Below are 71,735 nucleotides of genomic sequence, written 5' to 3' on the forward strand. Positions count from 1 at the left end.
ATTTTCCATTGTGCTATATGCCTACAAGTGACACAGAACAGTGTGTGTCACATGTACTGTGCTGAAGGCACTGGGAGTCTTTTCTGATTTGTATAGTCATAAAAGGCTCAACACTGCCTCTGTTTGCTCCATGTTGAGTAGCAAGGCTGTAGAAAATGTGCTTACAAAACCAGAAATAGCACCATAGGCACAGGGGAAATACTAAGGTCCCAATAAGTAAGAAATTTCTTTAGAAAAAAATTATTTGGGGTCGAGGAGATGGCTGAGTGGATAAAGTACTTGCCTTGCAAGCTTGACGTCTGAAGTTTGGATCCCTAGAATCCACATATGCTGGGTGGGTGACGGAGCCCATCTGCAATTCTAGCACCAGAAGGCAGAGACATGGGATACCCAGGACAAACTGGCTAAACTAGCCATATCTATCACAAGTCTAAGCTTGGTTGAGAGATCCTGCCTCCATGAATAAAGTGGAAAGCAATCAAAGAAGACATCCTGTTGTAGTTTGATTATAACTGGCCCCCATGATCTCATAGGGAGTGGTACTATTAGGAAGTGTGGCTTTGTTGGAGTATGGCCATGGTCTTGTTGGAGGAAGTGTGTCTCTTTGGAGGTGGGCTTTGAGGTTTTTTTATGCTCAGGATACCATCCAGTGTCTCAGTTGACTTCCTGCTGCCTTCTGGTCAAGATGTAGCCAGCACAACATCTGCCTGCATACCACCATGCTCCCTCCCAGTCATGATGACAATGAACTGAACTTCTGAAACTGTAAGTGAGCCACCCCAATTAAATACTTTCTTTATAAGAGTTGCTGTGGCCATGGAATCTCTTCATAGCAATAGAAACCCCAATTGAGGCACTCCAATGTCAACATCAGGTCTCCATATGAATGCCCACATATGTGTACCTATAGCCATGTACACACACACACACACACACACACACACACACACACACAGAAAGAGAGAGAGAGAGAGAGAGAGAGAGAGAGAGAGAGAGATTTCCTTTGGAAAAACAAAGATTATTTTCCTAGTGAGATAGCCTATTTGGTGGTGGTGCATGTGAACATGCTCACCCCCGGAAGGCTGTGTCTGAATCCAGCTGAGCTCTTTGCATAGCAGAACCTTTGTCAAATTTGCATGAAAACTCTACAGCTCTTAAATCAATTTTCACTTAAAAGAAATGAAAGTATCTGCTTTGAACAGAAAAAAACCTATTTAGTCATTCAATTTCTAACTTTTAATTATCTGTATGTAGGTATGTACACATAAATACAGGTGCCAGTGGAGGCCAAAGGTTTTTAATCTCCCTGGAGGTGGCATCACAGGTGGTTGTGAGCTGCCTAACATGGGAGAGGGAACTTGTTAGGAGTGTTTGTCATGAGCTATTGTGGGCTGTGATGCAATTACAGCTCACAGCAATTGATAATTCAGATGTCAACCCACCAGATCAGTGGTTCTCTGTTAGAGGAACCCTGGCAGACAAGGCTTACAGGGTCACTGACTCTGAAAACTATTGGTTTCATCTGTAATTTCACTTGTACAATAACAGCTATGATATCTCCCCATTACCATGCATTTTCAAGTAATGTGTACATGTAATCTTATGATTACATCTCAATTTTATGGGCACATATATTTGAGGATGGTCAGGAAGATTATACAGTACATAAAACAAGCTCTCATAGTCCAGTCTTTGTCCCACATTATGGTGAGAAACTTTGAAGCCTGTTCTCTGTCAATAGCCCGACAGACAGGGCAAATTGGCCAGATGGAATGTCCTTGTGGAGAGATCATAGGAGGAACTTTCACAGAGCAGAAATGCAGGTGTCTGGCCTTGTTAGATAGAAATTATTTGAAGATTTATGGTGAATTAGGGTGGTATTGCAGGTGTTTGTCCTTGTTATATCATAGTCCTTCAAGAGATCAATAGCACCTATGTTGCTCTGTTTCCTTCACTGGAACCCCCTGCTCTGTCTCAAAATAGCAATTAACACTTTGTAGCAGCCTTTGATGCTGGACTTTAGATTCAGTAGACGAACTGTTTTTGTTTAGGTCCTGAGATTCAAGTGATAAGAAAAGACTATTTACTGACTTAACTGTGTCCAGATATAATTAACCACACTTAAGAAATGTAAATACTGCATGCATTCTTTGCTTTTTCCTTAGATGTATCAATGGTTTAGTTCTTTCCCTTTGTAACCTGTAGCAGCCCCTTTTAGAGATGGCTGGAACCTCCTCACAGCTACAGCTGCAGTAGGCTGCAAACTAGCCAAGTTTTGCCATCTATCTTCAAAGAATGACAGAGTCCCTGAGAATTTGCCTTGTTTTATTTTTTATTTTTTTATTAGCAAGTTGCTAATGAATGGATGTGTATATGCTTGGGATTTTGTGATGGTGGAGGAATAAGAATGTAGAATGTAGAGGAATAAGAGCAAGGATGTAGAAGAATAAAGAATGTAAGAAATCATAGACAATTAGAACTAAAGAAGAATAAAAGAAAGTGACTCTTAAACTGTGTGTGAAGTTATAGAAATCTTTCAATCCCCACTCTTGAGAAACATTCTCTGAGTTACCCTGGGTAGTGGCCAGGGAGCTGGGCTTCCAGACTACTAAATGAATTCTTTTTTTTTTTTTTTTTTTTTTTTTAGACAGGGTTTCTCTGTATAGCTTTGGAGCCTATCCTGGCAATCGCCCTGGAGACCAGGCTGGCCTTGAACTCACAGAGATCTGCCTGCCTCTGCCTCCCGAGTGCTGGGATTAAAGGCGTGCACCACCAACGCTCGACCTAAATGAATTCTTAACACTCAGATTAGTATACACTTTTTTTTTTTTTTTTTTGAGACAGTGTCTTATCATGTAGCCCTGGCTGGCCTGAAACTTACTATGTAGATCCAACCAGATACCTGCCTGCCTCTGTATCACCAGTCCTGGAATTAAAAGCATGAGCTACCATGCTAGCTATATGACCTTTTAAAAAATGGAATTATCAGCCAAGCATGGTGGCACATACCAGTAACCCAGCTCTCAGGGGGCAGAGGCAGAATGACTAAGGTTAATTCAAGGCAAACGTAGATACATAAATGGAATAAAAAATGTTAAAATAGAGAGGACAGGAGATATAGCTCAGTGGTAAAGAGTTTGCCAGCATGCAGGGGGACACTTCTAAAATTAATACTAAATGTTCTGAGGAGCTCAAAAGTCATCTAAAAAGTTAATCTACAAGTGGCATTTGCTGGATTACTGTGTTGGCTCCACCCTCTGAAGGCACACAGCTTATCCCATGTATATATGTGTATTTTATTCAATGAACCACATCAAGGTTGGTTGATATTGGTCATGGAGATATTGAGATACTGGTTGGAGATATTGGTCATGAGACATATTTTAGTTGCATACCAGCTCAGAAAGCCTACATTATTTAAAACCTCAATCAAGAGATCATTAAACTCTAGTGGGCATGGTGTATGCCTTTAATCCCATCAGTAGGAGGCAGTAGCAGGCCGATTTCTATGAATGCCAGGCCAGTATAGTATATCTGGGGAGTTTCAGGCCCGCCAAGGGTACATAGCAAGACCTTATCTTGAAAAGAAAGAAAGAAAGAAACAAAGAAAGAAAGAAACAAAGAGGGAGGGAGAAAGAGAGAGAGAAGAGAGAGAGAGAGAGAGAGAGGGAGGGAGAGAGAGAGAGAGAGAGAGAGAGAGAGAGAGAGAGAGAGAAGCACGGGAGGGAGGATTACTAAACATTGCTAAGAATTAGGTCATGTTGCATAGCAGTAGCTTTTCCTAATGCATCAAGAGTTTAAGGTTGAGACTGCATCTATGAAACTGAAAGATTCATCCTATTCATTAGCCCATAAAATGCTCACTGGTCTCTTCATTAGAAAACAAAAAAACGAGAAAAAAAAAAAAAAAAAAAACGTTTTTCCTTACTGAGTTTGTTGAAGTGAAATTCATGCCCAATTAAAATAATGCTATTATACCTTTCAAAGGAACTAATTAAAGATCTATGTTCCTGAAAGTATAAATGTGATAAATGACTAGCAACACTGCTGTTGTCAACACTGTATTATAAATACAGCCAGTGGATCACTGGGGTAAATATTTGAAGTCCAAATATCTACACAAATCTTTCCTTCTAAGTATCTGTCCTTTTTAATAGCCCAAGGACACAGTATCACATTTTGTAAGAGAATAATGGAGCATGAACAGAGCAGAAAACCCACATGAATTCTTTTTCTTGTGGCCATTGTGATAATAGGCTAGCTTTCACTACCATGCAAAGACAAGAAGTCATCCTCTCACAAAAACACAATTTTAAATTTTATTGGAGACCTTAAAGCTACAGTACTAAAATTGTTGACAGTGTTCACACTTGAATCTTCATGGTTTGAATGTGACATGTCCCCAGAGATTCATATGTTTGCATACTTAATCACCAGATGGTGGGGTTGTTTGGGGTGGTTTAGAATGGTAGGAAATAGAGCTTTATGGGAAAAAAGTAGGTCAGAGGGGAATGGCCTGGAGATTTACACCTTGGTCTTGCTTTTCTGTCTGGTCTTTCTAATCTGCAAAGACATGAGGAGGTGAGGAAACAGAGCCACACCCTCTCATAGCCATGGAAATGGTTGCCCCAATGCCTTCCCATATGATGGATGGACCATATTCCCTCAAAAATATGAGCCAAGGCTGAGCATGAAGATGCAGGCCTCTAATCCCAGCACTCAGGAAGCAAAGGCAGGTAGCTAGGTATCTGTGAGTTCAGAGTGAGCCTGTTTTACACAGTGCATTCCAGGCAGCCAGGGTTACAAGGGTGCCATTTTTTCTCACTTATATTTGCTTTAAGGAATATCTATCCATATATCTATATATCCACATATATGGAATAAATATGTATATAAATATTTATGAATGTATATATCTATTGTATATAAAGATTTCTCTAAAGTTTAATTTATATGCATACAATTTAATTTTATTTGTATATAATTTAATTTTAATATCTATAAATGCATGATTTAATTTCCAAATACACATATTTGAAATGTATGTATTATATATACATATATATATTTCCCTAAAGTTTAATTTTAAAATTATTTCCTTGGTCATTCACTTCCAGGCAAGTATTTGTTATCTCTTACCCCTAATATATCTTGAAATTAGTTAGTGAGAGTAAACTCAAGAATATCTATGCAGATGTTCTGCAATGCTCATGCAAGAAATGTATGGCTTTGACTGTGCACACTCTGCAACCAGACTAGGGAAGCAGCAGAAAACAACATTCAGATACAAGAACAGTGAGCTTTACTGCTCTACAGGAGTGAAAAGGCACACGCTTACGTTAGCAGTTTAACATGAGATTTATATTTAAAATACTGAAAACTATTTTTAAGTGCGGCATAGTTTTTCTGAACACACAATTAATTCTCCACATGTTTGTGTTCATTCCCTGGAGTTGTAATTTAGTCCTGCTTCCCAAACAATCTCTCCCTTCATATACCATACCTCTAAATCTATCCTACATGAGTTCAGGCTATTTATATAACATAAACCACTCCCTGTTTAATTTGCCAATCTAAGTCTTGCTTCATTTAAAAGAAGCATTGGAGGGAATTAACTCATGGAAATGGAACTTGCCCCACAATGTCATGTGTGGGCAGATAGAGAGACAGACGTCTGTGTAGCAGTGACCCGGTAACTGGAGCATTCCACTTGCTCTTGTTTTTTTCAAGGGTGAAAGAAGAGACGAGTGTAACCATGGAAATGTTCCCTCCAAAAACACAGATCTTAAACAGATCTGCAAAGCCTAGAAAACACAGGAAACCAGGAGCTTTAAACTCAGCATCACCAAGACAGACAGTAGCTGGCAGGGATTCCTTTCCAAAACAGAAAGAAATCTCTCTCTAAGATGCAGATTTCAATGTGGACAAGATGCTTTTATTCTACTAAATTAAATGTTTGTTTACAACTGTGGAAATAAACAAAATGTCTAAATTCTTCTCTTAAAATTATTATCATTACTATTGGGGTGGATGGTGGACTTATGCCATGGTACATGTGCTGAGGTCAGAGGCTAACTCTCAGGAGTTGATTCTTCTCTTCTACTGTGGGATCTGGGGATCAAACTCAAGCCATCAGGCTATTGAGGCAAGCACCTTTACCTGCTGAGCCAGATTGTTGGCCATCAAATTTTCATAAGGAGAATTATTTAGTGTGTAGATCCAGTTCCTATCTATCTAACACATTTAAATCCTAAATTAAGGTTAGATATGCCTTATGGTTGAAACAGTAATAGTCCTACAATAGACATAGCTCTTTCTTGGTCTAAATATAACTGAACACAATTAAGATTTGGATAAATTCACCTAAAAACCTAAAGCTTTTTTTTTTTTGTCAAAGAAGCTAAAGTATAGGCTCAATTTCAATGTTGAAATTAATAAAACAAATTTATCTATCATATTCCTGTCACACTAAGTACTGTCAGATTCTAGGGAAACAGCTGCCAATAAAAATAGACAAAATCCCTAATGTTTTACCACTTACACCTAACTTAGTGGCCAATGATTAAAGTAAAAGAAAGAAATAACAGGGAAAGTGGATAACAATAGAAGTATGAAAATGTAATCACACAACTCATTCTTTTGTACAAACTTGTAAGAACTTAATTTAAAAAAATAAGCAGTTATATACTGTGGAGTCGTCAGTCGTGACAGGGAAATGAAACAGGGCAGACTGGATGGTCCCTGACAAGGGGTCCTTGAGCGAAGCCTGAGAGCCAGAGGGGTGAACCATGTTGAAAGAGAGGGCTCTGGGTAGAGGAACAGAAAACAGAATGGGTTTGGGAATAGGAGTAAGTTCCCTGAACTTCTGAGAAAGATGGTGCACAAAGTGGACGCAAATGAAGAAACTATAAGCTATATGGAAGAAAATCACTTTGCTAGCATTTCATCATTTCCCATCTAAGACAGAGATGGCTGAACCAACTAGTTTTCTAGCTTATACTTATAAAACAGATGTTTTAGAATAGAAACAAATAGGGCTGGGGAGATTGCTCAGGGATTAAGAGTGTTTACTGTTCTTGCAGAGGACCTGGGTTCAGTTCACAGCACCCACACCAGGCACCCACAACTGCCCATAGCTCTAGCTCCAGGGGCTTTGATGCCTCACCTGGCCACCGTGGGTTCCTGCACATGTAAGTTGCACAGAAACTCTTGCAGGCACATACACATACACATAAAAATAAGACATGTTTAATTTAAAAAAGGATAAGGAAATAACCATCACAGGTGGGCATAGTGGTGCACACCTATAATCCCACTACTCCAGAGGCTAAGGCAAAGGATCATGAGTTCAAGACCAACTTGAGCCACATAATGGGACCCTTCTGAAGGATCAGAGTATTGAAAGTAATCTGATGAAAAATTATCTTTGTATCTTACATCCATAGCTAGGTTGAAATGGATTTTGAACCAATGAACATCTCTAGTACACTCAGTTATGCTGTGTGCTGTGGGAGACTTTGTTAGACTTTTGAGTCGTGTGTAAGGACCATTCTGTATAAGATCTGAAGCACTTTGTACAGGTACATGAGAGCCTGGGATTTTTTTTTTTTTTTTTTTTTTTTTTGGTTTTTCGTGACAGGGTTTCTCTGTGTAGCTTTGGAGCCTATCCTGGCACTCACTCTGGAGACCAGGCTGGCCTCGAACTCACAGAGATCCACCTGCCTCTGGGATTAAAGGCGTGCACCACCAACGACCTGCGAGAGCCTGGGAATTTAGAAAACTTTGTCAGATATCCTTGACAGGAATGCATATTACCATTATCACAAAACGTAAATGAGGTGTAGCTTCTCCATTTTATAGTTAAGAAAGGCAGAAGATATGGTGGTGATTGTAGACAGATGCAGAAAGCATATTAAAAACAAAAGGAATAAAAACAGACTTGCAGGTAAAGTTCAGAGTGGATCATGGCAGACACAGAAGCTGCTGTTATAGTTTGAATGTGCCCCTCCCCAAAGCACTCAGAAGGTGAGCTTCAGTACTCTCTTAGGTGTCTTGAAATCCAATGAAGTTGACAATCAAGATTAACCATTGTTATTGTAATTGTTATTACCATTCTCCCACTTTGAGACAGGATCTCACACTGTAGCCTACCAAACCTGGAAGTGACTATGTAGCCCAGCCTGGCTTTGAACTCAGTAATCTTCCTGCTTCAGTCTCCAAAGTGCTGGGATTTCTTTTGAGTTTTGAGTTACAACACCCTTTTAACTGTCATGATTATTAAAATAAAAAACTTTGTTGTTCATTAAAATATATGATACTTTTTAAAAGTTCCAAACACTCATTTAGAATCCACATAACTGATAACTAATATCAATATTCAAAGATTTCCAAATTAGTAAACAACAGGAAACAAAAGAACAATAGGCAAAAAATGTAAGTGGTCATTGTAAGATGAGAATAAGCCTTGCTAGTGGCAAAAAAAAAAGTGTCAGTGAAGACAAAAATAAGGTAATTTTTAACACTCTTTCAAATGAGAATATCAAATGGTACAGAAGATGTTAACTGTCAAATCTCCTAGCCTTTCCAGGAGAGTCTAAAATGATAGCAACACTTCTGGGAAGTATTTAATACTACTTATACATACATATTTGACTGAACATACATGGAAATTATCTTCTGGCTTTAAGCCCAAAAGAAATTATCACCTAACCTAAGCACAAGAGAAAGCTATAATAACCTAGAAATGATTTACATATCTATTAGTAGAAGAATGGAAAATACATCCTGACATATTCACACCATAGTGTGATATCCAAAAAAATCATAAAATCTTGGAAGATTACATATAGAATGATGCTTTTAAAAAAAGAACAAAAGATTTAAACTAATAATATTTTAGGAAACAGAGATAAAAATAAGTCCTCTAAGTCAAAGGGGATAATGGCAAAAAGGAAAAGAAAAAAGGTACAAAGATGGTTAAGCTGCAAGGCTAGTGTCAAAGTGAAAGATAAGCAAAGGTCTGCATGGACTGTCAATGTGAGTGTGTCAACACAGGCCTGTGTGGATTGTCAATGTGAGTGTGTCAAGGAAGGCCTTGTGTGGATTGTCAATGTGAGTGTGTCAACACAGGCCTGTGTGGATTGTTACCAAGAATCTGTCCTGAGGTTATGAATATCAATTTTTTTTTTTTGGTTTTTCGAGACAGGGTTTCTTTGTGTAGCTTTGGAGCCTATCCTGGCACTCGCTTTGAAGACCAGGCTGGCCTTGAACTCACAGAGATCCGCCTGCCTCTGCCTCCCGAGTGCTGGGATTAAAGGCGTGCGCCACCAACGCCCAGCCAATGAATATCTACTTCTATGTACAACTTAAAGTATGATTTTTAAAGGTGAAAATTAAAACTAATAACCATCTCAGATTAAAGTTTTCTTAAAATAGTTTTATTGTAAAGAAAAGATAGAAAAAGGAATCTGGCTACATTAAACATCTTCTTTGCAAGCTGGAGAAGATGAGATACTGACTAATTCCCATTATTGATAGGAAGGTAAATGGCTAGTAGAAATATAAGCAAAACAGATTGAAAAAGAGAATCTAGTCAATAAAGCTGTACAGGTAAATGAAACAATAAGAAAGCTTAACAAAGTCAATGTAGCAACTGTCAGGAGAAATACCAATTACCACAATCAATTTCTGAGAATTAAAAGAAGGTGAAACAAAGCTAGACATAGTGGTAGATGCTTTTAATGCCAGAATTTGGGAGGCAGAGGCAGGAGGATCTCGTGAGTTCAAGGCCAGGCAGAGCTACATAGTAAGATCCTGTCTTGAAAAAACAAAAACAAAACAAAAGACAGTGAAACAAACCTTCAATATTATTATTTCTTACTTATTCACTTAGAAACTATAAAAATGTGCCCAAATTAAGACATGCCACTTGAGATAATACATTAATTAATAGAGTACTCACAGGTATTTATTTTATGAGCTTTAGGAGGCACATGAACAAATTGATCAGTATATAGATGTGTACAAAAAGTACAAGTTACCACAGAGTTAATGGCCTATTCTTTACCGGATTCCAAGGGGAGATTTCCTAAAGTAAAAAGTGTCTTCCCCAGCTTGACAGGCTCAGAAAACACAAGTAATCTTTCCACATTACAAAGCCCTTAAATCATTCTTCTAGAATTCAAACCCTGACTACTGACTCAGGATCAAACATTTAATCAACAGATTAACTCTGATAGTCCTCAGGAAATAATAAAACCTACATTAGGCCATGCAAGATAACCCAGGGATGGAGGAAAATGGTATTTGTGTACTATGTTTCCCCCTTCTCTTTGAATATTTTCATTTTTACAGGATGGGCCAATGGCTGCTGAGATTACATGATAAGAACAAAATCACACTGGTCCTTTACTGCCCTCTGATGGAAGACACACATAGATACCAGGATGCTTCAACCAGTAACTCTGGGCTCATTTGCCAGAGCTGACATAGTCTATGTCTTCTTGGCTTTATGTAACAATGCACATCAGACATATGAGAGTTGCAACGAGTGTTTGTAGAACTAAGCTATAAACTTCACTGGCATTTGATATTTACTTAAATGAGTAATCACTCCATAAAATAATCTTTGCTGGGACTGGTAAAATGGGTCAGCAGTTAAGAGCACTTGCTGCTCTTGCAGGGGACCCAGGCTGGGTTCCTAGCATCCATGTGACAGCTCACAACCATCTATAGCTCCATTTCCAGGGGGTCCAACACCCTCTTCTGGTCTCCGTCAGCATCCAATGAGCACGACACCCAGACATACATGCAAGCAAACACTCATACACATAAAGTAGAAATAAATAAATCTTAAAAAAATCTTTGTAGCACATAAATTCATACAAATCATCACATTTACTTGATATTACATTAAAGTACACCATGTAGCCAGTTTATACACAGGAAAGTAGAAATTGATAATATTATCTAAAACTTCAGTTTAATCTTTTGTTTTGAGCACCATTTCCTCATTAAAAGCTGAAATCTAACAAATAGTGAAAATGAATGGTTGAGGGGTTTCCAGTTATCAGTTAGTCAGCTGTGGCTATAATCGCTCTTAGGGGAAGATCAGGTAGCCTGAACTGTGAAATGAGCAGGCCTAACCAGTTCTCAACAAAAAAACAAATCTATGAAGAATCTACATAGGTAGTTACCACAAATAAAAGAAAACACAAAGAAAGCAAGCAAAAACTTGCTGGGATAATCATAAAAAATACTTCTTGGGTCCTGCACCTATTGCCACAACCAATGCTGACAAGTCTGTGCCACCTCCTTTAAGGGCTTTGCTTGCTACTCATATCTCCCTCCTACTTTCTTTTCTTTTGAGTAATTTTTTTTTTATCCTTTTGAAGTTTCCTGTGTGTATGAAATTTAGTCCTCCACATTTTCAATGACATCATGTAATCAAGGCTCTTTTTCCCCATGATTTCATCGGATGTACTTCATGGACACCCATTGCTGTGTTCAGGATTGTCAGGACCTATGTACAGAATGATAGAAGAGGTATGGTCTAATGGCAAAACCATCTATAGTCTAGTAAAACAGAAATAAACATACAAGTGGAAATACTGCTAAAATGTCACTCCAAACCATGTGCAGAAGGCTTGGAGGCCGGCTAAGATTTTTGGAGAAGTGACTGGATCCTGAAGGCTCTCAACTTCATCAAATGATTAACCTTTTCACAATTAGATGGGCTGATTGGAGGCAACAGACACTTAAGAGGCAGGGCCCAGGTGATGGAAGGGGCCTTGGCGGCTACATCTTGCTCTTGTCCAGCCTTTGCCTGCCTCTCCCCACTTCTTTCTCTCCTGCTTCTGTCTACAGAGGGATGAACAGCTCTGTTCTAGCACACTTCCTCCATCCTAATGTTCTGCCTTACCACACACCCAGGAACAAGGAGCCAAAGACTGCTTCCTGAAATCCATGAGACTTAGTCAAACTAAATCTTACTGAATCAATTTCTCTACTTGTTTCTGTGACAAAATATCTAACAAAAGCAACTTAAGGAAGAGAGGATGGGAGGACAGGAATGGCAGCAGGAATCTGAGGCAGCTGGTCACATTGCTTCATGCAGCCAGGAACCAGCTTGTTTTCTCATTTTTATTCAGCCCAGGACCCCCAGCTCATGGAATACTCACATTTAGAATGGATTTTCCCACCTTAATTAACCTAGTTTATACCATTTTTTATAGGTATGCCTTGAGACCTGTTTCCGTAGTGTTCCTAAATATTGTCCAGCTGCCAATCAAAATTAACTACCATACACTCTTCCTTTAACTGATGATCCCAGCTACAGCCCAGTGTTTTGTTAGGAAAACAACCAATTGTTTTAAGGATATTATAGAAAAGATAGGTCCACATGTGTATCAGGACCAGAGGAAGGCATGGAAATGATGTTTAAGAGGAACGAGGAATGAGTTGTGGTAGTTATGATGAGGAGAAATTTATGCAAGAAAAATATGAAAAACTGTAGGCCTCCAGGGAAGAAAAAGTATAGCATATTTTAGGATTACCATCAGCACACATTCATGTTTCATTGAATTCTGTGGCTGAAAGCTAAGACTGGAACATTGGCAGAGCTAAAATTATCAAGGCCCTGACAATGCATGTTAGGAAGTTTGACTTTATTTGAAGTGTTATTGTTCTGGGGACAGGGTTTGAAGCTAGAGGATGGCATGATCACATTGTGCTTTGGCAGTGGAATCTGATTTCTGGGTGGAAAATAGTTTGGAGCAAAGCAAAGACAGAAAGAGAAAAGTTACAGAAGAGGTAACTGCAGGAATGCTTTGAACACAGTATTAGGGTTCTCTAGAGGGGCAGAACAGATAGTATGCAAGTAAAGAAGATTTATCAGAGTGACTTACAGGCTGTGGTCCAGCTAGTCCAACAATGGATGCCTACCAATTGAAAGTCCAAGAATCTAGTAGTTGTTCAGTCCATGAGGCTGATGTCTCTGCAGGTCTTCCGTATACACCAGAATTCTAAGAAGTAGGCTCTACTGTCAGTGAAGCAATGGACTTGCCAGAAAGAGCAAGAGCAAGGAGGCACAGAGTAAGTGTTTCCTCCCTTCTTCCACATCCATCATCTAAGTTGTCACTAGAAGGTGTAGCTCTCAACAAACTCGGGCCTGTTAACTTTCCATTACTAGGAGTGGGGGGTGGGGGTGTCATTGGCCCTTCAACTGAGATCCTAGCCATTCCTTCCCTAATTTCCCCAAGTCCTGCACAAAATTCTGCCCCCCAAATTCCATGTCCTTGGAGGTGCTAGAGGACATAGAGGGTAGAAGGTGACTAACAAGGAAAGGAGTCTGACTATGCAGCTTTCAGGAAGTGGTCACCCAGGCCCAGGTGGGACATTTCAGTGGTGCAGCACTTTTGGGGTCATTCATACTCCCTCACATGTGCTCCAATAAGTAAACCCAATAAGCTAATTGCTTTACAAGCTAGACTTGGGTGGAATCATTTCTTTGGTTGGTTGTTGGTATTCTACATGGTGAAAACAAACACATTCACGTCTCAGGACTAGTAACACAGCAAAGAGTTACAAGACCAGGGCTTAGGTTGAGATGGTGCCACTGGAATTTGGGGAGGCAGATGAATTCACTGCTCTGGTGGTGAAATTAATAGTGCTTGCTGATACTTGATGATAATCCTGATGAACTTGATGATGACTTATTTAAACTGCCAGTGAATGAAGCTGGAATGTACTGAGGTAAGGAAGACATTAGACAATTTAGTAGAGAGGAGGAATAAGAATAAAGTTTTAGCCAAGTTCCATGTAATGTTCCTTCCCTCTCCATTTAGTTGATTTTTGAGATGGGCTTTCATGTAACCAGGTTGGCCCCTAATTTGCTTTGTAGCTAGGGATGATCTAGAACACCTGATTTTCCTGCCTCCCCCTACCAAGTGCCAGGAATAGTGGTATGCACCACTCTGCCAAGTTTCAGTATCTCTATAAGACAGTCGATAAATATATCAAGAATGTGACATATAATTGACAAAAATAGTGCGAGGACATGAGACTTTTTAAAAGAATGTGCAGAGTACGAAGCTTGTGACTTAAGTGGAGTATACAGGAGGAAGAGTCATTGAGATCTAGGGAAGAGGGAAGCCAAAAGCACATGATGCTAGGTGCACACCCCTTCCCCTTTGTAATCATCCCCCAAACAATCAAGTTCTCTCTGGGCAGTGATTTCAGCATCAACTCATGTTTTACTACACATAGCTCTGGCCACTTAGCCACTATGGCTCACTGGCAACCTAGACCCATGTATACCTCTCTCAGAGACTGCAACACACTCTTATCCTTCAATCGTTTCCAAGGCATCTCCATATTCACTTAGTTAATCCCATTCATCAAGTAGGTGTGTCACTCCATACCTCATAGGAGACAGGCCTGGACTCTCTTTATGGACACCTCATCCTCAGTTCATCCGTGGCTGCATGTCCTACCACCCATCACAGCAAGCACAGAAACACTATTATAACAAATGAAGCATACAATCCCAAGCCACAGAGGAAAAGACAGCCATACGGGGATTGTTCCCATGGATACTCCACCCTCACACAGATCAGCCACTTGAGCACGTCTCAGCACCTATTGCGTGGTTATCTAATCACTCCTTCCCAAGTCACCTTTGGCACTGTCAGTTCTTGTTTAGAAGTCAGTTGTGTTGTGTGATTTTTTCCTGAGGAGATGTGAACAAATGTCTATTCATCTCAGGCAGGGGACAGATGGCAGAGCAAAGAAACAGTTCCATCAAAACCCAACTTTGCAAACAAATAAGTTGACCTACCTTCCAGGCAGGTCAACAGGCCAGGGAATCTCCTTACAAGTTAATACTGCTTATTATGCCTTGGGCAGGAGTGAGCCTTGAGAGTCTAACTAGTCGTTTACTTCCTGAGTTTTAAGAAACCTTCCAAGAAAACTTTCTGAGTCTCTGTCTCTATCTCTGTGTCTTTCTGAGACAAAAGTCTCACTATACACCCTTGGCTGATTTGGAATTCATAAAGATCCTCCTGCCTCTGCCTCCTGAATATTGACATTTAGGGCCTTGCCCAACACCAGGGACTTCTTGAGTCTTAAGGAACCTCCTTTAACACGATTAATAAAAGACCCAGAGACTGATACGGTGGCTCAATCTTCAAGCTGAACATCAGAAAAGCAAAGCAGCTGGCTGCTAGCTCTCACCTCTATGACAGGCTAAAAGGGCTGATCCATGAGCTCTCACCAAGCCTCAGACTGCTACCTCTCCTCAGTGTGGCTGGAGAGAATCCGGAGACTGAGCCTACTGAAGACCCTGCTCCTCCTAACTTTTATACCTCTCTAGTGCAGGAATTAAAGGCATGTGATACCAAGTGCTGAGATTATCTTGTGTGAGCTGTTTCTCTTAGCACTGGGTCAATTTTGTGTGGTCAGTGTGACCTTGAACTAACAGACCTCCATCTACCTCTTAAACCTGAGTCCTGGGATTAAGGTGTGTGCCTGGTTTCTATGGCTTGTGGCTCACTGTGCTTTCTGAATCCTTAGGCAAGCTTTAGTAATCATTGTGGAGAGCTGCAATGTGCCGCGCCTTAAAGATGGCGCCGGTTTCCGCCTTCCACCATCCCGAGGGTGAGTGCTCTCTGGAATAAACAACTCCTTATTTGGCTTGGCCTAAGATTCAAACTTGCATCAGCAAATGCGAGCCTATCCGCCTTAGCCATGTGGTGTTCTGGGGTTGGCTGGCAAAAGTGCTTTTAAGCTGTGGGGGGCCTTTCCCCGGGGTCAGAAGATTGTTCAAGGTTTCTGAGTAAACTGCTTAAGGAAGAGTCTCAGCGTTGCGTCTTCCTTGCTGGTCCAGGCGGTCTCGACAAGTGGTGGCCCGTACGGGGAATTCCTCCTCTGAAGAGACTCAGAACCTTCTGCAGCCAGGGCAGTGCACTGGTAAGTCCCAGGTAAGAGGGATAAAATTAAGGGCCCGTGAAGAGGGCGGAAAATCTACGGACCCCGACTAGAGCGGAGATAAAGTTTTCCTTTCTCCGTAGATAAAGAGAAAAAGAGGGGGGGGATTTTGTGCTGTGCTAAATATGGGCACGTCGATCTCTCACCCAATTTTTGTGGCCCTAAATGAGTTGCTTCGATCGAAGGGCTTAAAACTAAAACGAAGCACCCTAGCTAATTTTTTAGAGCAGGTGGACATAACAGCACCCTGGTTTGCAAACACTGGACAGCTTACAGTCCTTTCATGGGAAAAATTGGGAAGGGACCTAGATTTTGCTTGGGAACAGGGGATGCTGAAGCCGGGTGTCCATTCTATCTGGAGATTAGTGAGAGGCTGCCTGGAGGACAAGAGATGCAGTGAGGCAGTTGAACAGGGACAGGCCGCTCTTGACTCCCTTCAGGAGGAGCGATCCGAGAAAGCTAACAGTGAGAAAATCTACCCGAGTCTTAAGGAATTGGAGGAGACAGAGGATGAAGAAGAACTCCAAGCACTGATAAAGCAGCTAGAGAGAACCAAAGTGAAAAGGATAAAAGGGAAACAGGAGAAGCCCGAGTTCAAAAGGTCCCTCGCGCTTGAAAATGAAACTCCGTCCGCACCACCTCCTTACAATATGACAGAAGGAGATGGTGGAGGTGGTGGCGAAGGAGCCTCACACTGCCCTCAGGTCTGGCGGGAAGTTGGCTCAGAGTTGCGCCTCGCTTGCCCGGTATTCTTAGACTCACAGGGGCAGAGGTATCACGAGCCTTTAGACTTTAAAACTATCAAGGCCCTAGCTGAGTTGGTGAGGACTTATGGCGTTACTGCATCCTTCACTGTGGCTCTGGTTGAGTCCCTTGCCAGGCTTTGTATGGATGTATAATGCAGGGGTTTTCCCACGCCTTTTTACCACCAATCGAAGTTTAAAAGATTATCTCAGTTTCTATTACAGAATTGGTCATCCGAGTTTGAAGACACCATGAGAGAACTCAGGATGGCTATCATGCATGTGAATTCCACCCGAATAGACCTATCCCTTTCGAGTGGCCTGACTTCCTGGTTGAACTCCGCCATGGATCATTTGAAAGAGTGGGCGGGCATGGGAGCGTTAGCAGGCCTCTTGCTTATGGTCTCCCTGGTCTGCCTGTGGTGTATATGCAGGATTAGGGCTACCCAAAAGTGCTATGCAGCTATGATTATTCAAGCTTTTACTGCCATAGAGGCAGGGCAGTCCCCCCAGGCCTGGTTGGCCACTATTAAGAACTAAAATGCTCTCTTAAGCGGGGTGCGAGGCTAAGCACTGCACGAGGGTTTGCTTGTATGCGGCTAGGCTGCCCTCGGAAGACAAGCCTGATTGCATGAAGGTTGTACTCAAGATCCTTCCCCTGGGAAAATAGGTACGGGATGGGTTTGGGTCACCGCTGGCGTAGAGTTTGTGGGTGTCACCAATACATTATCCCATGTTTGCACACCGGGGATCGGGCCTCTATCTTCACCCGCTCTGTTTTTTAATAAAGAAGGGGGAACTGTGGAGAGCTTCGATGCTCTCCACGCCTTAAAGATGGCGCCGGTTTCCGCCTTCCACCATCCCGAGGGTGAGCACTCTCTGGAATAAACAACTCCTTATTTGGCTTGGTCTAAGATTCAAACTTGCATCAGCAAATGCGAGCCTATCTGCCTTAGCCACGTGGCGTTCTGGGGTTGGCTGGCAAGAGTGCTTTTAAGCTGTGGGGGGCCTTTCCCCGGGGTCAGAAGATTGTTCAAGGTTCCTGAGTAAACTGCTTAAGGAAGAGTCTCAGCGTTGCGTCTTCCTTGCTGGTCGAGGCGGTCGCGACAAATCATAAATCATAAATCACCACATCTCCAACCAGGATGAAACTGATTTATAGCAGAGCAGAGCAAAGCTTTAGAAATTACCTCAGATGGCAAACTGAATTCCACAAGAAACAAAAGAAAATCTTGGAGGATAAAGTTAATAACAAAAGCCGTAAATTCACATTTGACTTCTTCAGTTCTCCCATTTCTTTCTCTTTTATTCCCCCTCGAGACAGGGTTTCTCTGTAGCTTTGGAACCTGTTCTGGAACCCACTCTGTAGTCCAGAGCTGGCCTCGAACTCACAGAGATCTGCCAGTCTCTACCTCTCAAGTGCTGGGATTAAAGGTGTGTGCCACTACCACCCAGCTAGTTCTCCCATTTCTTTAAAAGATGTAAAAGCAATAATTATAATAAATATATTCACTGTTTAGTGTTTCTACCATACAAAATAAAGAAACAATAAACTATATTAAAGTAGGATTTACATGGCTCACTGGAACTAAATTAGTAACTTCAGCATGGGAAGCCCTAGACACCTTGTAACAAGGACAAAAATGCTTACTGAAACTAAAATTAAGTAAAAATTACTGTTTCATGAGAAAGCAAACCATCACAATGTACATATGTAGACCAGAGAGGCCTCCAACTCAAAGATATCTGCCTACCTCTGCCTGTTGAGTGCTGGATTAAATGCATATGCCATCATGCCCCGGATTCTTCCATAATTTCATCTTCACTATCCTTAGCAAATCACTAAACCAAATTTATAATTCTAGTTTGAAAACTATAATACACATATACATAAATCTGAGAAAGGATATTCCCAAACATGAATAATCATGGATAAAAAGATTACAAATAATTAATGTAAAAATATTAATTTGTAATTCCAACATTTGTTACACCAAAACAAGAAAAGCCATTAAACCTCTTACATCTAGTGTGGCACTAGAGTAACAGGCTCCCAGACCTTAGCACAAGCCATGCTGGAGACACCATTCTGACCTTGGAACCTAGCACACAGGTTCCAACACCTGCCAAAATGGGAACATGGACCTAATCCATCAAAGACCTAATCCCTGGTTCCAGAATCCAGGGAAGTCCCTAAATGTACTCACCTATCTTCCTTAATGTTCTTATTAATCAAAGTGTGTCAACCAGGATGTGATTTTTGTACATAAAGGACAAAAAAAGGTAAAGCTTGGGGCTGGATGATTTGGGTTAGTGCCCTGTGCAGTCACCAGTAGGCAATACAGACTTTCTATGTGTTTTTTATTGGAGTTACCATGCAATGATAGTACTTACACATAGAATACAGAAATAAATCATGTCACCAAAAGATATCACACAAGACACCCTTTTCTATATTAGTAACTACTATTTATTAATATAGGCATTTTGGTCATTATTTCATCCTTCTACAATGAAAACTATTATCCCCATATTATTGATTGGTAAAACTAGAAAAATAAAAAGAAAATATTCTTTGTTGCACGATAAATGATGAAGCCTTTTACTGACATAAATCCTATATTTTTTCAAATTCTATTATATCTTATTTTGTGTGCGCATGAATAGAGGTCAGAAGACAATTCATGATGGGGGTCTGGGTATTGAATCTAGCTCCTCAGGCCTCTTGGCAGGCATCTTTTCCAACTGAGCCACCTCATCAGCCAGAAGCCCCCTTGTTGTTTTCTAAACACTGTTGTAGATGTTTCTCTTCATAGTTATAATATGCAAAGTTGATACAATCTAGACACCTAGTAACAAGGACAACAATGCCATTAGAAGATGTTTGCCAAACCAGAATGACGAAAACATTGAGAACTGTAACATGAGAGAGCAAACTACGACATGTGCACGACAGTGAGAAAATTTAATATTTCACACAGGAAAAGGCTAAAAATAAACCAACATATTCTTGTTGGTTCAATGTGGGTAACAGGGTGTGATTGCATTTGCCCCGTTTTCATAATTGCACCAAAGTTTCTTCAAAACAACAACAAAAAGTTAAATTAAGACAGGCATGATGCCTCATGCAAGTTAACATCAGTTTGGCGTCTTCCCACAAAGCTCCAAACTAAAGCCTAAATTCAAGTGCTGTTCCAAAAGGCGTTCTACACATCCCTCAAAGGCACCTGGAAACTACAAGAGTCAAAAGGATTTTACGATGCTCGTAACTTGTTGGTAGTCTGTCGTAATGAGCCCATTAAGAGCTTACTGGGATTAATGACTACCGTGTCTTTTAGGAGGTACGAGTTTAATAGCTTTCCACAGGAACAAACTTAAGAGATATTTTCCAATTCTTTTAGGAATGTGTATCTCGTTTAGAGTAATACTTGAAGCAGGTACAGATGGTAGGAAAAGATGAAGCGTTCACAAAAACGCGCTTGCCTCCAAAGCCTCGACTTTTGGCATTGTCTACCCGCGGCGTGCCAAGCGCTGTCTGTCCCCAGGGTCGCGGGACAGGACGGACCTCTGCTGGAGGGAACCTGGGGTCCGCAAGGGAGCACAGCACAGACGCCGTCCCCGCTAGCGGCTCCACTGACGCTGCGGGCAGAGGAGAGGTGCGGGCTGGGACCTGGCAGGCGCAGAGGCGGCGGGCAGGAGCCCGGAACTGCCGAGGCCCCGCCAGAGCAGCCGGCCGCAGCAGCGAGGAGGCGGCAATCACCGCGGCCCGCTCCGAACACGCCCCCGCCTTTCCCAGGACGCAAGCACGCATGCGTCCTTCTAGCATGCCAAAGACTTCCGGGAAGCTGATTCGGCCTCGGAGCGTTCACTTCCGCCCCGTCCGCGGAAACCGTGGCTAGGGAAGAGGAGGTTCCGATACCAGGGCTCCCGAGGCGGAAAAAGTACGAGAAGGACCTGTCTGGCCCCTCCGTCTGTCACTTTGTAAACGTTTCCTGAATGATCAAGCTTATGTCTGAGTCACCTTCACTTAACTGTTAACAGTAACAACTTGGAATGTTTTAAACTTCTCCGTTTCGCTCCCAAATTGGCAATAGTGGTAGTGGGGGGGTAAAAATCCTCAAGGGAAAATTTTGCCAAAAGTTCTTCAGACTGCTTTATTCTGCTCTTTGAAGAACGGTTTATGTAAATCTGAAATGGGTCACAGTTCGGTATCAGCGTCCATTATTTATCAATTACTTATCCCTTCCAAAAAGAGAAAGCCTAATTCCCACGTAAAGCATACCACAAGGAGCACAAGGTCCCAGGGGGGCCTGGGAGATACTCGGGCGGCTTAGAGGCTGCACAGAGGTGTTTCCAGCCCCTTCGGGGCCCCATGGAGAACCAGCTCCCAGCGGCGCACCCTGGGCACCAGCATCGCGCCCCTCGGCTCCTCACTCCCGCCAGTTTCCCTACGGATCGCGGCTCAAGTCAGCCGGGCCCTGGGCTGGCTCCGCCCACCAGCCCCGGAAATGACGTCAAGGCACTCCGCGTCCCGCCCCCGGACGTAGAGCTTTTCTATCCGGATTCTTAGCGCGGACTCGGAGCGCCGCTTTTCATTACGTGCTTTGCACATGCGCGACTGCTTTTCTCTTATTCCTCGGCTCCTGCTGGCGTCCACAGTTCGCGGAGCCGCCGCCAGCGCGGCGGGCAAGTCGGGAAGTTCAAGATGGCCGCCGCGGAGCCCCCGTCACTGCGGGAGCAGCCCGAGTAAGCGAACGGCGCGGGGGGGGCAGGGGGGTCGGAGCCCGGCCCGCGGGCCGCCGGACGGGAGGCGGCGGCGACCTGCGCGACGGGCGGGAAAGTTCAGGCCTAACGGCGACAGCCAAACTTTGCCTTTCCGCGAGCCTCGGGTGGTGCGGTGGGAGGCGTGGGAGCGGCCCCGGCTTTGCTGCCCGGGGGGCCGCGGCTGTTGGGGCGCCAGCAGCGCGGCCTGCTGCGCGTCGTTGCCCCGGGAGGCGGTGGCACGAGCGGCCTCTACAGGTCCAGTTCGCGTGGCGGCTGCCGCTGCCCCGAGGTCGTGCCTTCCTGCTCCTCCCCCGGGGACGGTGGCGCTCTCCGGTCTCAACCCTCTGCGACCTCCATGAGGGGCACCCGAGGGGCAGTCGCGGCTGGCAGGCCAAGCCCCACTTTGCTAAAGCACACCCTATCCCCGCGGTCCTGCTGATGGTAAAAGCAGAGACGGAGGTGCTAGGGTCACACTTTTCGATTGTCCCGGAAATTGTCTTTGCTGGCCAAGTGCTTCGCCCTCTTATCACTCCAACCACAAGCCGGTATTTCTCTGCCCATTGGCAGCTTATCTCCCAACTTTCAAACTTGAGGCAAAGTAAGGTAGACTGCCTGGGTTTTGAGGCCTGGCCGTTTTTGCCTTAGTTTATAGCCCCGAACGAAGAAGACACATGGGAGAAGTGTTGGGAATTGTTGCTGCTTTCTGTACTAGTCTTTGTTTATAATTAAGCTAATATGGAAGTTGTTGAGACCAAGTGAACAACACATTCTTGAATAGGCAAAGGCTAGTGTTTTCTTCTTTTTCTCACGTTTATGCTAGGAAAGCTTAACTTAAAAGAGAATGGCATTGAAGGACAGTGTTGCTGCAGCACCCCCCCCCCCCGCCCCTTACATCAGCATTATTTAGTGTTTCCAGCCTTTTTAGAAAAGCGTTTGATACCGTCTCCCCTAACTTGTAATAGAGGACAACTTTGCTACCAAATGACTTCTTTGCTCAGAACCTAGTCTTGGGTTCCCCTGTCATTTGCTTTACTCCGCTTGACAGAGAATTTAGCCGTTTTTGTTGTTGTTTGTTTGCTTGTATTAAATAGGCTTTGTTGTGACATTTTGGCTTAATAGAGAACAGATAGGGTTTTAACTAGACATAGCTTATTGTTTCACAGTGTTCATGGTGTGGCAGTTACAGGATGTCAGTTTAGTACAAAGGATGTTTTTGGCTGTACAGCTGAGTGTTGTAGTAATCTGAGTGGTTCTTAGAATTATGTCCATTTATTTAATTTGAGGGGAGAGTTCATTTTGAGCATGATTCAGCCCTATTGCATTTGCATGTTTAAATAATACTATAGTTAATAAGCATGCATTTGTTTAGGTGCTGGCAACTGCACATAACACTGGTGATAGATAGTCTTTAATTTACCCTCCCTTCCCCCACAGAAACTGTGCAGGTGGAATATTTTTTTCTGTGTTCTATTTTCACTAATTTGAAAGTAATTAATGAAGAAGTGGCAATTAAGTATGAAAGCAGGCACTATGTGTGTTGCTGACCATAGTGCTCCAACAGTGTCTAAATGGCTTATAGTTACACTGAATAGCTTGAGGTTGCAGGGAAGCTATTCAAAATAGAAAAATAAGGAAGAATACATGTATTACACAGTTTAAAAATTCCTCAAAGTGCTGGGCGATGGTGGCGCATGCCTTTAATCCCAGCACTTAGGAGGCAGAGGCAGGTGGATTTCTCTGAGTTCGAGGCCAGCCTGGTCTACAGAGTGAGTGCCAGGATAGGCTCCAAAGCTACACAGAGAAACCCTGTCTCGAAAAACGAAGAAAAAAAAATTCCTCAAAGGCTCAAAGGGCTTTTGTTGTAATGGCCTGTGCGTTTGTCAGCTTCCTTTAGTTCATTAAAACAAAACAAAACTATTTGCAGTCGCTAGTGACCAGGTACTATTCAAATCATTCGAATAGTAGCTCATTAATTCTTGTAACAATACTGTTGAGGTAGGTACTGTTATTGCTGTTATGGGTGATGAAACTAACCTGGAGAAATAAAGTAGTTTGCTCAAGGTCACACTGTGATGGACACATTTAAATTTGTGCAATCTGGTTTTAAAGACCCTCTTCTGATGGTTGTACTGTTACTCTCATCTCATTTGCTCTTTAAGGCTTGAAATAAGTTTTTGCTAGTATCCCAGAAAGATCCTTGTGGGGGCGAAGAGGAAGTAAGGATCAAACTCAGAGTTCTTTTGTACATGTTAATAAACAAGTACTTTACCCCTGAGCCACATTCTCAGCCTGTGATTATTGAGAAGGGCCTGGTACTAGGAGTGAGCTCAGAACCTCATATATGCTAGCTAGCCTATGTAAGCACTTCACCATAGAGATGCACCCAACTCCCGTGAGGGTTGGCTGTGTCCTTCAGTCCAGCCTCCTAAGCATGCCCTACCATTCCCAGCTAAGTGTGTTTTTGATGTTATGTTTCTAATTCATTAAAATTTAATTTCTAAAGCATAATTTAGAAAATAAGGGCAGAAGATAGGTCTATGACTAATGATCTTTGGGATCCATTTTAACAGGTACATCAATTCTGTTTTAAAAGTATTTCAGTCTGTAAGAGAAAGTCATTTAAATATACTCTCTTTACATTTCACTTTGCTCAACATTAATATAGATTTTAGTGATTGTCTTTAAAATATAGTTTTCTAGCTTGCTTGGATAAGTTGAAAGCTTCCAAAATAAATTATGACTACCCTAGCTGGGCAGTGGTGGTGCCTGATTTTAATCCTGGCGCTCTGGAAGCAATCTCTAGTTCGAGGCCAGCCTGTACTACAGAGGGAGTTTCAGGTCAGCCAGGCCTATACAAAAGCCCTGTCTTGAAAAGCCAAAAATTTTTTTAAAAAGGAAAAAAATCCATCAATAACTAGACATATTATACATCTTAAATTCCAGTTCTAGGGAGGCAGAGTTCTCCTAGGTCCAAGTCAGGGAGGGGTTTATAAAGAGACCCTATCTCAGACAGGTCTGACTTTGAGCTGCTTATGATGGTGAGTGCTTATAATCCTAGTACTTGGAAAGCTGAGGCAGGAGGAATGAAAGTCCCAAGCCAACCTGGGTTGCATTGTGATACCTCACCTTACCCTGCCCCTGTTTTCTGAGAGATGTTTGTGAAAGAGAAGGTTAAAAATGACAATGCTTGGTAATTAGTGATTTCATATTATTTTGTATTTATTGTGCCAGATCTTCCCAAAACCTAGGTTGCTTACAAGGCAAAATCTAGCAAATGAACAAACTGCTGAACCCCCTGTGTTGTTTGTACTTTAGATTCAGCTTTGATGCTGGATGATGTGAATAAATGTTAACTAATTCTAATAGGTTATCAGAAAATACTTGTTTAGATGTAGATGCACATTCATTTGTTACATTGTAAAATGCAAATGTAAAGAAATAGATTTATATGTCTCTGTTGTCCATGTAAACTATCCAAGAAACCATCAGTTTTCTTAACCAGCAGCCTTTTACTAAGCTTTAAGAGAAAGCTGTTGATAATGAAAGCTGTTTTTGCCACGTCATTTATATACCTATTTCTTGTGGTACTGGTGTAGTACCAAAGTTTGACACATGTTAGGCGCTATACCACTGATGTGCCCTTGGAACCATAAACTATAACACTTGTTTTCTGAAGTTTGTTTTGAAAGATCAACTGAAGAAGATAGAAGTCTGCAGTATGGGTATACAGGATTATTTTAGTTAACATTGTTTATCCTAAGGTAACATTTTTTTTTAAATCAGGAAACTATAATTTGTAAAATTGTAGTTTTTTTTTTTAAGCTAGTTAATGTCATTAAAAAAAAAGATTTATTTATTTAGTGTCTGCCTGCAAGTCTGCCTTCAGGCCAGAAGAGGGCACAAGATCTCATTATAGATAGTTGTGAGCTGGGAATTGAACTCAGGACCTCTGGAAGAGGCTAGTGCTCTTAACCACTGAGCCATCTCTCCAGCCCCTAATGTCATTATTTCTAATGGAACTTATTTCATACCTAAAGTTAAATGCTATGTTTAACATTCTATTTTCACCATTAAAAAAAAAACTAGATTTTTTTTTTTTGTGGGGAGGAAATGAGTAGATTTGAATCACTTAGGTATTGCATATTAAGTACTAAGGAGTACTATGTGTGTACATAGAAACCTGGGAAGCACTCTGTGTTAAGAAGCAAAAGTAGTGCTCTTATGTAATTACTGTGGCCACATTTCATGTGAATTTAATCTAATTGTCACACAAACCTTTGATTTGTCTGTGTTACTGATTTTTCAGTTTTTATAACTGAAGAAAATGGCATTAGAGGAGCACCTTTCCCAGGGTTACAATAGTGGTGTTATGTTGGGACAGTACCTTGAGTCAGGTAGTTTGATTCTAGAAGGAATACCCTTTTGATGGTATTCCTTCAATAACTACCCAGTTATCTCCACAGGATATGTTTGCATAGGTATAATTGTCTAATATGTATACAATAATATCTTTTGGGGGCAATTCATGCTAAACTCTGTTATAAATAAGGATTTAGTATCTTTTGGGGTAAGTACAGTTGTTTTCCCCATCTGAAATTACAGACACCTTAAACTTGCCAAACCCTAGTCCCATTACTCAAGTGGATCTCTTGAGTTTGAAGCCAACCTGGTCTACAAAGCAAGTTCCAGGACATCCAACTCTACATAGGAGAAACCCCATGTGAGGGTGGGGGGCAGAGATCCTTAACAAATCCTCACTACTAGTATAGTAGTGGAACCAAGTTTAACTGCAGCAGTCTAGCTTGGGGACTGCTTGCTTTAATTGTAAGAGCATTTTATGTCATGTAACTTATGGTTACTTTTGTGAGTAAAATTCCTTACTTTGGATACTTACATTTAAAATGAAATTTTTATCCTTAAAAAGATTAGTGTAATTTTTCTTGAGCTTTCCCCCCTAATCAGAAGAGATTCATGGAAAAAATTTTGTGATTCAGGGAACCATACTATATTTGTCCTCTATTGCCTCATACTCTACTAGCTAGAAATTGGCCCACACTAAAACCTGACATTATAGGACAGTTTCCTCTGCATATCTCTCTAACACTTTATTGAAAATTGAAGTTGCAGATTTCAGGGTTCCTTTTGATTGATACCATGTAATGGCTATGCGTTTTCCATGCCTTCGTTGTCAACTGATAACTTCTCACTCAAATAAATATATTCTGTCTCCCTCGCCTCTACCAACTTATTGGAAACTGAGGCCTGCCAGAGGACCATACTGTACCCACCTCCTGCTGCAATCCCCAGAAATGGCAGTACTTTTCTGGACAACCCAGCCAGCTCTTTATCTTTAGCCTTGCTGTTTCTGTACCTTTGGGTTCTCAGTGGACCTTTCCTTCTGCCTCAGTCAGGCATAGAATCACATACATGTTGTCATCCGGAGGTGTTTCACTTGAGATCAGAGTCTTCCATAGGGTTGGTGCCCTATGGAACCACAGCCATCTGAATGTGGTTTTTCTCTACGTGACACGCTTGTGCTGCCTGCTTTTTCTGTTCGAAGTGCCGCTTCTCCACAGTCTTTGCTCACTCTAGAATACTCTGACTGCACCTTTAGTCTTTAGCCCACATCCTTCTCAGTTAACATCTTTTCTTTAATGTGCCCACTTAATAAATGAGTTGGGTCTCCCCACCCCTACCTCCTTACCCCTGTGTTCTACAAAATACCCTTCTTGTCTGTTCTCAAAAATGGGTTTAGGTGATCCTTCCGTGTTCCAAAACTCCCTTATTTGTGTCTTTTGTTATTGTTACTTCTCTAATGTTTTATGGTTGTCTGTGTAGTGTCCTTTCCCACTGAACTGTTTTTTCCTTGAGGGAGGCAAATATGTCCTTGCACATTTTTATTTTCTGGTGTCCTTGCTGAAAATATAGTAGTAGGTCATTTAAAAATATCCAGAGACTGATGCATAGATTCATGATTCTTCCTTTGTAAAAAACAAACAAAAAACTTACTCAAAAGCACCAGAAATATATCATTTGGAGGCAGGTGAACTGCATCTTCCCCCAAATTAGTGTGGTAGGCTGAACCCAAGACTATCTCAGATTTGCCCTTGGGTCCATCTTGTAGACATCAGTGGTGAAGTGCCTTCAAAGAGAGAAGTTACATGCTTGCTGTTGTCAGAGCTATGGCGTTTGGTAGGATTGGTACATTCAACATGTTATTTCACTTAGAATGTTTTGAATTGACAGTGGCTATGCTGGGACACAACCCCATGTAAGTCAAGGAGCATCTGCAATGCTGTTGAGGCTGTGTTTAATCTGGAATTACTGAACACTTAGTTTTGATAAGTTGAGAGTCATAAACTCTCAGAACATCGCTTAGTTCATTCTTTTTTTGCATCCATCTTTGATATGAACATAATTTGGAATAATGGTTTCTAATTGAAATTCAGAGAGTGAATAATTTGTGCTACAAATACTGAATCAAATCCTGCAGAGTTTCTGGTATTAGACTACTGTTAACCTCCATAATGTCTTTCCTGTGATTGTTGTCGCTAGGCAGCTACAAACAGGAGTACTTTCTCCTGGCTAGTTCTCTGAAGTCTTAGCCATGGGATTTATTTATGTTGTTACTGACTGCTTATTTGGAGCTAGTCAATATTAGCCCTTGAGATTTTTTTGTTTTTCAAGAGGGGTGATTAGGTGAGATGTGTTCACAACAAGTAAACTGCTAGCTAGAGTTACTATAGAGACACCAAGTTTTTTGAGTATCAAGTTGAAGAGATGAGCTTCCCAGTATGTAGTATCTATGCCTTACGAAAAGAGAAAGTGGGCCTTTAAGTTTTTGTGAGAAATGCTGGTTTACAATCAAATTATAGGAGCTTCTGTGTAACTAAAATTAATGGAATTTTATTGTTGCTGGTTTGGATTTCATTTCAGTTAAATGATTTTTTTCATCACTATTGTTATAACTGATAAAATGTTATAACTAGATACTGTGATTATAAAATATGTTTCATACATTTATAGAATGGATGATGCTGATAATTCTGAAAAGAGTGTAAATGAAGAAAATGGAGAAGTATCAGAAGACCAGTCTCAAAATAAACACAGTCGTCACAAAAAAAAGAAGCATAAACACAGAAGTAAACATAAGAAACATAAACATTCCTCAGAAGAAGATAGGGATAAAAAACACAAACATAAGCATAAGCATAAGAAACACAAAAGAAAAGAAATTATAGATGCTTCTGACAAAGAAGGCCTGTCGCCTGCAAAAAGAACTAAACTTGATGATTTAGCTTTGCTGGAAGACTTGGAAAAACAGAGAGCCTTGATTAAAGCCGAGCTTGATAATGAGTTAATGGAGGGAAAGGTCCAGTCTGGAATGGGGCTCATTTTGCAAGGCTATGAATCTGGCTCCGAAGAAGAAGGAGAGATCCACGAAAAGGCAAGAAATGGAAATAGGTCCAGTACCAGGTCTTCCAGTACACGGGGGAAACTTGAAATTACGGACAACAAAAATAGTGCAAAAAAACGAAGTAAGAGCAGATCCAAAGAACGGACTAGACACAGGTCGGACAAAAGGAAAAGCAAGGGAGCTGTTGACATGGTGAGAGAGAAAGCAAACAGGAGCAAGTCCAAGGAGAGGAGAAAATCTGCAAGTCCATCCAAAAGAAGCAAATCTCAAGACCAAGCAAGAAAATCAAAGTCCCCTCCCCTTAGACGACGTTCCCAAGAAAAAATTGGGAAGGCCAGATCTCCTACTGATGAGAAGATTAAGATTGAAGATAAAGGTAAAATAAAAGATAGGAAGAAATCACCAATTGTAAATGAAAGAAGTCGAGATCGATCTAAAAAATCCAGGTCCCCAGTTGACTTAAGAGATAAATCCAAAGACAGAAGGTCAAGATCCAAAGAGCGAAAGTCAAAACGGTCTGAAATTGACAAAGAAAAGAAGCCAATTAAATCTCCTTCAAAAGATGCCTCTTCTGGGAAGGAAAATAGGTCACCCAGTAGAAGACCTGGCCGTAGTCCTAAAAGAAGAAGTTTGTCTCCAAAACAGCGGGACAAGTCAAGAAGAAGTAGGTCTCCACTTCTCAACGACAGAAGATCTAAGCAGAGCAAATCGCCTTCTCGAACTCTGTCTCCAGGTAGAAGGGCCAAGAGCCGATCCTTAGAAAGAAAACGAAGAGAGCCAGAGAGGAGACGACTTTCTTCTCCAAGGTAAACTGTTCACAAAACAGTCAAGCTCTTAATAGTGCTTTATAATTTAAAGGAAAAAAATATAGAGAGAAGATAATTTTAAATGACATGGCAGGCAATGAGTTTCATAAGTTTAATGTAATTTAGTACATTAGTTATATTAATACTGGAGTGTTTGATAGTAATTTATGTATGTTGTATGAATAGTTTAACCATTTCTTTCAAATTCTTGACTTAATTTAGCCTCTATTTTGTTCAGTCAACCATTTAAATTCAAGCAGTTTATTAAATCTGCATGGGATTATCATAGCTCAGTGGTGGGGATTCCTATATAAACCTGTTTTTTTGGGTGCTGTTGAGATATGATCTCATGATGATATAGCTGAGATTGGCCTTGGGGTTAATGTTCTCACTTCAGCCTCTTAACTGCTGGGTTTATAGGTGTGCCTCACTATGCTGGCCCTAAGTAAGTATAGTATACAATCAAATAACTTAATAGGATCATAGAACTAAATTTAGGGAAAACGGGAGAGTCTTTTTAGAAACTAGCTATTGTGTATGTAGAAATTATGCATTTGAAATCTTATGTGCCAAGTTTTACTTATTAAAGATGTTGGCTTGTAAAGATGCTATGAATTCTAGCTATTTACTCATTCCTATTGATATTAATATGTTCAGTGTAACTTAAGTTGATCTTGAAGTTGAAATCATCATGAAGTCATCACATTCTGAGTGTTTTCAAAATGCCATCTATTCTTTGCTCTTCACTTCTAAATAGCCTTATATGAAAAATACTCAAGTCTCCCCCTTTCCTTCAGCACTCAGCTTTGAGGCTGTTGGTTTTACTGATCGTCTTTATCTGAAGTGTTTTAGTCATACCACTTTGCTTTTAGTTCAGTAGGAAACTCTGAAAGTTTTATAGAAGACCAAACATATATATTCATAGCACCCCCCCTTTTTTTTTTTTAATCATAAAAGATACAGACTGAAGAAAAGGCCAAATAAATGATGCAGAAGCCTGTAAGTTCTTGGCCTCCCTATCCCTCTATATAGTCTCTCCCAATAAGTTTATGTCCTGCTAGCCCACTTCATATGCATGTTACAGTTGAATATAAGCGTTTTCTTACAAATGGCGCCTTGCAATTTATATCAAAGAGCAGATGGCATATGGGTTTTTTGTTTTGTTTTTTTTCTGTTTTGTTTTTGGAAAAATACTTTGGTGACCATATATAGGTTCATTTTTTAATAGTGTATAACCTCGGTAAGTTCCAGTGTAGCTGTTCCATATTTTGCCGATGAACATTAGATGGATTTATGTTTTACTGTTGTGTACAGAGATGTCTGTTGGTTATATTTGAAGCTTCTTTGTTGTATAATCACAAGTGAGCTTGCCCAGTCTCCTTATATGTACAGTTGTATCTTAGAAAGTTCAAGCTAACCCTGACCTCACACCTATGCCAAGGCACAGGCATACATGCACACAAACAAACAAAAGATTTCTTAACCACAGAAATATCACTATATAGACACTTCAAAATGAGAAAATAGAATATTATGACCCATTTAGATAAATTTCCTTTGAGTTGTACATCCAAAATTAGAGTTTCTTTTTAACATGAATAGCTTTTAAATTATGTTCTGAGGTCATGGGAAATACTTTCATTGTATGCCTTCCGTAACACCATAATGCCATTGGGGTCATCTGACTTTAAATAATTCAAAGTAAATTAATCAGAATTACCCTCATTAAGTTTGTGAATCTTATGCTCTTTACATGTCAAAAGAATTCTTTTAGTTTGTTCTATTTTTCTCTTAACTTGCATTTGTTCCCCTTAAGAACGAGACCTCGAGATGATATCCTCAGTAGATGTGAACGATCAAAAGATGCCAGCCCCATCAATAGGTGGTCTCCAACCCGAAGAAGAAGTAGGTCTCCCATTAGAAGGAGATCTCGTTCTCCATTGAGACGCAGCAGGTCTCCAAGAAGAAGAAGCAGATCTCCTCGGAGAAGGTAAATATGATGGACAAATGATTTGTTAACCTTGGCTCTTTTTGAAACTTAAGTTAGTTGTATTGGCAGATTGTCCCACAGATCATTTGCCTCTGAAACATTTTAGTTTTTTTATCCCATAGCCTCTCTGCTAGCATGTGGTACTGCACACCATTTTTCTTAGTTCAGTTTCCCTTGAAATTTATATAAGCCATTTAACTGGCTAGGGAGATGGCTTAGCTGCCCATCCAGAAGATCCAAATTTGAGTCCCAACATCTATCACGTGATCAAAACCACTTGTAACTCCAGTTCCAAAGGATCCAATGCCTACTTCTGCCTTCCTGGATACCTGTGTACACATTGGTATATAGGAACACATAATAAAAGGAATCTTTAAAATTGATAATTATTTATTTATTTTTGGTTTTTCAAGATAGGGTTTCTCTGTGTAGCTTTGTAGACCAGGTTGGCTTGGAACTCACAGAGATCCTCCTGTCGATACCTCCTGAGTGCTGGGATTAAAGGCGTGCACCACCACTGCCCAGCTGATAATGAGTTTTTTTAAAACTAGCAAGACTTAAAAAAAAAAAAAAAAGAAAAACACAAGGTTGTATAAATAACTTGGTTTCTGATTAGCATTTTCTGACTAAAACATCTCAACTCACTGTTAGAAACCATTTTATATAAAATGCATTATTTACAGGCTAATCAAAAGACTTAAAATCCATGCATACATTAACCTGAACTTATGCATAAATGCACATTCTTTTGTCGGCCTTTTAACGTTGTTTGAATATAGTTTAGGAAGACAATACACCAAAGGCTTACCTTAAAACCATCTTTACATGTTTCTGATGTTTTACTTTTTAAAACCATATTCCTAGAAATTAAACTGCCTAGTCAAAGTGCTTCTGCTAGTATGAGGTTTTTGCCTTTGCCAAGTTTCTGTGCTGCCAATGTGTATAATTGCTGTGATCTCCTTCCTGAGCAGACTGGGCAGGTGGCGTTCCTGCTGCCATCCTCTTGACAGCTCTCTTGTCAGTTGTGGGTCCATTTTCTGTTCGTAGTGTAATCTTTTCATGTGTGCAGGTGTCCGAGGTGGCCATAGGGCATTGGATCCTCTTGGAACTTGAGGCAATTGAGTTACAGCAATTTGTGAGCTTCCTGATGTGGGTGCTGAGAACTGAACCTAAAGTCCTCTGTTAGAACAGTAAACTGGACTGGAGAGATGGTTCATTGGTAAGAGCCCTGGCTACTTTTGCAGGAGACCTGGATTTGGTTCCTAGCGCCCACATGACCCACATGGTAGATCACAACCTTAACCCTCATTATAAATAGATTGATATTTCAAAAGAAAGTCTTAGGCTCATATTAAACTTATGCACGTTTTTCTTTCCTGTACCTAATGAGCAGTATTGTGCCTTTAAATTGGTTTTCTTAAAACATAACTAGGCCAATGGGGTAACTTGGTTAATCCCCAGATGCTAGAGAGTGTCAACTGAGAACCAGCTCTTGAGAGTTGTTTTCTGACCTCCACTCATGTGCCTGTTAGACATGCACACATGCAGGTGTCATTAATAGTTTTTAAGACTTCATAAAGTAACACACCCTTTTTGGTGTGTGTAAAGTTATGAGTTGTGACAGGCGCATTTAGTCACCACAATCTAGGGAACGATTTTACCTCTTGGTAATCAGCCTCTCCTTTGACTCTAGCAACCATCTGTGTCCTTGTAGTTTCAACTTAGGTTTCAAGAAAACTTCTCTATGCTCTCTCTCACTTTTTAAGTTTACATAATTAGCAGTATGGCTTAAAATAAGCATAGCTGGCATAAACAGCTTAGAGAACAAGCATCATTGAGACCAAAAAGAAACCTCCTTTTTACTATATTAATAAATGTATAGCTGCAGAGATGGCTCAGTGGATATGAACACACTATAAGCATGAATACATGAGTTCACATCCCCAGCACTCAGATAAAAAAAAAAGCTGAGCATGGCTACTTGTGCCTATGATTGGCATTTGGGGGAGAACTGGTAGGGTTCTGAGAGCTGGCCATTTTAGCTAAAAAGTCAAGTTTCTAGGTCATTTCGAGACCCTGCCTCAAGAAACTAAGATGGAGGACAATAGAGAAAGACATCTTGCTTCGGTCTCTGCATTCTTACACCTTTACATGCAGATCTACATACAAGATACACATACATCCAGGAGAGAACAATAGCCCATGAGTCACAACTTTGGTGTTGTGAGAGTACTGGTAGTGTAGCTCAGTGGTAGAGTGCTTGACTAGCACACTCTTCCAGAACAACCAAAGAAACACAAGTATTTGTTTCTGTTGAGTTTAACTCCATATTCATGAGGAAAAATTTAATCTGACAAGTATTAACTATATTTTAATTGTTTAAATATTTAAATGAGGGGCTAGAGCGATTCCTCAAGAACACTTGCTGCTCTAGCAGAGGACCTGGGTTTGGTTCCCAGAACCCACGTGGTGGCTGTAACTGTTGTCTGTAACTCCAGTTCCAGGAGATCAAATGCCCTTTTTAGGCCTCTGTGGGTAGCAGTTGTACACACACACACACATGCATACATTTAGGGTCTCACAAACAAATCTTTAAAACCACATTTTGAATGACTGGGTTTTGCAGTTCCTGATTCTCACAGCCTCTTCCCGAGTGCTGGGATTATATGGTGTGCCTCCATGCCTGCGTATCTTTCTTTAATAGATCCATTTGTGGAGACATTGGGGTTCACAGAAAAATTGAGTATAGAGTTCAAAGTCCTTCTTTAATTGATACTTTAACAGTCTGTCCCTTTTTTCCCCTTCAAATAGAGATAGGGGTCGAAGGAGCAGGTCACGCTTGAGAAGAAGGTCTCGATCAAGAGGTGGTCATAGGAGACGGAGCAGAAGCAAAGTAAAGGAAGACAAATTTAAAGGAAGTCTCTCTGAAGGAATGAAAGTTGAGCAAGAGTCTTCATCTGATGATAAGTAAGAATGGAACCATGCCCATTTCATGTTCTAGTATAGGAAAATTGATGTGCTGGAGATCTATAGTTTCTACCTAAATGACATAAATGAATCCATAATTTCATGCAGAAGCTAACCATTTGTGGTTATTAGGTAGGCTTATGGCATAGGTAATGCTTTTCTGATTTTAGGGGGTCTGTTTTGTCTAGATTTGGATTGAATGTTGGGCCATCATTTTATTGAGTCTTCCTTTTGTTTTTATTAGAACAGACCAGTTTAGGGGGTCTATAAAAACTTTTATACAAATTTAGACTTTTCAGTTTATGTTAGATGTTACCTGCTTTTTTCACTTGTGTCTGTTACGATACGATAAACACTTGAATGACAAAATTTTCTAAAGTATTAGAAATGTTTTACAATGGGAGTTTCTAGAAGCACTGTCTCCAAATCAAAGCTAATTGAGTATTTCTCAATGGTACTTCTTGCCTCCTTGGAGACATTTGTTCCTGTTTGAAGACATTTGGTTGTTACCTGGTGTTAGAAGGCCAGAGACAGTAGATCCTGCAATACACAGGCTAATTCCACCTCACAAAACAAACCGTTCCCCCAAATTAGTGCCTGGGTTAAGAAGCCCCAACTGGTTCCGTGACTGAGGAAGTTAGGAAAGAGAGTTCTGCATAGAGCCTGACGTAGTCACAGTGTACTTGATAGTGTCATGAACTACTCAGCAGACACTAAGCATTAAAAGGACAGCACTGCACTGAGGAGCTCATAAAGACTGGGGAGGCCCTTGCAGAAAGAGCATATGGGTGGACAGGTGGAATAGTGTTGGGCATTGAGCCTTGTTGCTTTTCTGAAAAGGGTCAAGTGTTTGCATGTATTCCCCACCCCACCCCACCCCACCCCCCATCCCCAGGGTTTCTCTGTGTATCTACTCTTGGCTATCCTGGAACTTCACCTTGTATACCTGGATGGCCTCAAACTTAGAGATCTGTCTCCCACTTCTGAGATTAAAGGCGTGTACCACCACCACCCAGTGGATGTATACTTTTTTGTTTTTCATGTTGATTTCTGCTGGGTTTGCAAGTGGCACCACAGCCTTCTTGCATTTTTGAAATTTTGGCAATAGACCAGAAGCTTCCATAAGCTTTCTGTGATCCAGGAAAAAAAAATAACAGCTTACCTGTTCCAGCTTTTATTTCTTTTATTTATTTTATTAGGTTCTTTTCCTACTCTTTATGTAGAGATCTCTCGTTTCTGGTTTTGGAGCCATGAACAAGGTGAGGGTAAAGCTTGCTAGGTTTCCATTAGGCAGCTGAGAGACAGATCAGCAGTGATGAATTAGACTATGGCTCTAACTTTAATTTTAAAATGCACAAGGCAATAGTTTGGGAATCTGCAAAAATATGTGCAAACCTTTTTATTTTAAAGCCTTGAAGATTTTGATGTAGAAGAAGAAGATGAAGAAGCTCTGATAGAGCAGAGGAGGATACAGAGGCAGGCGATTGTGCAGGTTTGTGATGTTCCTTGTACTGCTTGGCATTCAAAAGAGAGGTTTTCAGTTGAGCAAAGAAGGGGAGTAGTGACAGTAACCATGCCACCCTTAAGAGCTTACACATTTGTGACCATTGCATTTCTTAATGTTGCTCTTTGTTTTGTTTTACATAGAATTGTCAACTTGTGTATAATATGAGAATTTAAAGTATTCTTTTTTTAAAAAAAGATGAAAATTCTTACAGTGTATGATAAATTGTAAATTCATTTAGCAAAAGCAATATGTTATTATACAAAAAACACTTTAGTATCTAAAAAGATAATGGCAAAGTTTGTAATTCCAAGTGTGTGTGTGTGTGTGTGTGTGTGTGTGTGTGTGTGTGTGTGTGTGTGTGTGTGTGTACACATGTACGTACATGCATTATGGCATGAGTATGGTGATGTGGATACTTTGGAAAGAGTTGGTTCTCTCTCTCCATGTGTGGGTTTTGGAGATTGAACTTGATTGCCTGCCCTTAGTTGGGGTTTTTAAATGAAAATTGAATGAGAAAGGCTTTCTCCACAGGTCATGAAGTGGGGCTGGAGGGAAGAGCACTGACTGCTCTTCCAAAGGAACAGGGTTCAATTCTCAGTATCCACAGGGCAGCTCACAACTGTCTGTAACTCCATTTCCAGGGGACCTGACACCCTCACAGAGACACACATGCAAGTAAAACAAACACCAACGCCCATAAAATAAATATTTAAAAAGTCTTGAGTAATAAAATTTGCCACTTTGAAAGACAAACCACATGTCCTTGGCTGTTCTGAGACAAGCCTGGTACAGCCACTGGGACAGCTGGGGACAGCAATCCGAATAAAGTGCCTAAGGACAAAGATAAGGGCAGCTCACCTACCCACATGTAGCAAATGATGAGGCAGAAAGCCAAGGAAAGAATCAACTGCAGGGGAAACAGGACGACCTGGAAGGTTTTTAGTGGCACTTCTAGTAAAGTCTTTAGTAAGTTGATACCCCTGAAAACTTGGTTAAATCTGTTTTGCTCTTTGCTAGGTTCACGACCCCTTAGTTGCAACCCTTGTCAGATGGGCTTTAAAACTTGGACACTTTTGAATGTTAAAACGGTAATATGGTATACATCTGTACACATCACTTAGAGCCATCTGAGGGATCTAAAACAGACGCTGTAATCAACACATTAATGTTTCTAAAATGAGTTACATGAGTAGTTACACCAGAGGATAAAGAACAATGATAGATAGAATTTCATATGGTCAGGTTTTACTACATGATGAATGTACACCAAACACAGAAATACTTTTAAGAGTTTGTGAAATTTGGAATTTTGTAGGGATTGTGCAACTGATGGAAGCCAGATGTGGAAGCCTTTGTTGTTTTAAATTTGCATGACTCCCAATGTCTTAATGCAGCAACTTGTTGAAAGTAATATATTTAGATAAATGGTCTTAATGAAGCTGATGTGTCTAATTGTTATTACAGAAATATAAATATCTTGCCGAAGACAGCAATATATCTGTGCCATCTGAGCCGAGCAGCCCCCAGAGCAGTACAAGATCACGTTCGCCTTCTCCTGATGATATCTTGGAGCGAGTGGCTGCTGATGTAAAAGAATATGAGCGGGAGAATGTTGACACATTCGAGGCCTCAGTAAAAGCCAAGCATAACCTAATGACGGTTGAACAGAATAATGGTGAGTTAGAGTCTTAATGATGCCTTTCTCTGCGGTTTTAGCTGTATAACCTTAAATGATTAGATTTGAGGGAAAATAAAAAGGAGTATTGTGCTCAAGTAATGCTCTACAGTATGCTTTTTAGCTTATTTTGTATATATATGTGTCTGTATGGTAGGGGCTGCATGTGCAGGCCAGAGGACAACCCCTTTCTTGAGACAGGATCCCTCACTGTCTGGGAACTTGCTCCAAGGAGCCCACCTGTCTGTCTCCCCAGTGCATGCAGCTGTGGTGCTGGCAAGGCAAGGTCCATGTGGTATCACATGGACCACAAGCACACTAGAAGATTCTCATTTCTTGTCCAGGTTGTCTGTATTTTATTCAGTCACCTGACAGATGTATACCAACTTAATAGTATTAACTGTACATCAGGTTGTTTTCAGTACTAAGTCACAGAGTTTTGGAATAATTTCCTGGAAAGCCAATGTGCTAGAAGTAAAAGAAGTCTGGTTAATACTACTTGTTTTTCTGTTGACTTGAGTTTTAGTTTCTGTTTTCATTTCTCAAGTATTAATTTAATGTAAGAAGTGTGATTCCTGGATCGGGAGTGGATTATTTGAGTGCATTCTTGCTGTATGTTGTCAAATTCTCTTGCAAGTTATGTGATCTTACCATCTCATAAACCACATCTGGGTATTTATTTAGCCAAAGTCTTATTAATCACTGTTCTTGATAAGCACTTGTACCTAATGGTAATTTTAATTTGGGTTTCCCTTACTGTGAGTTGGGTGTATGGTCACTTGTCCAAAACCATTGCATTTCTTATTTCTTGTGTAGTTTTCTAAATTATTAGATATTTTAGGGGCAAATTATAAACAGATGCATGCTGTTCTATTTCTGTCCAAAGGAGGAGATTAAGCCTTTGAGGTATTTAAGACTTTAAGGATAACTCCAGTTTAACCCAAAATCATCATGTAGTAGCTGTTAACTTACTTATTTAAACTGGCAGCGGCAAAAGTTGATGTTAGTCTTTCTGGCGTGTACTTGTAGTTGTGGATTTTTATACCAAGTGAAACAAGCTGCTTCTCAATTGAATTATTGGTTGAAAACCAATGTGAAAGAAGGAAAAGAAGTTTGATTTATCCTAGTGATCTTTCTGTTGGCTTAGATTTTAATTTCTGTTTCTATTTCTCAAGTATTAATGCATATTTCATTTAAGGTTCATCTCAGAAGAAGCTTTTGGCGCCTGATATGTTTACAGAATCTGACGATATGTTTGCTGCTTATTTCGATGTGAGTAATTTTAAATCAGTGACTTAGGAAAAAATCTGTTTAACTAGTTAGTACCTATGAGCAATTATGGAGAGAAATGAGGTCCACATTAACAACATAGGAACTGTTAGTTAACATCTGAATAGACTGTGTGAATAGCATCTCAAAACTGAAATGTAATAGCTTTGTTCCTCCCAGAGGCCAAAAGTATGGAGAATTTTACCAAGTTGCACACCTATCTAGAAGCCTAAATGTGTCGTTCGTGTGTGTGTGTGTGTGTGTGTGTGTGTGTGTGTGTGTGTGTGTGTGTGTGTGTGTGTGTGTGTGTGTGTGTGTGTACACGTGTACGTACCCTACCTCATCACATGAACAGGAATATATGCACGTGTTAGATACCATGAGGGGGTTGGTTAAGTGACTTTCGTCACTAGCTGGGTTTTTTTGTTTGTTTTTGTTGTTTTATTTTTGTTCTTGTTTTCCTCTAATGTTAAATGGTGCCTTTTATTGAAAATCTTTACTACAAATAGACCTGAGACTTTGAGGCCATTTTCAGTTTGTATTAAAGGTTCATAAGAAATACAATGCCTTGGGTGGGAGGGATAGCTCAGCTGTGAAAGGCTAGGCTCACAACCAAAATATAAGAAATACAAGGCCTTAGTAAAAAAAAATAGAGAGGGTATATGTAACAGGAAAAAATCAAAATGAGACAGAATAAACAGTGTATGAGACCCTGAAGACATGATTGACCTAAGTAGTCTGTAACGTATCACATGGACCACAAGCACACTAGAAGATGAGTTAGGAGAAGAAATGAATATTGTCCCCAGTGAAGTATCAGCACCCATCATTTACCTAGGTGATGCTTCTGTTCCCTTTCTGTTACTATAATAAAACACATGGACAATTCATTTATAAAGAGAAAAGATTGATTTGGGTTCCAATTTATAATCAGTTAGCCTTTCGGCTTTGGGTTCATGAGTAGGTAGCACATCATGGCAGGAGCAGGTGACAATAACACTGCTCATCTAATGGTCAAGAAGGGGAAGAAAATGAGAAGGATTTTTGGGTCTCAAAATCTTCTTTGAACTATTACTAGATGTCAGCTCTTTAAAAGATTCCACTGCCTTCCAGTAGTGCCAGTTTGGGAAACTAAAGCCTTTGTCACAAAGACTTGGGAGTGTGGGTTGGGGGTATTAAATAACCAAATCATAACATTATTACAGGACCTTCTGGGTATCATAGAGAATAATATAGAATAGGGTTCTTCACAAATACTAGATAGATGTTGTTATTTTTAATTTTCCACACAGGCTCAACCTAGTACAGCCAGTGAATGTTACTACATTTCATGCCTGTGTGGTAAGGGTACAAATGTCTCCATGGACAGGGAGGCAGAGAAAGAAATGGAAATCGGTAGGTAATGTCGGACACTGTGGTAGTTAATGGAATTAAGTATGTAGGGGTTTCTCCAGTCTGTCTTACCAGCTAAAGGAAACCAGACCTGATTTAAATTTTTATTTTCATATTTAGTGCCCTAATCATACCCCAAAGCTTTTGGAACTCTTGAATGTTTTTCCTGTTATTAAAATATATGACATTTTGGTAATTATACTTTAGCTACCTTGAATTTATATAAGCAATAGTAACCATCAGCGAATCTAATAAAATGTCAGTTTTGCCATTTTTTTTGTTATTAAGGAGGTTTGTATTTGCCCAGTAACCACTCATGTACCTCCCTCATTTCAGAGTGCTCGTCTCCGGGCTGCTGGCATCGGGAAAGATTTCAAAGAGAATCCCAACCTCAGAGATAATTGGACAGATGCAGAAGGCTATTACCGTAAGTTTGCATTTCTCATCAGCTTTAAAATTCATTGTGTGATTCCATAAGTACATACTGCTGAGTGTAATCACACATTGTTGAACTCTTGAGTGAAGCAACCAGTCATAGCATAGGAACTTTTGCTATATTCCCAGAAGCATTGCATATTATTTATAGCAAGCCTAAATTAGTGTGTAGATATTTTTAGCCATGAGTGAATCTCTAGAGGAGAGGGTCTAACACTTGACTATCTTTACATTGTAAGTCAGGAGAAGAACATACAGAGGAACTCAGGTTACAGTCACACAGTATTTGTCATGTGGTGCTACAGCTGAAGACTCCTGATTGAGTACATTTATAAAGTTGCCAGCAGTTGATAGGACCACGAGAACTGTTCAAGTTGTCTGAAGTAGTCATGCAGCTTTCACAGTGAAAAAAATGGCCAACAGAGGCAGTGACTGGTTTACCATTGTGTATTGGAAACAGTGCAGATTTGATCCAATTTTTAAATAACATCAGTGTGTTAATGACTTTTTGATTTTGGTTTTATAATCAGTCTTTTATAATTTTTAAATTTGGTTTTAGGTGTGAACATTGGGGAAGTCCTAGATAAGCGCTATAATGTGTACGGCTATACTGGGCAGGGCGTGTTCAGCAATGTTGTACGTGCCAGAGATAATGCAAGAGCCAATCAAGAAGTGGCTGTGAAGATCATCAGAAACAACGAACTCATGTAAGCGACTGAACCAAAACAACAAAACACCCAAACATGGATTCTAGTTAAATAAAATTTTTAGAAGAGAGTTTTAACTGTAGGCTTTAACTTACAGCCATGTTTTACATGGGAAGTTGTAGAACCATAGATTATTGTGTTGAACTCATTTTAGTACGTATTCTGCATCAGGATGTCCTTAGATCTCCTCCTCCTTCACCTGATGCCATCTGTGTGACACCCTTAATCCAGGAGGAAGAAATGAAAGTATATTGATTATTGAGCATACATCAGCCAGTAAATCAAAATAGATTGACTAGCTGCTGACAGGAATTAGTGTCTTTCATCTCTTGGCTCTTTTCTTTCATATGCATAAGTAATTGCCATACTCATATATTTAAATCTCTACCACACACTGAATGGTAGTAGAGCCAGCTTTTCACTGGCCTTCAAATGTTAGAAGTCTTAAAGATCTGTATTGAAGCCTTTTTATTGTCCTAAGTTTAGAGAGATTGACCTTCTGTACTGTAGACATTCTTAAGATGGACCTTATGACAGTTTATAGTCAAGATTTTCATTAGCAAAATTATACTTAGGAAAACATGCCCGATAATTATATTCTTAGAAAAACCAAAATAATTGTATCAAGATATTTTAAGGTTAAAATTTTAAAAAATTTTTATTTTATGTGCATTGATGTTTTGCCTGCATTTATGTGTGTATGAGGGTATCAGATCACTTTGAATGGATTGCAGACAGTTGTGAGCTGCCATGTGGGTGGTCCTCTGGAAGAACAGTCAGTGTTCTTAACCACTGAGCATCTCACCAGCCCCAAGATTAAAAAATTTTACTAAGTTAAAAATAACACTTCAGTACTTATGTGTGAGGTACTTATGTGTGTTACCAATGGCATATCGTGCTGTGTCTACAGACGTTACTCCTAAATTCTTGTGTCCTGTCTTTCATTGCAGGCAAAAGACTGGTTTAAAAGAACTAGAGTTCTTGAAAAAACTTAATGATGCTGATCCTGATGACAAGTTTCATTGCTTGCGCCTCTTCAGACACTTTTACCATAAGCAGCACCTCTGTCTTGTATTTGAGCCTCTCAGGTAAAGTGTCAAAACCCGAGCAGTCAAGTGCACTTGTAATTTATCTACCCACCAACCTCATTCTGGGTAAATGCTGGGGAGATTTGGGAAACTGCCTAGGGTTTTCCTGCTGGTTCTTTTTGTTAACTGTATTATCTTGAAACTATCAGTGTGTGAAAAATGAACTGACTTCTTTATTACGTGGCAGACAGTAAGTTAACCCAGGTACCCTGTAAGTCAGCAGTCTCTGATGCATGGAACTTGGAGTGGTGGTGAAGATGCCAGTTTTACCTTCAGCAGTACAGCTTCCAAGTTGTATTTTCAAGGGGAGGCCTTTCTCAAGTAAAGTAGGAGTTACTATGTAGTAGCTCTTCCTTGGTTTATTATGAAAATTGAGTTTTATTGGAAGCTGTATTATAGATATATTGTTACTCTCCCATCTCAGTGCCAAATAATTTATCAAGCATTAGGGCTAAGGATTCTCGAACAGTTATATAAATTGTATTTTGCACTTGATTTTACCTTATGCTTGAAAATATTTTTGCCTTTTGTATTTGATTTTTGACCCCATTTTCTTTTGTTTTGTTTTCTTAAAGTATGAATTTGCGAGAGGTGTTGAAAAAATATGGTAAGGATGTTGGTCTTCATATTAAGGCTGTAAGATCCTATAGTCAGCAGTTGTTCCTGGCATTGAAACTCCTTAAAAGATGCAACATCCTGCATGCAGATATCAAACCAGACAATATTCTGGTAAGTCAGACAACTGGGCCACCTTGTATGTATGTCCACATCTCTTCTTACTAACTAATAATAGGATTATTGTTACTGCAAAATAGCATTTAAAAAGTATAATTCTGTGTATTAATAACTCATCATGAACAACTTTGCCAAATTTTATCTTCATTTGAAATTGAGCCATGAATTTCACAGAAAACTATGAAGGAGAAGGAAATGAATTGTCCCTTTTTAAAAATTTGATTGATGGAATTATAGTATGCAGTGATCCCAAGAATGATGGTAGTAATTTCCATTAATAGCTAAAGAAGGCTGTGTAGTATTACTGTGTTGAAGGGCGCTCTGATCTTGTGAACACTAAAGAAATAGCTCTCTACTGAGCAGCTATTTGAAGTTCAATTTAAAAGGTGACTGTTTGGTTTTGTTTGATATTTTAAGATACAGTCTTACTCTTTAACAGCCTCAAGCTTACTATTTTTTCCCCCAGCTTCCAAAATCTCATGCTGAGATTACCAGCACATCCTACCATACTTGGATCCTGTCTTTTATTTTTTATTGCCATTGAAGCTGGCTTCTGGGAACCCAAGCAGTAAGGCTCAGCTCCAGCTAGGTATCAGTGTTGAAAAGCCCACCTTTCATGACATCTCGTATTACTGATTTCTGCTGTAATAGAACCAGATTTCAGTAGTAACCATATTTCACAGTGTCTTTGATGTTTTTGAAATTTGGAGACACATCATCATGGTGGCAGCACTAATGCACAAGCATCCCTCTCCCTTCTTGGTTCCTTTCTTCACCTTTCTGTAGTAGTCATAGTTTGAAGCATATTCACAACTTGATGAATTGTTTGATCATCTGCCAGTGATGTTCTGTGAGTACAGTTCTCACAGAGGGTAAAAGGTGTCAGATCCTTTGGGGGACTGACATAATAGGCAGTTATGGGCCGCCATGTAGATTTTAGGAATCAAACACCACCCTCATCCCTGGCTCCTGAAACTTTAAGTCAGTGCTCTTAACAATTGGACTCTCTAGTCTTAGCACCCCCAGTTTTCATTGTTACTTTGTTTTGTTTTTTTTATTACTTGCTTTTTAAAAATCACTTCTAGAATAATGCCTCAGGAAAAGCCACATATATGTAAGGTTTTCTTTACTGGTATCATGTTTGAGATGTGACAAACTAACTTCTTAAAGAGATTGTGATTGAACGGAGATATTATAGCTATGAGGTAGGGTAGATTGCTTGCCCAGCATTTATGAGACCCTAGGTTCACTCTCTAGTTCCATACCTCAAAATTTGATCTCATAAAGATTAATGGCCCCTGAAGCTCTTTTTAGTTCACAATTATTTTGTGTGATTATATGTATGTGGTGTGTGAATATGTACACATGTGTATAAGGGTACCTGTGAGGCCAAAGGTCAGAATAGAATGTTTTTCCTCTATTGTTCTCCATCTTATTTTTTGGAGACAGAGTCTCTCACTAAATCTGTAGCTTACCCATTAGCTAGGTTAGCCAATGGGAATGTCCTGTGTCCACCATCCTAGTGCTGACAATATGAATGCTCACTACCCCTCATCTTGTATGTGTGCTTGGAATTTTTTGCTTCAGATTGGTCTTTTAAAAATTGAAATACGGCATACATGTCAAACAGCTGCAGTTAGGATGTTTGGCAGTACCCTAGCTTTTTGGTTTTTTTTTAGTTAGACCTCTTTTTCCTTTTAATGTTATTTTAGATTTTCACATGAATTTTGGGAACTAGTTACATCCCTTCTTGCAAAGGAAAAAAATTCTCAGGAAACACTAGAACTGATTTCATTCCTGCCAATCCAGTACTTTTAGCCACACTGTGATTGATGTGCAGCATTCCTTGTGGGGAATAGAAGTTGCATAGCAAAGTCAAGGAGGCAATGATGAGGGTACGGTACAGTGGTATATGCTTAGCCTACATGAGGGCACTGTGCTGTACCCAGCACCAGGCACAAACCCCACTGTCTGAATGTGTAGATACTCTACTTACCATTGAGTGCGTTGTAGCCAGCTCAGAAGTTCCCCTGGTACATGGTTCCTTGTGTTTTCTGAGTGTCACAACTTTTCAGTAGCTGGGTGTTTTGTTTTGTTTTGTTTTTAAATAAAAAAGTGTTTACCACTTTAAGATAGCTTTCTGCTGGTCTCCCAAAGTAGAGAAAACTGTTGTTGATGTTATGTTTTGGTTAAAGTAATTTGTATTTGGCTGGGCCTGATGGCTCACACCTTTAATCTCACCACTTAGAGGCAGAGGCAGGCAGACTTTGTGAATTCAAGGCCAACCTGGTCTACATGAGTGAGTTCCAGGCCAGCCTGAGCTACATAGAGAGACTCTGTCTTGGGCTGTGGGGAAGAAACTATTATAGCACGATTCTGTGGGTCCCAGTGGCAGTCCAGTCTGTTGCACCAATTACTCTGTGATAACTCCCCTCCCCGCTGAGAGTACTAGACCAGTTAAAATATTGTCATGGGGATGGGAATAGTAGGCCAAGTTCAAGTCCCAACTCAGAATTTGTATGTGTCTCTTTTGAAGGGGGGAAGGGACTCTGGAGTATGATATCTTCACTTGTTAATCCGGCACATGCTTCTGACCATGAGTGGCAACAGTCATGGGAGCAGCTCCAGCCTTTCTCAGCAGATGTCACTGTTACTGTGTATGTGGAAGTATTACCAAGGAGACAAGAACAGATGTCTAATGCAGAGTTCATGTTTATCAGTTTTGTCAGATACGTTTAACATTTTCTTGACTAATACTTTATACTGAAGGGATTTAATACTTTTCAGACTTAAAAGTGATTGCATTTTATGATGATGTAAGCCAGGTAACCAGATGAAGAATCGTCTTAGTGTTAAGTGTCATCTTCTTTTCACTGCCATTATAATTGCCTGGCAACTGGTGGTGACTTAGTCAAATTTTTCTCTATTAATAAACATTCTCATGTTCTCTTAGAGAGTAACTTGACTTTAGGCTTTCAAGGGAAGCTTAGAAATGCTTTTCCTCATGAAGTGAGATTTTTTTTTTTATCTCATTATCCGACTCCATCTTAAATACCGTTAAGTAAAATTAAATGTACCTGGGGTTTCCTCGTGGTTCCTTAATGGACAAAAAAAAGTCTTAATAGTTGTAATAGAATATCTTAAAAGCACCTTTTCATGATTAGAAACTTGCATAATAGAAAAGGAATTTTTAAATGAATGATTTTTGTTCTCAGTATTGAGAGTAATATAAATTTTTAAAGACGATTTTAATTTGCCTGATTTTTCCTGACATGAATTAAACTTCCTTGAAAAATGTTTTGCAGGTTAATGAATCAAAGACAATTTTAAAGCTTTGTGATTTTGGATCGGCTTCACATGTTGCAGATAATGACATAACGCCTTATCTTGTCAGTAGATTTTACCGTGCTCCGGAGATCAGTAAGTTTCTTAGAGTGTTCCTGTACCTGGGCCATCCTCTGTGGTGGAAGCAGCATGTGTAATGTCTAAGCACTGTTTTCCATCGCACTTCAGCAGCAGCTGCACCAGTTCATTCATGAGGAAGGGAACCATAGCAAGTTCATCCTCCTCAGGTGGAATGAAGGTAGTTGTGACAGGAGTCTTGATCATGTCGAGCAAGAGTAGCAAAACAGTTGTGGAAAACCCTCGACTTTAGAAGACTGCTCTTGATTGTTCAAGGTCTGATTATCACGTTTATGGATTGTGTGGGACCTTTGGTTTTCTCTTCCTGTTGACTGGGTTGAGGTTGACTAGCACCTCCAGCAAAGGTGAAAGGAAAAAGAGAAGGAAGGCATCTGTTCTTGTCCCTACAGTTCCTTTCCTCCCCAGTTTTAAACCTATTAACATTTTTTGTTTTGCTTTTTGTTTCTTGTTTTGTTTGTTTAAAGTATCTTTCTTAAGAATCAGTGGGAAAGAATGTGAAACTAAACAGAGACATTATGGATGAGACATTATAGTCCAAGCTAAGTTAATGCCCCATTACTGGAAATCCCGGTTAGGGAGTCATTCATTCTTATCCTCATGTATTAAAGCCTCCATTGTGTTTTCAGTTATAGGTAAAAGCTATGACTACGGTATCGATATGTGGTCTGTAGGTTGCACCTTATACGAACTCTATACTGGAAAAATCTTGTTTCCTGGCAAAACTAATAACCATATGTTGAAGCTTGCCATGGACCTCAAAGGAAAGATGCCAAATAAGGTAAGATAAGTTCCTTCCTATATATTTAGGAGACTTCCAAGACTATCATCTAGACTGTAGCTTATAAAATATAGCTCTCAGAGGCATGTTAGGTGGCTGTTGTGACGCCTTAGCTGGTTTTTTGTTTGGGGGTCCCAATTAATGGTTCTAATCAGCCAAGAGCTATCAAAGGGAATTCCCTTCTCAGTAATGGGGGGGAAGGGACACCTTTGTTTACGAGAAAGAATTGCAACCTTGAGACGGTGAATGAAAGAAAGACAGAGACAGAATGAAAAGAGTGGCACATGAGTTAGCATGTTGGGGAGTGTGCTGGTCAGAGGAGAAGGTAACTAACTAAGCATGGCAGACTGGCTAGCACTCTTGGTTTTGAGTACAAGAGCTTCTGGGCTCCAGATAAGAGAACCTTAATATATTGTATGAATTGCTACATAGAGTTGGTAGTGTGTCAGGCTGCTTTATAGTAGTTTAAAGCCTCTCCACCTCCCCTACCCCCCCTGTTTTGTAGATGATTCGGAAAGGTGTATTCAAAGACCAACATTTTGACCAAAATCTGAACTTCATGTACATAGAGGTTGATAAAGTGACAGAGAGGGTAAGTCTGGCTTAAGTGCCATAGTAGTTGTTGCTATCTTGTCTTTTCAGTGTGGGGATTGAGATGGGGGTTTCACATCTATTGGGTAATGCTCTACCACTGCACTAATATATGCTTTATTATCCATGTGGTGCTTGGAGCTGTGATTATTTTCAAAATGACAACAAAATAAGCTATTCCTAAGTAAAGCACATCAGGCTATGAAAACAATGAAGGGATTTAAGACATTTCTCTAAGGTGATAATAGTCCATATTTAGGCCCTTGCCACCTCTCTCTTAGATCCCTTGATCTTGCTTCTCATGTGTCTTCTATATTGCTATTGGAGGACGTTTTCTATATTTTGAGTTTTGTAGTTACAAGCCAGTTCTCCGTGAACTCTACCTTCTTCAGCATTTTTCTTCTCCCTGTGAGTTGACTCTTGGCCAAGAAGCACACTGGTTCAGGCAGACCTTGGTGCCTTTGCTCAACAGACTCCCAGGAGCTAAATCATATCCTGAGTTTCCTCCTCTCTTAAACACAATTATTTAGCATTGCTGAAATACACATTCTGTATCAGCCTTTCTAAAACCTACAGGATGAAGTAATAATTTCCTGATTTTTGATCTCTAATCCCGAGCTCTTGCTTTGTCAGAGCACCTAACTGTGTCCTGGTATTGACTGTCTTTTGCCACTGAAGAATAAGACTAGAGAAAGCACAGTTTAGGCAGCAGATACTCACTACGTTTTCATGGCTAATTGGGGGTCTTTGCCATTTAAGTTTCTGGATTGCTCTTTGAAAAGCTGTGGAGGATAAAACTACTTAAAAAAAAAACTATATAAAACTATAGTAATCAAAGCCATGATTAATCATCATAAGTATTCTTGTTTATATTAATATTTTCATAGACAAAGTCTGATTTACATTTACATACATGTAACCTATTTAGAGCTATGCATTGTAAAAATTATTTTTAGGAGAAAGTTACTGTCATGAGCACCATTAATCCAACTAAGGACCTGTTGGCTGACTTGATTGGGTGCCAGCGACTTCCTGAAGATCAACGTAAAAAAGTACACCAGCTAAAGGACTTGTTGGACCAGATCCTAATGTTGGACCCAGCTAAGAGAATTAGCATCAACCAGGCCCTGCAGCATGCATTCATCCAGGAAAAAATTTAAACGAGATGAAGAAACTCCAAGGGTTTGAGTAATTAAATACAAAGACTGAAGAAATTTCACAGCAGTTTATTATTAATGTATATAAACTTATAAATATTTCCGCAGCAAATTTGAGGAAGCATGATATATTTGAATTAACACCAAGGGTGATATTTCTTTTAGAAATGTTAGTTAATCTGTTTTGTGTCTTATGTGAAATTTCACTGTAGAAATGTTTTAATTGCCAAGACTGCACAAAATTACAGTGCTAATGTATATGGTTGCAGTTCACATAAAAGACAAAAGCATCTGTTATGAGTAGCAGTGCTGGGTGGTTGATTTGTTTTTAGCAGACTTGGCTTCATTTTGGTCTTCAGATACAATGGCCAGCATAAATGCTGTTTATATTCACGTTTTCCTAGGTGTGTGTGTGCAGGCCACAGCAGCATGCCCTTGGTGTAGTCAGTGCCGAAGGGAGTCTGTTCCTTCTTGAGCCTGCCTGCAGGGATGTCTCCTCTTTTAAAGCAGGTTGTGTACAACATTCAGTACACTGAAGGTAAGCTAAACCATCAACATCACCAGTGTTTTAAGATGTTATTTTATTGGAATAATTGAAAATAAGGGATAGCTTTGTGGCAGAATTTCCTGCATGTGTGATAACTGATCTTGTTTTATTTTTGGCATTGCGACTGTGGCATAGTTACAGTTTTCTGTTCTGTTCATCACATTTAAAATTTGAAGCGAATGCGCTTGATGGATAGAGCGCCTTCAGTGTACTGTTTCTTATTAACTTACTTTTTTTTTAAATCAACTTGCTATAGACTTTATAAACATTTTGTTAATACAGTTCTTAGTGACATAGAAACTGCATAGTTTTCATTTACTAATTAAAATGTTGAGGTCTACTTCTGAAAGTCCTCATATTTAAAAGATAGACAACATAATGAGATTTTTAACTATTTGTATGTCATTTTGAAAGTGTACTGCTTTATGGTAAAAGTGTTTTTCATTTGTTCATTGTTTGCATTATTTGTGATCATGTTGTCTTTCAATACAGGCATAAACCTTCCACTCTTGAACAAAGCAGCTGCTTTTTAAAAGCGGTAATTGCTTCTTTACCTTTTATTTCTTTTGTAAATGAAGCTTTTCTTTAAAAATGTGACTTTAAGGTGTTGTCTATTGCATAAACAGTTGACACTCACTTACTGTAAAGTGGAGATTGTTCTACTGCATGGGAAGTGGACCGTGCAGGTTTCTGTATGTTCTCAGTATGCATCACTAGATAATAAAGTCTTTTGTGAACAAGGCATTTGTAGCCATTTTTAAAAGATTTTGTCTTCAGTGCTGGTAAGTCAGGTAAACTGTAAATAGTTAAAAAGTCTTGTTTTTCTCCTGAAAGTATTGCCTACTAAAGATATAACTCAGTATAGCCTGATTTTTAAATTTTTCTCAATAATTAGGGTCTTAATTATTTCATCCAGATAAAAAGTCCTACAGATTTTGTCAGCTTTCAGTGTAGTGAGGTTATTCCTGTAGGTTATGGGGTATAACTCAGGATTTAACTAATGTTTCTGCTATTTTCTCACTTTTCCTTTTGATGGTGCGGAAAGAGAAAAAGGAAAACGGGGCACAGGCCATTCGACGCCTTCTCCAAGGGGTCTGATTTGCTGAGACACCAGCTTCACCTTCTTAACAAGGTTATTTCTGACAGCATGTGTAGATAAACATTTAGCAACAATTTAAAACAAAATCATGTAAATCAGCTTGGTTTTGCAACACAAAGGAATTTGTATTTTTAATATGGTAGAAGAGAATTTTCAAAGTCCTATGTAATCTTTTCTGTTTGAGAGTGGGTAAATTTACTGCTTATCTCCCTGAGGATTATGGAGAACAATAAAATATGGGGGGTTTAAATAATATTTTTTACATTGTAAATGGGATTTTTTTATTCACCCAGGCACCTAATTACAACAAGCATGCACATTTTGGTGCATTCAAGAATGGAATATCAGAGTAGCAGCATTCTCCTGGTGGGTTATGCTCCATTAAAGACATGAAATGAACTACACAGCCAGGAAGGTGATAGATGAGATAATAAGCCACCTATGAATCTACACCCGTCTCTTCATGGTTAGACTTAAATAATACAAGGTGATTTTCATCTGCAGGTAGAGTGAGGCCTTTTAAATAAGGCCTCACGGGTGCAGCAGCCACCTTAATGATACGAGTAGTGATTTTTCCCACCATGATTTACTTTATTTTGGTGCTAGTATGCTGCATATTCAAGTCTTTTGTAGTTGTTTTCACTCAATAGTTAATGCTTTGCTTCTGGTGGTTTTCATGACTTCATTTTATAGTTACTTAATGAGATAATTTCCACTAGAAACAAGTCATCTTATGCCTTCAAAGCTGTTGCCTGCTCTTTAAAAAAACAAAGTTGCTTGTTACTTGTTCTTTGTGTTTTAGGTGCGGCTCAGTGGAAGATGACGACAGCCAGAAGACATAAGCCAAGGTTTCTGTCCCATAAAAGATCTTTTCACTTCTCATTTAGTTTGTGTCTGACTTTTAGTTTCAGCAGTATACTCTGGGTTTTGTTGCTGTGGTACTTAGAGTAGTAGTGCCGTTGTGTTCATCTGTAAAGGGCTTGATTTTAGTACATTTGCTGCAGCTATACCCTTCCTCTAAAAGAAAAATCAGGGTTAGTCATATAAAAGCCCACATTTCATGGTTGTTAAAATTGGGTCCTAAAGATCACTAACAAAACATAGCTGCCAAGTTAGTGTTCATTGGAAAGTAATCTGCAAATTGGGTGTGGTGACCACACCTGTAAACTCAGTACTGGGGTAGTGGAGGCAGAAGAAAGATTTGGAGTTGGAGTTTAAGGTCTTCCTGGCCTAGATGAGCCCCTCCTTTTTTTTTTTTTTTTTTTTTAATTCTTTAGCTTTAAGCAGGTACCTAAATTGCACGAATAGTCTTAAGATTTTAATAAGCTATTTGACTCCCTTTAATAGCTGTTCTTTCTCTTCGTCCTTTGTGACCAGCTTTTTAAGGTCAGAGACTTAAAATATTAATAGCGGACATGGGGGCAGTGAGAAAGTTGGTACTGTACTGTTCCTTTTCCCAAAGGAGCTCTGTAACTGTTGGGTATATGCTTCATTCTACTTGATGTGTTAACTTTGCTGAAGTGCAAGCTTGGAGTTGTATAGGGCCTCTATTAGGTTGAGGTCATTTAGTCAATGATCTATTTAACAAACCTGTGTTCGTGTTTCTGAATAGCTGAATATTTTTCTCATAAAATTGTTATAAATTTTAGGCTTTCATACTTTACAGAAAAGATGACAAGTGATTATCAGACTTGAGGTTCATAAAACTATTGTTTTTGAAAAAAATTTAAAGCCAAGTTTTGTTTTTCTTAGGAAATAAAGAATTCCAAGATACATGGATATTCATGTAATAATTATGTACGTGGGCAGTTAATCCAAAGATCTTCTAACGTTAAAACCATTATTCTGGGCAATGTATGCACACACCTTGAAGATATCATACATGTGATCATCTAAGGTTAGAAGAGAGCAAGACAGTCAGGAAGCATCCATTATAAATGTGAAGTCTCTTGGCAGACTTTGTTCTCAGGGACTATCAGAAATGAGGGAGTTTGGCGTTCTGAACAGGAGCCGCATATTGTTATAAATTGCAACTCCCAGTATTTGTATTTACACTGAAGTCCTGATTAGCAACATTCTGTTCCTTCATTCCCAGTGGCTACTTTCTCAGCTATTTTGTTTAATAATAAAATAATGGGATATATATCTTGCCATTGGAATTACATCTTTTTTTTTCTAATGAAACTAAATACTCAGGACATTTTTGGAATAGAAAATACATTTTATTGTGTGTAGCAGATTTACTGAAATGTAGTATTCTCATTTTGGCCCCAGCTTTGCATTTCTCCTAGTCTACTCTATCTGCATACATAGAAATAAACTCTGAAATGAAACAAAGGAATTACATGTATTAAAATTCAGATTAAGCATTTAGAGAGTGTTTATTTAGGGGATGAGATTATATAGTGAAGATGTGATTGTATAGTATATTTCCTTATGACAGCATTAGCAGTTGAACTCTATAATGTTGTTTTAGTGTTGATATAGTCAACATGAATTTATTCTCCTAAATGCAATGTTCTTATACAAATGTTCACTGCAAGTTCATTTGTGAATTTTACATGTTGATGCTATATACAAAGTTGACCATAAAATTTGTTTTGTTTGTTGGTTACATTGAGAAATACTACTGTGGCATCCTTACTTTCTCTTCTTCTGTATATATAGGGTAAGGGACTATTCTTCTGAAGAACCATTCCATTTAGTGATCAAGATACAGAAGCTGCTCTCAGAAAATGCTTGATTTGTATCCTAATTGTTCCTGATACCATTTGAGTTGTAACTTGCACTGTAGCAGCAAATGATCCCCAACAACTTAATAGGAAGCTTAATAAAGTGTGCCTCTTACTACCATATTGTCTACTGGTGTTTTCTTTATAGACACAATTTCTTACCTGATATTTCTGAGCTTCTGGTTCACTAGTGGCATATGTGTTTTGAAAAGAACCTCTGCTCAAATATGACTAGGGACTTGTTCATTAAAGTAAATGGAAATCTTTACCTAACAAACTCTCAGAAGAGAAGCCTAGGGAAATGGCTCAGTCAGTAAAGTGTGTGCCTTGAAAGCATGAGGACCTGGGTTCACATTCCCAGCACCCACATAAAGCTGAGCACTGTGGTTTATGTCTAACCTAGGTCTGGGAGGGCAAGTCCAGGGCTACTCTGGATTGGCTGGCCAGACTGTCTTACAGAATCAGATCGGAAATAAAGTAGAGAGTGACATAGGAAGACACCCAGCATCAGACTTTGACCTTCACATGTGTGTGCACACATGAAACATATACACAAAGAAGACTTAAATGTGCTCCGAGAGTCACAATAATGGGAGGGCATGGAGGGGAATGTCTAACTTAAAACCTGTAGGCTTGGAAAATAGACTATTGATTTTACTCACAAACATCAAAATGTTTTCAGAGCATCAGGTACAGAATACAGGGTTGTATTCATGTTCCTTCTCTGGTTTCCTGTTTGTGAATTTCATCCTTTGACTCACTGCAGTATGAAAATGCTGAGCCTATTGGCCTGTCTTATCACTCAGTTCAACCCAGTTCAGGAAATGTTTACAGGTTTTAAGACAAGGGATAAATAAGTGTGAGTCTGTAGCACGTGCAAAACAGGATTGGAAGTTGCCGAAGAGTGAGTGACTGTTGATCTTAGCTGGGTTATCTAAGTGGCAAGCAGAGTTGAAGCTAACCTGGTTGGGGCTCAATAATGAACAGGTCCAATGGTAGAAGCTCTTGAATGGCTTTGTAAAGGTCCCTGTTGTAGTTTTCTCCTTGGGTTGGCAGGGTATTGAAGCTCCTTAGTCACCTCAGGTAGCCATGAAGACATTTTTTCTCTTTAGATCTGAAAAGGACTGTAGCTTGTATGAGTGACTGTATCTGCAGGAGCTGGATCCTGCTGTTAAAGAGGTTAGAGTATTCTTGGGGGTGAGGCCTGGCAGTTGGAGGTCTGTCTCAAGGGGCTTGCTTACCCTTCCTGCCTCAGCACCTTTCCCCTTTATTTTCTTATTTCCACAAACCTATCATTGTAGCCTTTCAGCATTTGTTTGGCTCTGCAGAGAAATTATTTGGGGTTGAGGAGATGGCCTAATGTCTGAAGTTTGATCCCTGCAACCCACATTTGAAGGAGAGAACCAGGAAGTCCCAACCCCACATGAGTACACCAACACATGCACGCACACAATAGTAATAGAAGTTACTTTGCTGCCAATGTGCCAGATCCTCACAGTCATGGCAGTCCAGCATTTTGACACACCTACCTTTGACTGCAGATGCAGTCAGCCAAGTGCAACTTGAAATCCCACCAATCTCAGGCCACCCTGGAAAGCTCTGCCCTCAAGAAACCCTATATAAAGTCTGCCCTCCTGCTTCATGAGCAGAGGCAGCCATACTCCTGTTGGTTTTCCCAATAAATTCGTGAGGTTTTGTTGTGTGGTGTGACTTTGTGGTATTCCTTGTCTCCTGGCTGCCAGGAGACCTTTCCCTTCAGAGCTATAACACATTGATGCTGTGACTCGGATAGGCTCTTCTGGTGCCTGTGCTCCCCCTCATGGTCTGAGCCACACTAGGACCCTATCCCTCTAGTTCATCTGCTACAGACTCAGTTTCTGGCTCATCCATCCCCTTGACACCCCATCCACCAGCAGCAATTAGGTAACTTTCCCCTTTGGTAGCTCTAAATACTTCCCTGAACCCAAGGAAGTGACTGGTGAGGTCTGGCACCCTTTTGGGGTCCTTGGAGTCAGTGGCACCCCAAGCCACGGTCTTTTAAGTATATGGCTGGTCTTCATCTGACCTTGCCCCCCACCTTTAGAGCTGCTATCCTGTAGTTCCTTTAGGCCAGTTGGGCTATTGTGCCCCTTTCCTGCCCTCTTCTCCCACCTTCCCTTTGGAGGTGTGTGTAGTCCCAAAGTTCCTGTAGGCCCTTGTGGCTTTGGTGACCCCATTCCCCAGCCCTCCAAGATGAAATGACATTTTTCCTGCCCACCCTCCCCACATCTGTGAGAATGGTGTCTTCCTTACTCTCCTTCCCCCTGAGATGCCTTTTAGAAAACCTCCAGTACCCGACCTGAAGGACCCTAAACTTGTTCACTTTTGCAATCAAATATGCCTTCAATATCCCTTAGATAACCAATCCAAATGGCTGCCTAACAGCACCATAGATTCCAGTATTATTTGGACCTTTACAAATACTTCAAGCAATTGGGGAAATGGAAAGCAATTCCCCATTTCCAAAGTTCAAGCTTTCTCTTTTCTCCATTCCAAGCTGTTTGTTTCTCCCCTGCTACCCCCGACCCCACAGTTTAAATGTTCTTTCTTATAACTTACATTGATGAATCTGTAAGTTTGTTGAAAGAGCCATGAGCCTGACTGATCAGGAGGAGAAAGCAAAGGAGTAGGCCAGCTGCAGCTTGCACACACCCGGAACATACTCCTTCCTCCTCACTGAGAGACTGGTGCATCTCTCAGCTCCCTCCTGCAGCATCCTCTGTCTACAGCCAGGAGTCAGAAGTTTCCTGTCTCTATGCCTTCTTTGTTCTTACCTTACTGGACTCAGTTTTACAGGGATTTAGGTGTCTTAGGTATGAGTGGCGTTAGACTATCATTTTATGCTGTCCCGTTTCAATTAAAAGGCTAAGGAGTTGGGGTACAGGCTTCCCGTACTCTAGACCCAAGCATGCTTGTTTAAAGGTTTCCTCCAAAATCATTATCCCATATCAAGCAAGCCACCTACCTGACTTTGTGACAGAGAAAGGAGAGTAAAACAAAATAAAGGGACAAACTATTCCCAACTGTTGCTACTCATCTCATACACTTTTGGTTTTGGTATAACTCTTAATTTTTGTTAAGGTTAAGTTGTATCTCAAGATTTGTAAGACTATTGTGTAAAATTTCTGTACCCCAAGATTTGTAAGCATACTGGCCTACAGACTTTGAAGGTCCCTGGTGGAGGGCCTCACTATATCTGGGGAGGAGTCAAGGGTGGGTGGTGTTGGTGGGGACCATGGGAGGATGGGAGGTCGAGGGAATGGGGGAGATGGATATGTAAATATGAGTAGTAATTAAAGAATAAAAAATATTTTTATGAAAAAAATCTGTAAATTCCCTAACAAAAGGATTAACTTAAAATTCATAACACCAGGGTTAATAGTTAAAAATCTACACATAGGCAGTCTTTTTTTAAATATTTTTTATGTATATGGGTATTTTTTTGAGATTTAATTTATTATGTATACAACATTCTGCTTCCATATATATATCTGCACACCAGAAGAGGGCACCAGATCTCATAACAGATGGTTGTGAGCCACCATGTGGTAGCTGGGAATTGAACTCAGGGCCTCTGGAAGAGCAGTCGGTGCTCTTAACCTCTGAGCCGTCTCTTCAGTCCCACATAGGCAATCTTAAAGAACACATGTGGTTTGCTGTCATCTTAGCTGCCCCCCAGTCTACACAGACACGTGCCCGCGCGCGCGTGCGCGCGCGCACACACACACACACACACACACACACACACACACACACACACACACACCATCCATATGACTGACAGCCATCTTAGCTATGGTTGGAAAGGATGGATTTTGCCATGTATGTGACTTTACTCCCACCTTGATAAAAGTGACCATGGTATATGTCTACCAAGGGGAAAACAAACAAACAAACAAAAACCTCCCGTTTTCAATCATGATAACAAGCCACACACACCACCTGCCTCCCCCTTGTTGGCCTCAACCCACAGTCCCTTCTCTTCCTCTCCATCCTCTTTGGTCTCCTTTTCTCCCTCCTCAGGCCACCCAAATCAACCCTCCTTGGTGCCGCCTTTTAGCCTACCACTATCCCCTAGTCCCCCTGCTACTCTCTCCTCCTCTGTCATGGGACCCTCTTTACCTGACCTAACCTAGCCAGGTTCTCCCTTTGCAGGAAGTCACTGGGGTGAATGGTTGGTCAGGGTACATGTCTGCTACTCATTAAGCAAACACTCTCAAATAGAAAGGGATTGGGGTCCTTTACTGCTAATTCTTCCACTTTCATTAAAGAATTCTAACATATTAGCCAATCATACAACCTTACTTTACATGACATTTATATGGTTCTCACCAAAAATCTACCCAAGGAATGCAGGTGAACCTGGGAGCAGGCTAGAGCCCATGCAGAGTCCAGACAGCGGCCTCCTGGCCTGTCTCTAAGCATGCCCTTAAACTGCTACTTCTTTCATTATTTCCTTGCTTTTAGGGCCAACCTTAAACATCTAGAGAGGGGACCCCTAATTCCACAGGCAGAAATCTTAACAGTGTCCTTTAAGGTGTACTATGAAATGAGAAAGCCCTTCTTGTGGCTTTGGCTTTTTAGCTGGCCATAGCAACTTCCCAGGCTCCTTTGCTTCCCAAAGCCTGAGGACCTCAGGATCCCTGCTTCAAATGTAGTTAGGAGGCTCAATGGGCCTGGGTCTGCCCGAGCCCTCATAAACCACCCAGACCATTTCTAGCATACCATCAAGAGGGATATTGGGCTGTTAACTGCCTCTATGTCCCTTGTGGCATGGGGACATCAAGCCCAGATTGCCCTCCCCCTGACCTAAGTCTGGCCATGGATGACTGAGGGGGTCCTGGCTCTCTTGGCCTGACCACTGGCATTTCTGACAGGGAGCCTCAGATAGTTTTCACAGTATCAGGGTGATCCGTCTCCTTCCTTCTGGACACCAGGACTTTTTAAATCCTTATGGAGTTTGAGGGACACATCTCTCCTCATTTCCCTATTGTTGGGGTAGGGAGAACACCTTACCAGCTTCACTAGACTCTACCACTTAGCTGTATCTTTAGGGGTATTACCACTCTTTCCTAGTGGTATCAGCCTGCCCTGTCCCCTTGCTGAGAAGGGACCTACTAGCTGAAGTAGAAGCCTCTATTTCTTTTGTTTCCCCTGTCTGCTTGACCCCAGGCTCATCAGTTCCCCTCTTCCTTCTCCAGACCACACAATCTGACATACCTTTTCCCTTACCATCTCCCAGGACCCTCAGTATGGGACACCCAAAAACCCCTTTTGCCATCCAATTGTAAAACCACCCAGACTCAATATCTACTCTTTACAAACTCTCAGGGGACTTAAGCTTCTTACTTCTGACCTCTTAATAAAAGGACTTTTATGCTCCCGTCTTCTCCCTTTAACACCCCCATACTTGCAGCTAAAATCCCCAACAGAACCTAACACTTGGTTCAGGCTCTTATAAACTCTGCAGTGGTTCTCCATCCTGTAGTACCTAACCTCTATATTTTCCTTTCTACCATCCCCTCAGGGACCTCTGTCTTAGACCCCAAGGATGCTGTCCATTCCTCCGGATTCTCCATGACAAAATACTATTGCCTTTGCTTAGACTGACCTGGACACCCATCTTTCTGCCCAACTCACCTGAACTGTCCTACCCCAGCGGTTCTGGGACAGCTCGCATCTATTTGGCTAGGCTTTGGCTTCTGACTTACTCTTTTTTGTCTCTCCTTAAATCCAAGCTTATGCAATATATAGATGATCTCCTCTGTAGTCCATCCCTACAGATTAGCCAGGCTGACACCTCTACTAAACTTCCTGTCTGACCAGGGATATATAGGGTCTCACCCTCTGAGGTCCAGCTGTCCACCCCCAGGTTGCCCATCTGGAGCTAGTTGTTATTCCAATTCACAAAGCCCTTACCAGAGATAGGAAACAATTCAGTTGCTCTCAGTTCCCATCACCAAGGACAAAACTTTATCCTTGCTAGGGATAGTTGGTTTCTTACGCTCTTGGTTTCCTTCTTTCTGTCTTCTTACCTACCCCTCCTATGATGTGGCTGCTCACACAAACCCCTCCTTGCACCTATTACTCAGCCTTTTTTGTAAGCTTCAGTGGGCTCTCCCAGCCCGAACCACTATTCAACAGACCAGATTAATAGCTCTGACCTGTGCCTCCCAGCTAGCAAAGGAACTTGGCTGCTCCAAACTAAGCTGCAGGTCGGACTCTTATAAGGTGGGTAGGGATCATGTTTCTGCTGGCTTCTCCCACCCATCATATTTGATTCCAAATTCTAGAGTCCACTCTTCAGGCACTAAGTGTCCTCTTTCTGGTTTCTGGAGCCTGCTACACCCTCCAGGGCCCCCACCATGTGGGCAACTCTTCTAGTTACTAAGACTTACTCCTCTCTCTCTCCTGGAATCTTGCCTATTTCCTTGCCTCCTCCCTACTAGGATCTGCCTGCTAAGTCCCACAGCTTCCTTAAACACTTCTGGGCCCCTGTGACCTTGTCCCTCCTGTCCCCCAGCTCCCTCCTGGAAGTCTCATAGCTTCTCTAAGCTCTCCTGGGCTTCTTTCTTGCCTTTCAGCTCCCATTCGGAGCTTATGAAACTTACTTTGGTGGAGTTCATTCTGTGACCCTTTCTCTCTAACGTCACAGACTCAGGCTTTATTTAAGCCTCACTTTTACTACAAATGGCCCATCAGTCCAACACAATGGCCAAAGATGATACACCTGATTTTCACATTCTCCCAAATCGTAACAACTTCTGCCACTGTACAAATGATTCAAAAATATTTTATATATAAACCTGCTCTCTCTTCTATTTCTTCCTATCTACACCTTTCTGGGGTAGCTCTTACATATGGATGCTTAGCATCCAGGAGACCCCTTACCTCTAACCAGGAAATTACTCTATATCAGGCTGTCAGTTCTCTATAACTCTCGTATCCATTTCTCCTTCACCAGGGTTTATCCCCATATCTGTTTCTCTATGACCAAATGGAAGATGATTGTAAAATGGGCAGAAATTTAGAGAGGTTGCCCATATTGGTCCTGCAAATACCAAAGAACAAATCTGGACCATCCTAACTACCCCCTCCAATTTTTACACAGGATGGATCCTTCCAACTCCACATTCAAGACACCTGGGACACTGACAAACTGTATCATAACCTGGTCATCAGGCACCCAGTGGGCACAGACAAAATATAAAGAGTGAACACCCCACTCTCCCAGCATCTATGTATATAAAAAGAAAATGTGATCCAATGTTCATCAAAGGTTCTTACCTCCCTAAAGTCTCCTCTCTTGGGTGACACTGATCCAACCTCTCTGTCCTTGTGTTCACTCTATCTCATTTCAGACCTTAACCTCCACATAGCATAGCAGCTACTGAATAACATTGCCTGGCCACTTTGGAGAATGCTGCTTGTGTGTCCCTCCTGGATCAAACTCACAACCATCATTGATGGCCGCACTCAACTGCTCTGAGCCAAGTACCACTATCACTCTTTGTCTCTCTGACATTTTTCTCTGATATCACAGACAGCTTTAACTCCTCAGGAACACGCTTTGTGGGCACACTGGATTCAGCAGACTGCAATAATCCTTAACCCTTAGTCTACCACACAGCCCCTATGCCCAAACATTCCCAATGCCTCAATTCTCTGCCGCACTCATTTACTGCTGGTCTGGGACTTGTGCCCTGGTGTTCCTTTTTCCAAAGTAGGGATGGTATCCAGTGAAGAACTCTTGCCAATTCCCATCACAGGGTTTTAGTGGCACAGCATGACAGATTAGTGACTCAGGTTCTACTCTCTAGCAGTCCTGGATATTGCCACTGGTGTCACCACTGGAACAGCGGGACTGACTACTTCCCTCACTGTTCACCACCAGTTTTCATCTAAGTTTATCCAGGATCTCCATTTGGTGGCTCAGACCATCCTTATTCTCCAGGGCCAAGTAGACTTACCAGCTGACACGGCACTACAAAATTGGCAAGGATTAGATATATTAATAGCATAGAGAGGTGGTCTTTGTCTCTTCTTCAGGGAAGAATGTTGCTTCTATGTCAACCAGTCAGGTTTAGTAAAAGATAAGATCCGACAACTCCAGAGAGATCTCCAAAAATGTAAGAAACAACTTGAGGCCTCTGGCCAGTGGATCATTTACAGTCCAATATGGAGCTGGATCCTACTCTTCTTAATCCCCCTTCTCCACCTTTTCATAACCCTACTAGCTGTACTCTGCCTTACAAACTTCTCTAGATTTCCTCAACAACAGATCCAAAAGATTTCTAACCAGACTTTTAATCAGTTGCTATTATAGGATTCCTGGCCCCTAGCTATGGAACCAGAGGCCTGCAGTTCACTGATATTGTCCTGATGGTGAAGACCAAGCTTGCCCTAAGGTCTGCAATGTCCCCATTCAACAGGAAATAGTCTAATGATAATGTCATCCCCTTCTCTGACCCCTGATTGTTTATCAACAGTAAACAAAAAAGCGGGAATGTAAGCCACTGGAGGCACTCAAGCGGCCAGGCCCTGCCCCTGAGGACCTCCAACCCCCAGGCTCCACCCACAGAACATTCTAAGGGCCATATTGGTTGGACCCAACCCCTTGCGATGCAGGTGGCAAAGCTCCACTCTACTGAGTAAAAAGCCCAAGACTGGGTTACAAAATCCCACCAATCCCTGGGCTTGCCCCAAGATCAGGCAATAAAATCCCACCAATCCTAGGCCATCCAGGAAAGCTCCACCCCCAAGAAACCCTATATAAAGCCTGCTTCCTGCTTCTCTCCTGAGCAGAGGTAGCCACTCTCCTGTGTTTTTCCCCAATAAATCTCTTATGTGAGGTTTGTTGTGTGGTGTGACTTTGTGGTATTCCTTGGCCCCTTTGTAGTATTTCCTTTCCCTTTAGAGCTCTAACACTTACAGGAAGGACTAAGAAAAATCACTTCAGGGAACTGCAACTCTTACCTGGCTGTATAAGAGTAAGGCAATAACTGCAATAGAATAAGTTAACTGCACCATTTATTGATGATGGAATCATATTGGAAAACAATCACAAAAAAGTCTTCTGAATTATTTGCTTTACTAAGTGAGACATCTCTTTGAAGTACAACTTCCAAAGGGTTGTCAAATATGTCAGTGAGGAAGACTTTGACCGTATATAGAGACAGCAGTGACGTCATGAGTTCTACCCCATATCATATTGTGTAAGGGTGAGGTGGTGTTTGTTTCTAATACCTGTTTCTCAATGATGAACCATATTTTTTGCTGGGTTTTGTGGAATAGATTTGCTCACACTGAGTTGTATGGAAGCTATTTTTGGTCAGTAGGTGAGCACTTGCCCCTGGCTATAAGTGAAGGTGATAAGCTGTTTTGCTTCTGAACATAGAAAGGTCTATTCAGTAGTATGCTTTTTCGGTGAAGCTTCTTTTTGGTTCTTGGTGTCTTAATTTCTTCCTTTGGATTTTCAGGAAAAGACAGGGGTATGGGAGAAACTGGCACAGGGGACCTTGATGGGAAACATTTTGTTGAGACCACTTTAGCCAGTGGTTGAGTTGCTTGGGTTGTAGTAGGCTTGGGGGGGAGTTCCTGGCAAGGGTTTAAAACAGAGTTTTTGGAATTCTTAAAGTCATCATGAGCAACAACGCTCTGTTTTGCAGTGGATGAACATTTTAGCAATGGTCTAGAGTTCAACTTACATTTGCCAGAACTGTTCCAGTTCCATTTGGAATTACTTTGTTCTGGTTTGCCAGAACAGGAAATGTTTTTTCTCTTGTCTCGACTCTTATCTACATTAGGGGTCTGTAGAGTCAATGTGTCAGGAAGCTTTGGTGGCCTGGCTTTCAGTGCAATGGCTTTAGAGGAAGAAGGTCGTTCTGCCATTGAAAATACTGAGAAAGTGCTTTGTAGCCTTGGCTTCTCTTTTTGTATGGTCATATGTTGTAATCTTTCCAGTTCCAACAAACGAATTATTAGCCGTTCAATGGAGCTTTCCGGAGGGTCTGCTACTGCCTTCCATGTTTCACATTTTGAGAAGGCAAATCTGTGCAAGTCCAGAGTGTTGAAAGGAGCAGGGAGAAAATCAGCATATATGGACACTCCGTTTGCTTCCTCTGTGAAAGACCTCTCCACATGTTCTATTGCTTCTGGCTTTAAGTTCAGGTCCATCTTTTTAAAATAGCTGAGCGAAGAGTCATTCATTTTCTCGTTTTCTGATAAGTCACTTTCATCTGTGAGATTGTCTTCTATACTGCCATTTCTGTATTTGAAATTCCAGTTCTCATTTCTGTCCCTAAGAAAGTCTCCGTCAGCATAGGGCCAGCAGAGACCTGTTGGCATTGACTGGCCAGGATAAGGACTCACTTGCTTGGTGTCTGTCAAACCCTGAATGTTTGTAAATGAGTGGTTTAGAGTGAAGAGCCTGGAACTACTGGATGCATTGAAGCCAGTTTCCACTGAAGATTTTTTTAATTCCCTTAAACAAACAAACAAACAAACAAAAAAAGAATTAACTAGAGGCCTGTTGACTAGAATCAAAATGCTATTAAATGATGAGGCTGGAGAGATGACTCAGCAATTAAGAGCACTTGCTCTTGGAGAGGAGCTGGGTTCTCAGTTCCCAGCGCCCATATAGTGGCTCACAATCATTGATAATTCTAGTTCCTGTGGATCCAATGCCCTCTTCTTACCTTCATGGATACCAGGTACTCATTAGACACACATCCATACATGCAGGCACACATACTAATATGTAAAAAAAAATCTCTAAAAATAATATTGTTATGGTGGAGGTTCCACCCAAGCCCCCTCCCCTATTTCCCTCCAAACCCTGCTGCATTTCAGAAAGCCTGCCAAATGATGACCCCACCCATAGAGGTGCTCAGAACCACTCCCACAGGGTATTTAAACTGCTCCCCAGAAAACAGATTCGAGATTGTCTGGTCTCTCTTGTCTCCCCTCTGGGGGGCTGGAAGGCTATTTGGAAGTGTTGTAGCCATTAAAAGTGGGCTTTTCTAATTCAGTTTGATTTGGTCTGATTTGGATTTTTGCATTGATGGAGAAGCTTATGGGATACAGAAACTTTTCAAATATTAGTAACCTTTATCAAAGATAGGTTAATGTTTAATTCCCAATAGCATTCATGTATGCAGCTACCTCTAAAATGTTAGTTTCCAAGTATACTTGAATTAGATGCAACTACATAAATGTCTTAAGGTGTACATTCAAAAACTGATGGGCAACTCTTTGTGCAAGCACAATTAAGCCCACGATGATAACTTAAAATGACTAACTGTTGTTTTTTGTATGCACTTAAAGTGGCTAAGTATCTATGAATAGGTTACCAAGAATGGCTGCCTGTAGCTTTGAGTAGCTCTGAAATTACAGTGAAACACTTACTGACCTCAAAGCAGATGAAACTTTTAAAGAATGTATGTAACATAACTTAAGACAAAGACTTCTATGTTAAACAGTGTGTTTAAAAAATATTTTAGCAAACAATGAACTCAAACAGTATATGAAATAAAATTCATCCCAGAAGTAGTCCCTGGTAACTTTCTTCTTATGATGCCCTCTTAAGAGTAATATTTCTAGGCATTATATTAATACTGAAAAAGTAAAACAGAAAACAGGGGCTGGGGGAGCCAGAACATAGGGCATTGGGTTTCTGGTTAGGTTTGTTTTGTTGTTTGCATGTTTGCTTATTTTAAAGATAGCTAGAGGGCAGGTAGCAACAATGCCCACCTATAGACCTAGCTATTTGGGAAATTCAGGCATTGAGACAGCTTGAGCCTAAGCATTTGAGTCTAGCCTGGACAGCAGTGACAGAGAGACATCCACACACAGTATCTTCCCTCACCACACTCCAAAATGAGTATCTTTAATTTCCACATTCACTGGTAGAGAGTGGTTAAGTCACACACCTGTGAGTACTGGAACTTCATGCTATGTCTTAACCACTGCACCATGCTGCCCCACTTGGTGCTTGCTCTGGTAAGATGCAGTGCTCTTCATTTGACCTCTGAGCTGAAATTCTTGTTCCCAGAGGCGTTCCTTCTGGTAAAGCAGGCTTTCCAATCTCCTTCAGCACTGCCAGGCCATTAGGACTAGTTTCTACAATTCCCTATTGTCTTAGTTGTCTCCTTGAGCTTGAACAGAAGGCAGGCTCTACTCTAGGGTTCATGCAGGAAGTGTTCTGACCAGGGAATAATACTCACTCCCTGGTGAACCACTCTATAGTTACACTTGTATTAAAGAGGAGTAGAACTCAAGATGGCCATTAACTAAAAATACTTCATGTGTAAAGTGACATAAAGCAGTGCCCAGTGAAAGGTCTCAATCACACGTTACTTATCTGAATTCCAGTCTGGCTGCTAACACACAGTGAAATGAACATGAAAACAAGAATTCAAACCTAGCAAAGGTCTGACAGGATACTGTCATGACTGAGTTTTCATTCAGCTATGTCCACATCCTGCGCTACCACCATTAATGTGTGACTTTGGCAAGTTTCTTAACTCTCACCCTACCCAATGTCCTGTAAAAGAGGAATTCTGGCAGCAATCTACCTTGTTGACTTATAGGAGAGTTAGATGAGTTTATATGTATGGAATTAATAGTTCCTGGCATAGAGAATTGTACTTTGTGTCACATTTCCTTTCCCTCCAATAAGAAGCCCAGCTCAATCCATCTAAGCCTCACTGTAAGGGTTCAGGACAAATACCCTGGCTGTTTCGTGCTATCTGTAGCCCTTGCTATTTTAGAGTGAATTTCTGTAACTCCCTATTATTTGCATAGGATACCTTTCTTCCTCATTATGTTTAATTTTTGTATCTCACGTAGTTAGCAGGTATATTGAAATTTATTTCAGTGTAATTCCTGCCGGGTTTGGTGGCACATACCTTTAATGCCAGCTCTTGGGAGGAAGACCTCTGAGTTCCAGGGCTGCCAGGCCTACACAGTAAGACCAGACCCTATCTCAAAACAATCAATATGTAGATATTTTTCTTACCTGCTATCCATGGTACTTCCTTTATTGACAGGAGAACTCCATAGCTGAAATACCCCTTGGTTACTGTTCTGCTAATACAAAAAGTGCACATGGTGTTTAAAAGCTTCAAGAATTTCAACAGCAGTAGATGAAGAGAGAGAGAGAGAATGAGGCAGAAGTTGCACCTGCGTTCTACTGTGAGCATGCTCTGATATGATCAGCTGCAACACCAGCAGTTCTGCTGTAACTTCCTGATGGTTCTACAAGGCAGCAGGTGATTTGAATACAACACAGCCCTGTTTGCTATTCATGTTCTAAGTAAAGTCCAATGTACTCCCAACTTTCCGTTGTTTTCGGCACTGTTAATGAGACTTAGATACCACTGATATTACCTTTACAGTTAAACATTTCACATATTAATATAAAGGGTATACAGAAAGATTATTTTGTCTTCAAGACATTTTAGAGCCACATATTACTTTCCTTTTGATAACAACCAGAAAACTGTTTATTACTGCCAAGTTCAATTTACAACATTGTTATACTGAGAGAAGTTAATGTAAAAATCTTATTTTTCTTGCTTTTGTGGTACCGGGGGTTGAAAAGGGCCTTGAAATACATGCTAAGCAAGCACTCTCCCACGACGCTCTATCTTCAGCCACATTTTCATTTCACTAAGTTGCCCAAGCAAATCCTGAACTAACTGTACCATAGGCATCCCTCTGAGCCACATCCTCCCAAGTACCTAGCTTTACAGGCCTGCATTACCAAACCCATCCAAAAACAGCAATTAATGACCAATTTATAGCCCTGTAAAATGGCAAAGGTCTTGACTTGTTTAAAGAACTCTCTGGAAATAAAATTTCAAGTTTAACCTTGAGAAAGAAAAAAAATTGAAAGAACATGCAAATAATTTTCAAGTAGTATGTTTTATGAGTTACTTTAAGCCAACATCCTTACCTTGTTAGTTTTGCCTGAAAGAATGTATATGAAAAATGTCAATTAATAGTTATATAAATAAGTTAAGAATTGAAATCCTTTAAGCTGTGCGATTCTTGTGGTATAATATACACATCCAGGGCTTCTCACTACCTGCCACACCATCCTTTCCAGGCAAAAGGCTTTCATTTTCAGCAAGGGGTTCTTCGGAATCCAAGTTCCACGAAGAGAAATTCTAAAAACAATATTCATTTTAAAGGATAAAGTTTGCAGTGGTGTTTAAAAGTCCAAGTATACCATTTTACATATTCTCTGGGTAAAGGCTGACAGAGAGCACCCTCTCTCGCCACCTCTGCAGAGGCAGTCAGCACATCTCTGAGGAGCCTGTGGCCTCCTCTTACCAAACCATTACCAGCTTGTTTGGCGGGAAATGGAGAGGAGTTTACAATATATGGTTTTGTTAAAAAAAAAAAGAGTGGCATAGGGTTTTCAATACTGGCTTTTAAAATATAATGAAACATCCTGTTCAGTGTTTCACTGGCATGGGACGGCTCATCCATCAGCCTTGTGCACTGAGTGCCGGACCTGACAGCCTGTAGAATCTTCCATCAACCACAGACAGGAAAGCTCCAATCCTTGGGTTATATTCAATGCTAAGCATGTCACTGCTTATTCTTGATTTCAAGTGTTAGGAAACACATAGAAAATATTCCAAAGAAAGACAAAAATAACCGAAAAGTGCCAATATCTACTATTGGGCAGATGTTCTGGGAGAAAACTAGGGTGAATATAGAAGGTGATTCCACTACTTCCTTCCAGAAAAGAGTGACAGGGTGCTTTATCTGAGAAAAAAACTTTTGCTGGTGAATCTCTAAGCAAATGAAATGTTAGGTGTTACTAGGCAGCATCTCTGTACAGTGGAAGATGAAATACACCTCAGTGCAGGGTGAAGATTTAATTTACCCACAGAGAGCTTTCTCCTGGTAGGGTGAGTACTTGGGTGTGTAAAGGTGGCTGCAGACTATCCATCTCTAAGAATTTTCTGCAATCTAGAGTAGTATAAATAAGGTCAGCCTCCATGAGAACCAAGTAATTGAGGGTGGAGAGTATAACTTGGTTTTGGAGCACTTGAGTATCATCCCTAAGGTTTGTATTTGGCCTTAATGCTGGGCAAAAAACGTTATAGCTTCTAATTGAAGAAGTTGAGGGTGAGGGACGGTGAGGTGATTCAGGGTTAAGAGCACATCCTGAGGACTGCTAGCTCTCAACTGTCTGTCACCCCAGTCCTGAGGATCTGACACCCTTTTCTGACCTCAATAGGCACTGTATGCCTGTGCTCAGGCATACACATATCCATAAGAATACAGCTTCTCAGCCAGGAGTTGGTGGCACACACCTTTAACCCCAGCACTTGGGAGGCAGAGGCAGGAGGATCTCTGTGAGTTCAAGGCCAGCCTGGTCTACAGAGTGAGTGCCAGGATAGGCTCCAAAGAGAAACCCTGTCTTGAAAAACAAAAAAACAAAAACAACAACAACAAAAAACCAAAAGCAAAAACAGAAGAAGAAGAAGAAGAAGAAGAAGAAGAAGAAGAAGAAGAAGAAGAAGAAGAAGAAGAAGAAGAAGAATTACAGCTTCCCTTCAAAAAGACGAAGGTGAGAACCAGCTATTGACATTTTGAAAGGAGCCCAGTGGATACTCAACCACTAAGGGGAAAGCGCGGCAGAAACTGCTCCCAGAGCAAAAGCAGAGAGTTATCCCCACAGTAGGACCCTGGAGCTCTGGCCCTGCCACCTAAAGTTTCAAATTCAGGAGCACCACTGTACCTCCTGAGAGATGCTTGACACATGTAGGTTGGTGCCACAGTTCTCATCGTTTTTCCTTCCCATTTTGTTGGAGCTGCTCTTCTGTCCCGTTGAAGTCCTGTATGTTGTAGAACAGGCACACTTAGGAGAAGGTTTTTCATTTATGTACAAAGAAGCCTGAGTTTTGTTAAGGAAAATGCTTAGAAGGGTTAGAAGTGTAGCTCAGTGTCAAAGACCTTGGGCCCTACCCCCCATCAGCAGCAGCAGTATCCACCAACCACAAAAAACTTAGAAAGCAGAAAAGGGACCCATGTAACCTTAAAAACAATGGCAAGCCAGACTGACACCAGGCAGAGACAAAAATAAATGGTAAGATCTGGCTGAGGTTAGATGTCAGATAAGATGTAAGACAATTGGGGGAAAAATACAGTGAGCTATCTCAAATTTAAAAAACAGGTTCCAAGCCTGCTTTTAGTTCTTCAAAACAAAATGTGCCCCACCTGCACTTTACACATAGGCAGGGCAAGAATCCCATGCCTATTTCACTAAAAGACTCAGAGGGCCAGGCATTTTCCAATGCCAAACTATTCAGTGTCTCAAATCTCCTGATAGTATTTCAAATAAACATACTAGATACAGAGCTGTACCTTAATGCAATCACTGGATTAAGGTTTGGACAAGTAGAAAAATTACAAGCCACTGCAGTAGCCAGTAGCTAATGGTTTACAAAGAGTTGTCTTCAGGGAATATTTATAGTTCAGGTAGTTTAAGAACCAACAAACTACCTGGTCCATTGCAATATACATGCAAGACTCTGGGGCTGAAAAATGCAGAAAGCAGCAGGCTGCTAAGAAGTGAGGCACCATTAGGATCACTCAGATGTGTGCTCCCCAGTAAGGCACCACACCCTGAAGAAGGCCTGGAAACAGGGAAACCTTCAGTGACCTCGGTCCAGGGTCTGCAGCCTTAGCTTCCCGTGGGCGGGGAGGCAGGTCACCCTTTCCTCCTGGCTGTGCCGGGCTTCGTGGCCCAGGATGTCAAGTAGTCCTTGAGGGTGGCTTGGGCTCTTACTCGTCCGCCTCGAAGACCCACGTGTCCTGGCCTGCGTCCCTGGGCACGGACTCCTCGTGCTGCCCCAACAGCTCAGCGGGCGCCGGCTGGACCTCGGCCTTCCTGCGGCGGGAGGACAGGGAGAGGGCGGCTGCGGGCCGCGGGCGCCCCGGGCGGGGTCGCACCCGGGCCAGGCCGGGCCGCGAGAGGCCGCGTCGCCTGGCAACTACCTCGGAGCGCGGCTGCCCTCGCCGCTCCACGTTCCACCCAGGCCGGAGTCTCTTGAAGTCTCAGGGACGCCAGAGCCGCGGTGCCGCTATCTCAAGCCCCACCAGCCCTGCGGGCAACCCAGCCAACCTGACATCCCCAGTGCCCACCCGCTGAGGGGTCCCTGCTCCTCACTGCCTTCTTTCTCCCAGGCTTCCCTGGCTTTGCTAGTCCTTGTCAGCCCACTGGGAAACTTCTGGAGTCTTTTAGCTCACTGCTGGTCCTTCTCAGGCCACTAAACTTTCTGGGACCTTTCAGGCCTTTTAGGGCCTCCTTACCCTTTCTCCATTGCTTTCCTTCCCAAGGTTTTGGGCTTTCTAGCCACCCGTGGGCCTTCTTGACCCTGGTGAGGCGCCACAGAGCTTCTCGGGGCGGGGTTGCGGACTCTTGCTGTGGCCAGTAGGCCTGTGGTACCCAGGTCATGGCCCACAGACCTCCATTCCAGCATCTGTTCAAATAATATCCCTAGCCCACCTTTTTTTTTTTTTTTTTTTTCCTGTCTAGGATACGTTTATATTTTTTGTAACCCTGAATGAGCATCTCTTGCCACCTCCACAAATTAAGTGGAAAAGAGAGAAATAATATATGTAAATTACATATACTATAACTGAACTTTCATGTAAGTGCCTTTTACCAGAACAGTTTGGTATAGGGAAAAATTTTAAGAGCCACTCTGTATATAAGTAAATGACTACTAAAAGTGTCAGCATAATAAAGTAATGGCATTTGAGGGGTTTTGTTTGTTTTGGTTTTTGATTCAGCATTTCTCTCTGTAGCCCTGGCTAGTCTGGAACTCTCTGTGTAGACCAAGCTGGCCTCAGATCAGAGAGATCT

General features: G+C 40.9%; 2 protein-coding genes across 17 annotated transcripts; one reads left to right on the top strand and one right to left on the bottom strand.

Moving 5' to 3' along the window:
• Positions 1-21,285: 21,285 nt before the first annotated feature.
• Prpf4b (pre-mRNA processing factor 4B) lies at positions 21,286-53,927 on the top strand. 16 transcript variants are annotated; one of them, XR_004769383.1, is made up of 18 exons: positions 21,433-21,473; positions 28,518-29,714; positions 31,531-31,704; positions 34,516-34,671; positions 36,082-36,163; positions 37,643-37,853; positions 39,052-39,125; positions 40,851-40,941; positions 41,509-41,656; positions 42,607-42,744; positions 43,320-43,473; positions 46,785-46,899; positions 47,529-47,680; positions 48,186-48,272; positions 49,228-51,107; positions 51,368-51,440; positions 51,877-51,922; positions 53,742-53,927. XR_004769383.1 is itself a non-coding variant. In XM_027409264.2 (15 exons), exons 1-15 carry the CDS (start codon positions 21,433-21,435, stop codon positions 49,429-49,431), a joined length of 3,024 nt encoding a protein of 1,007 aa, XP_027265065.1. In that variant the 5' UTR covers positions 21,287-21,432; the 3' UTR covers positions 49,432-53,927. The 16 variants fall into 16 exon arrangements, 1 of the variants encoding a protein (XP_027265065.1); XR_004769381.1 differs by having other exon boundaries at positions 49,228-49,966; positions 50,468-50,513; positions 51,021-51,107; positions 51,368-53,927; XR_004769382.1 differs by lacking the exon at positions 51,368-51,440 and having other exon boundaries at positions 49,228-49,966; positions 50,468-50,513; positions 51,021-51,107; positions 51,877-53,927.
• Positions 53,928-63,166: 9,239 nt separating this feature from the next.
• Fam217a (family with sequence similarity 217 member A) lies at positions 63,167-69,668 on the bottom strand. Its single transcript, XM_027409558.2, has 6 exons — positions 69,606-69,668; positions 67,932-68,016; positions 67,803-67,816; positions 67,028-67,102; positions 66,864-66,931; positions 63,167-64,328 (listed from the first exon to the last, which is right to left on the bottom strand). Exons 1-6 carry the CDS (start codon positions 69,666-69,668, stop codon positions 63,167-63,169), a joined length of 1,467 nt encoding a protein of 488 aa, XP_027265359.1.
• Between the last annotated feature and the right edge of the window lie 2,067 nt (positions 69,669-71,735).

This window comes from Cricetulus griseus, chromosome 3 (assembly GCF_003668045.3).
Source record: "Cricetulus griseus strain 17A/GY chromosome 3, alternate assembly CriGri-PICRH-1.0, whole genome shotgun sequence".
Classification (NCBI taxonomy): Eukaryota; Metazoa; Chordata; class Mammalia; order Rodentia; family Cricetidae; genus Cricetulus; species Cricetulus griseus.

Excerpts from the sequence above, each read along its gene's own strand:
- Prpf4b (XM_027409264.2), top strand. The coding sequence starts at position 21,433 with ATGGCCGCCGCGGAGCCCCCGTCACTGCGGGAGCAGCCCGA. Across the intron at positions 40,942-41,508 it reads AGATGCAGAAGGCTATTACC|GTGTGAACATTGGGGAAGTC; the intron begins GTAAGTTTGCAT and ends ATTTGGTTTTAG. Across the intron at positions 41,657-42,606 it reads ATCAGAAACAACGAACTCAT|GCAAAAGACTGGTTTAAAAG; the intron begins GTAAGCGACTGA and ends CTTTCATTGCAG.
- Fam217a (XM_027409558.2), bottom strand. The coding sequence starts at position 69,668 with ATGGGAAGGAAAAACGATGAGAACTGTGGCACCAACCTACATGTGTCA. Across the intron at positions 68,017-69,605 it reads TGTCAAGCATCTCTCAGGAG|AATTTCTCTTCGTGGAACTT; the intron begins GTACAGTGGTGC and ends TATTGTTTTTAG. Across the intron at positions 64,329-66,863 it reads GGAAGTACCATGGATAGCAG|GGAATTAAAAAAATCTTCAG; the intron begins GTAAGAAAAATA and ends TGTTTGTTTAAG.